Source organism: Trematomus bernacchii, unplaced genomic scaffold (assembly GCF_902827165.1).
Source record: "Trematomus bernacchii unplaced genomic scaffold, fTreBer1.1, whole genome shotgun sequence".
Classification (NCBI taxonomy): Eukaryota; Metazoa; Chordata; class Actinopteri; order Perciformes; family Nototheniidae; genus Trematomus; species Trematomus bernacchii.
In genome coordinates this window covers 1,876,276-1,948,364 of record NW_022987942.1, presented here as the reverse complement: position 1 = coordinate 1,948,364, position 72,089 = coordinate 1,876,276, and the positions used below count along the sequence as shown (strand labels likewise).

The window sequence follows — 72,089 nt, the reverse complement described above, 5'->3', positions numbered from 1 at the left end:
CCCCCTTCGATTCTATTGGCTCTAACGGTCAGGAAGAGATTACAATCACCAAAATCGACCAATGGGTTCCAGAGAAACGGTAAAAACGCCCATTTACACCCAAATCAACCCAGAGGTGGTTTTTTTTTTGCTAAACATGGCTAAAAAGGTCAAATGTCACTTGTTTTGCATCAATCTCGATACAGGGTACTTATTATATGTTGTACTTTGGATTCCTAAAGCTTTTAGTCTACCATCCCATCATTCAAGGGTGGTTTTCACTATAAGTAATGGGGTTTTTTTAGGCGGAGGTAAGAATTTACCTTTTTTTACTATGTTCCATCTGAATTTAATCTGACTGAGAAAAATCTATATTGATTCTGACACTTCTACATCCAACTCACATATGTAACCTTGCTTTGATAATAGAAATTATTCATATAACCCTTTTAGAAGTTAAGTTGTAGTCATTTGTTTTGGGCATGTCATTTTTGAGCCTGAAACATGAAAAACAGGCTTGGTGCTTAACAGGTTAACCACAGTACATATTCACTGAATCATTCATCAATTGAGATATTATTTATTCCTTTTTTTCTTCCATAATGCCTTTCCTCCTATATTTATCACTTAAGCATCATTCTTGAATAAAAAAATCACATTCTTGCCGCTACAGGCTTCCAACATTTCTCACAGTTGTTCAGTAGAAAGTCATTTCAGGTTTTACGAGCTGCTGCTGCGGGGCTGGGGGGGGGGGGGTAATGTCAGCACTCTTGTGTGGGTGGGTGATTAGGGCCGAGGCGAGAGACGTCAAATCAAATCAGATCTGAAATGTGACATTATGCAGCCTTAATGGAGATTAAAAGCTCTCAGTGTCAGCACTGCCTTACCTGCCTTCACCTCGCTGTTTTCACGTCAGGCCAACAAAACACTAAAAGCTGCAGAGCACTCTGCTTTTAGACCAGGAATGTGAATATGACCCTCTGAGTGTGTGTGTGTGTGTGTGTGTGTGTGTGTGTGTGTGTGTGTGTGTGTGTGTGTGTGTGGTGTGTGTGTGTGTGTGTGTGTGTGTGTGTGTGTGTGTGTGTGTGTGTGTGTGTGTGTGTGTGTGTGTGTGTGTGTGTGTGTGTGTGTGTGTGTGTGTGTGTGTGTGTGTGTGCTATTAGGAGGCTCACTGGGCTTTTCAAAGCAAGGCAAACTAGACCCTCTGAAGCTCTGATGGTTGTTGGGTTTGGGTCCCATGACCTAAATGATCTCTGATGAGATGGAGGGGCCTTGGACTCAGTACGTTTGACTTTAGAACTGACACCAATACCCGGTTCATGTTGTGGATCTCTGCTTTGTGTAGACAGAGAGATGTGAGACCATCATAGTATATTTCGCTGAACATTTTGGAGAATCATTTATTGGGTAAAACCCCCTCTACTTTTGCTTTGATTTATTTGATTAGGGTTACTACACTGATGCACTAATTAATAAACATATCATTGAACTCATGTATTGCTATATTTTGGATATTTTGGGAGGGAGAATGTGCAGCAAGGTGGTTGTAATGTAGGGACACACTCTTAGGTCCGGAGTGGAAAGACATAATTGTTGTTCATCATAATAAAACACACATCCGCATAACGGGCAACACTATAGTGGTCATTCTTTTCTTTACTGGGGACAGTTTATCCTTCATGAATCCAGAGTTTCCTGCTCTCCACAAATATAAAAATGAATATTCAAAATGTATTCCATGGTTTGTTCACATCCAATTTGTTAACAACATAGTCAGTACGTCAGTGACAGGCAAATATTCTCACTGTTATGCAGGGTCACGAAAATGTCATTAAAAATGTAACTCTTGCAAATTGGTTACTGCATCAATCTTTTCTGTTGATCAGTTTTTGCATTTCCCTGTGCTCCAATCTACATTGTGTTTTTGTCATTTCTTTACTATGCTGCAGAGAGCCATGTGCACAGTGATAGAGAGTTTTTAGAGCAGCTACAGAGAAAACACATTTATAATCTAGATGAGAACCACCTGTGCTTTCTCCATCTTTGTTTAAAGCTGGCGATTGGTATTTGAGAGGTAACAGAATAGTTTTGATCAATCAGTGTATTAAAGAGAGCTTGAATACTCATACTTTATTAGGATGTGTTTGGGCATTTTGTCACATCCACTTTCTCTACAAAGGTAACCCAGGCATTAAGTGTATAATGTGAGAAACAGCATCACACTCCTGCAGTATAGGACTTCCCTTTGGCCCTTCATCAGCGATCATTAACACAAAACGACTAACAGTGTGTTGAGACCGCTCTGTTTGATCCAACGGACCTTCAGCTCCTCCACGTTGTATCTCCTTCTTTACAGGGATTTAATGGCAAGCCCCCATGGCTAATTCCCCAAATTCAACATTGATGTAGGTATTATTTCTATGTAAACCGTGAGGGTGAGATGTCAATCAGGATTGGATGTATCAGTGTGTGATGATTAGAGCTTCTCACTCCAGGAAGCATTGAGAGACTAATCAGAATAATCACTTTAATGATGCCTCTTCCACAGAACACCGGGGAACCTCACAACTTCCTGTGTGGTCCATTTCTATTCTGCCTAATGACATGAGGGGGATGAGACCCAGACATGCCAAAAGAGTTTAATTATACGTGTGCCCGGAAACGTACATCTCTAAAAATGACTTTGAGGTGGAATGAGAACTCTTATACTATTACTTTGAACAAAATAAGTGTATCATATTTGCATTTGCTGATCAATGTCAGTCTGTCCCTCAATGCTTAGAACAAGGATCTAATTCTTAAAAAATGGTCTTTGTACATCAATGAAACGCAGACAAAGAAAAAAACAAGAGAAACTGAACAAAAACAGTAGTGCATTCCTGGAGAGCTTTTTATGAGTTTGCCTCAATTCAAAACTCAACATCAGTGATCATCAACTTTCTCCAATTTTGAGCATTGTGCTACCAGCTTTGCATTAGATGTACGATATGTGGCGCTGTTCCAGCCTTATGGGCCTTGTTACCTGAAAAAATAAGAGATCTAGAAGAATGAATGGTTTGCATGGGAGGGGAAGGGGGTCAATGGAGAGAAGAGAGGATGAATGGATGTGACAGAGGACAGAAAAGGGGACATGATATATTGAACATACTTAAGTGGTTGCAAGGTGATTTGAGATGATTCCGAGATGAACCAGTTGTTAACTTTTCAACTTTTAACCATTATCCCGATCATTCCCTGACATAATTAGATATTCTTCCGAAAACTAAGGTTTTCCTAACCCTAACCCTAGCATGACGTGGCACTAGGGACAATGTTGGCCTATCAGTTCGTCACTTCTAGATGGAAAAATCTCAACAGTTTTATTGCAAAAGACACTTTTGATGACATTCCCATCAGCTTCAGTTGTACTTTGTGTAGAGGATGATAAAGATACCTGCTTGAAATAGTATTGTCATTGTCGTTCTGACACAGCCAATAGCATGAATTTGGACAGGTAGTCTTGATAACCAAATGTTTCCCATAAACCTTTTTACAGTTGACATTTAAAGCCTTTTTTGTCGTTTTGAATTACATTTTGACTGCAAAAAACAAATTGTGTTTTTTGAGGCAATCATTAACAACCTATTGCTGCTTGTTCTTACGTCTTAAACTGCACTTATACCTGGAAACCCTCCAGAATTAGGAGTAGACACCAATAAATACAACCAACAAGAACACTTTTTGATAAGTGCTTGGAATCACTTCATCAAGTTCACTAAAGACATACTGGAGTGCTGATCAATGGAACTGCCTCATATCAACCAGGTTGGACAAGACTGGCCTGGTTTTTATAAAAGGTCAGTATGGTCCTGGTACATGTTCAGTCTGATATTGGTCATACCCTTGACACCTCTCCTGTGTACTCATTAACCACGATGCTTTGTGTGGAGTACGAGGGGCCGATGAGTCTCTTTAGTTATCCTTTGCCACACATCAATCATGAGTCTACGGGACCTTGCGAGCCACAGAAAAAATCAGTTTGACCTGTCCGGGACTAAATTAATTATCCAATTACTCTTTTCCGAGCGACTGTGCAGCCCAGATACCTTAGAAGCTATTTACAACAGACTGCCTCGCCGAGATAACAAAGGGCCGGCTGCCGTATAATCACTTCACATGGTGAACGATTGGCGCAGAACTCCTGAGACGGCCAAAAACTCCCCACACTTCAGAGAAGTTATCAGCATATTTTACTTTCTCCCCTAGTGTAACTCATGATAAGGTAATGAACTAAATGACACGGAAAGAAGACTCAGGGGAAGTTATAAAAACGGTGATGTTACGCATTTGCTCTCACGTCCATCTCAATCCTGCGTTCAGCCACAAGGAAACTACTGAAACATTGACTTCAATTAAATGTATTATAAACAAATGTCAAATAACTGTAAAGTTGAATGCAATAATATTAAGTTGAACCAAATAGTTTTTATCTAAACCTAATATTATTGCTTTAAACTAACCTTATACAGTTATGTGAAATCTGTTGACGCAATACATTTAATTAAAGTCAATGTTTCAGTTTTTTCAGTGCAGTTGTTTCATTACTTTTGCAGCCATCCATTTTGTTTTTATCTTGCCTAAAGCCCTGAGGGGAACGGTCGGAAAACTACAGGAGTGGGCATCGCTCGCGTCGAAGCTCAATTACACCCTCCATCCACTCATCACCTTGGAGAGAGGAGGATGTTTTAATCCACGGTTTTCACCACAGCCGAAGATACCGGCCAGCTAAAAAGATTTATCAGAGTTTAATAACAATCTCGATATATCAAAAGCGCTCCGGCAGATATCGCCACGCTGCGCGGGACAATACGTCTCCCCTTGTTGTCCGGGAGTAAGCATATTTCTCTCTAGAAAACAAGAAAGGAAGGAGCTCCATACATCTCCTGCTGCTCGGAAACAAGTGTCAAAGGCTGCTGGCTGTTATCTCTGTCGGAGCACCGGGGCTCAGTCACTTTCTTACATATGCTAATGAAAACCCATGTCCTTGCTCCCTGTGTCTCACTTTCCTTTATCTCCACAATTTCAAGAGAAAAGCCGAGCTCAAGGGAAATTTGAGTTGTGGAAGTTTCATAAAGAACCACTGAAAAGCCCTTCACATGCTTAAGATCAGGCATGGGCAGTAACACAAAAATCTGATTAGTTACTTTTCTTAGATTGGGGATTACTAGCAGGGTTTAAATGTTACTAAAATCTAAAAAGATCATATAGAGTTTGTTGTAAAGGATCAGATGTTATCTCTTTGTCAGCTGTACTGTTCTGTAGGCTAATACTTTAAGTGTGAATCTATACGCCTACTGCCTGAATCTGATTTATGGTTTCACTTTCTTTGGTTCATTTGTTCTGTTTTTAATTCAGCAGGCGAACCTATATGTTCATAAAATAGTGTGTGTGAGCTTAACTGTGTGTATTAAACTAAAACGGAGCATTTTCTGTCAGCTCAGATTTTATTTCTGCTTTTTTAAACTGTAGTATGTGCTCATGTGTTTCAGTGTTGGTGTACAGGCTACTGCCTGAATGTGCTTCATGAAAGGCAGGTTTTCCTATCAATACAATAATTGTTGATCCTATCTTGGTTTCTTAAGAAACAGATAGGAAAATAATTCTTTTTTAACATTGTTCTGTTGTCTTACACAATACACTTAAGTCAAAAACATCTTATTGACATTTATTTTTATTTCATGTTTGCATTGCATTTGATATAAAGGTAATCCAAAAGTAACGGGGGAAAATAAGATTACATTGCTTTTTTATTTTGATACTCAGATACGGTTACTGATTACAAAAGATAAGATAAGATAAGGTATATTTTATTGATCCCAAATTGGGCCATTTTCTTGTCAAAGTAGAAACATTTAAAAATAGAAAATATAACAGAACTAAAAAGTAAAATATAAACAAGTTGACCATAAAAGATCAAAATCTGCAGACTATTTGTCAAATAGCGTTAGGGTTAGACATCATGGTATGAAGGGCCAAATTATAGCTAAGAACATTTGAAAGTAGAATATTATTTACATTAAGTGTGCAAGGAATGGCATGTTGAATTAAATACAAATGTATAGTTGTGGTCAAAAGTTTACATACACTTGTAAAGAACATGTATTTCATGACAGTCTTGACTTTTCAATAATTTCTACAACTCTTATTTTTCTGTGATAGAGTGATTGAAGCACATACTACTTGGTCACAAAACAAAAATCATGAAGTTTGGTTCTTTTATGAATTTATAATGGGTCAAATGTGATCAAATCTGCTGGGTCAAAGATATACATACAGCAATGATACAAATTGGTAACATTTGGCCATTCTCACCTCAATTAGACCACAACTGTAAAATGTACAGTGTGAAGAAAAGTCCAGTTATAAGTCCAGTTAACTGAAGAGAAACTATGGAGCAGTAACCTGTAACATATTTTTCCAGGTAACTAGTAATTGTAGTGGATGACATTGTTTAAGAAACCCTCCCAACCCTGCTTAAGATAGAACAAAGAAAGTTAAATAACAAGAAAGTAGTATTCATATTGAAGCTGGACCTCTGCCAACACCAACGGAGGAAGGGAATTTGGCCTCAATAGTCTGAAAACTCAAGAAGGAGCTGTGAGATCAATATGGCATGTCAGTGGCCTGAAGGCCTGACAAAGACACCCTAAGGCCCAGCTCCACACATGTGGGGGGGGGGCGGGCTGGCGGCAAGTGTGGTGGCACGAAGCTGCAACCCTCTCGCTCCATCAGAGCCAATGTCAAACAGAGGTGGAGGGAGTTCAAACACAGAAACATGATTACAGCTTTGAACCGCCGACCTCTCTAACGCTGTCTCCACTCATGTATATTCATGAACGCCGAGCCAAAAGACGCAAGGCCAGAGTGTGGGAGAATCCACGCACACCGACTCTCTCACACACACACACACATTATGGAGTAGTTAATCTGCACTTTGATGGGTTGACCCTTTCATAGTGCTGCGAGGCAGGAAAAAGAACACAAGGATCGTGACCCTGACCTCTCTTTAGAGAGCAGAGGAAGAGGAGGATTCATGCATAAAAGAGTAGCCTCTCCCTCTCCACTCAAGATGCTTTGAGTCAAGGCTGCCAGCTTTATCTGCTGCGTGGGAGACAGCTTCAGAAAGTTCCAAATGCTCAGGAGAGAGGAGTTTAGCTGCGGCGTTAAACAAGACGTTACTTCAGTCAGAAAACGTACATGTTTATTAGAAGCAGCATATCGTTTGAGTTTGGCTTCTAGGCTCGGGCCTCATCACTCCAGAAATGTACATAAAACATTGAGTGATGATTAAATAACTATCCCCCACGAGCCTACAGGTGGATGCTGGGGTGGTGGTGGGGCAGGAACCTGAACGCAACAGGAACCTGAACGCAGCAGGAACCTGAACGCAGCAGTAGCATTAGCGAGGCAGAGGCAGGCAGATCTGGCAGCTTAAATTGTCACTGTCACTCAACGTTTGTTTTCAAATGTTAAGTGGACTCATTGTGGCCGTTTGGGGTAAAATATCCATTACAGCTGCATTTCTCACCAGCCTGCAAGTAGAAATAACTCTCCCCCCCACCCTTTTGATACACCTCGATTGGACTCCTTTGCTTAAAACATATTGACATCACTATGTAACACTCACACTCCCATTGGTTTGCGCTCCAACACATTGTACCTGATAGCCTAAGAGGCGGGACATATCTAAGTTGTTGCCAAATCACAACAGAGCCGGCCAGCTAACCAATCAGAGCAGACTGGGCTCTGGTTTCAGACAGAGGGTGAAAAGAGGTGCTGAAAAATAAAGAGTTTTTTGAACATTAGAGCATGGAGACATGTCACAGTAGAGGCACATGCAAATATGAACCTGAAAATGAGCATAACAGGTCCTCTTTAATGATCATATAAGGTGAATCTGTTTTACCTCTTATCTTTTACACCGTAATGGAGACATTTCAGAATAAGGGGGGCTACCCTGCCCAAGTGCACATAAGCAGTCCCCATGAAGCATACTGGAATCCCTCATGCTACTGTCCACACTCCATTTATTGTCAACACTTGAACACTTGAACAGCCAACCCTAAAAAGCCAAGTCTTCACAAACTGATACCACCATCTAGCCCCAGGTGCACAATGACAAACATTACATTTTGCTGCATGAGCATCTTCCATGACATCCTTTCACACATGTTGCACACACAGAAGAGTGACATGGCTTCAAATTCCAATTATACTTTATCATTTACATTTTTTAAAGTTTGAGGCATAAAGCAAAGTTATTGAGGTACCTTCTGCATGGGACTGACACACTCTCTGGATGAGCGGGGAGCAAATAAAGATGAGTGTGTGCATGTAAATGTTGTTTTAAGCTCTTTTGTACCAAATAGAGTCTTTATAATGTAACCAGACAGAGTGGCAAGTGCTATTCAGACAAGCTGACACATTCTGAATATGTAGTAGGAGAGACAAGACTGTGTTGTGGCAAGGCCTATTCCTCTTATTAGCTTGGAGGACTGCGACTCTCCCCCCCCCCCCTACACTCCCACCGGGCCTATCCCTGAGCCTGGCTGGTACATCTCTGGGTGAATTAATGAGTGAAAGCAGCTCCTGTAGCGAGGATGCCAGAGTGTGTTACGGCTGCAGCCCCATCCTGGTAAGCGGCTGTGAAGGCTGCAGTCTGCTTCGATGAGGAGCACGAAGAGCGGGGGGGCTGGAGAGGAGAATGGAAGGGGGAGGGATGGGAGTTTGAACGAGATAGAGCTGATACATGCATCTGCTGCAAACACCACCTGTGTGCAAGGTACAATCAAAACAACAAATGGTTCAGAGGAGCACAGGAGGATGGATCTTTATGCTGAAAGCAAAGGTGAATACGTCATTTACCACAGAGTAAGGACCGCCGAAAGATATGTGACTTACCAAAGATGAGGTGTAACCCGTTGAATGTAAGATCCATTGAGTTGGAGACCACAGTGAATACAATTTCTAAAATAAAAACCATCATAGGATTCAGGAGAACAGTAATATACATGAGTTATGTGAAGTCAACGAGCAACTTGAATGATTTGAGCGGCCTGATGAAGCAAAGAGAAACAATATTTCACAAGGAAAATAAATATATTGAACAGATATGTCAAGTAGAAAAGAAAAATGATTAAACTTTCATTTTGTATATTTGTCTGCAACAGCATCCTGTTGGGCGTGCCCCAACAACGTCCACCACTGCATTGATAGAGCAGAGAAAAACACATCGTGCTATGGTCCTATGTCGGGAAGGATTGAGGTTATTGTTGCAATCAATTCAGTTTGTACACTGGTAGGCAAAATAAGACCTTCCCTTCATGCCACTGATCCATATTTATTTTCTGTATCATCACCTGTATAAGATTATTTGTATCTTCTGGTTATTTGTTCATTTTTAAACTAAATGTAGGTCAAATCAATCATCATGTTGCTTGGACATTGGATCCAGATAAGGCTTAACACTATGAAATATATCTGTTATCTGGTCTGATGATCTGTAATACATATTAAAGCGTGGATAGATATTAACACGAAGTGGGACTTTAGTGCTTAAAAGGATACATTTGGATTTATACGTCATTGTCTCCTTACCTTTGAGTGAACCTCTCTTCCCTCTCTTTGAATGTGTCCTTGCCTCTCTCACAATCCATCTGTAATATTATCATTCTGATTTCCCATTTCCATTTATCTATTGATATTTCTCTCACTCTGTACAGATGACATCTATTACATGTAGGCTTAGTTAAAGTTTTTCGGCGGGAGTTTTTCCTTATGCGAGGGTCAAGGATAAAGGATGTCATATTGAGAAAAGTTTTGATGAAATGTTGCTGTACTGCATTGTGTTTTCTTTGCTTTCTTGTGTGGCCTGTACAGAGCACACCAACACACAGAACTATTTCGTCAATGTACTTTTGTGTCAGTGGCTACACAAAGCCTGCTAGCTAGTTTTAAGAACAACAGGAAACCCGGAGAACTAAGTTAGCGTCAATGACAAATCAGAATGTGCACTTTTCTTTCACATGCACAATCTGCAACACAGCAAACACTAAATGTTACCAACATGGCTCTTCCAGAACAAATCACCATAACACTAAGTAACCTCTCTTTTTCCATGGAGTGAATTTCAACTTTGCCTAGCATAGCTTAGCATTAGCCTGTAGCCACATAACTTGGGAGCAAGACTGTTTAACTTGCTTGTGTCAACGTACCTATATTTATTTACTGTAATTTTACTGATGGCTTTATTATTGTAATGACGGTTTATTCAGGCTATTAAAAAGCCACATGGCTAAGTTAATGTATCGCAGACACAAGGCATTAACCACCTTTTCTAACCCCGAACTATTAACCTGCACAGATCACATCCAATATGATTAAAAGTTATTTTGTTCTGAACAAGGACACGCAAAGCCATCTTTGATTCTGCCATATTTACAGTTTACAGTTTTAGATTTTTCAATTAATGCTTTTTGGAATATACATTCCAGGTTGTTTACAAAAGTGTTGCCACAATAAGGTGATTTAATGTAAGATAATTCGTTCTTATTGATAAAAACTGAATTTCGAATGTGATCCTAATCTTAATTATTGTAATTATGATTCATAATTCATATTTCCCCTGATAGCTATATTAATGCTTTTTGAGCTACTACACTTATATAATTCTAGTTCCACATTCTTATCAACCCCTATTGATAAAATGATTAAATACAATGAATAGTTTAATGATATTAATTATTATTTCAAATTGTAAAAATACCAACTTGGTCATATTACCTCCAAACATGAATTCTACCAACAAACAGTTTGTTCACTACATGTGTTTGTTATGATAATTAATCTAATCTAAAATAATAGAATATATGAATGACTACCACAAATATTGACTGCAGCTTCAAACACAGCTATCTGTTACAGTCTTGATGCCATAGTTAAAGTGTTCTCTATGTGTGCTTGTGCGCTCTAAGTATTACCTTTGTGAAATGTGTTGCCACTGAAGAGGGGGCTACATCGAACACAACCACATTTTCAGCCTCATTGCTTTGTACTGTTCCCGGCAAAGAGGACATATGTGCACAATGAATATCTGTTGTGAGAGGGACACTGTGTGTGTGTGTGTGTGTGTGTGTGTGTGTGTGTGTGTGTGTGTGTGTGTGTGTGTGTGTGTGTGTGTGTGTGTGTGTGTGTGTGTGTGTGTGTGTGTGTGTGTGTGTGTGTGTGTGTGTGTGTGAGTGTGTGTGTGTGTGTGTGTGAGCAGGGTTGGCTGAAAGAGAAAGTCAGAGGAGGGGGAATGTGTTGGGAGAGGCAGGACAAGGTGTTTTGTGCAATGAAACAGGGTGTTGTTACAGCAGGAGCAGTGAGTGTGTCCCTGAGTGTGTGAGAGCGCAGGGCTGAACAGATATAATCAGCGTGTGTGGATGCAGAGGTAATAACTCCACAGGGGGAAAGCTGGGGAAGTGAATCTGTCTCTGTCATGAAGACATGGAGCAATCAGGAAAAACCCCAGCCAGCAGAAAAAGAAGCAGCAGTTAGGAGCTCAGGCACAGGAAGTGGATCACCTGTGTGGAGGAAGGCCAATGTGAGAAACCATATTAATAACATATATTTATTATATAATTTATGAGTTTTCCGTTTGCTTTATAAGTAGAAAGGGGTGACTGCACATGGCTGAAGCGTCTCTTTGGACAGCCACTCTTTGAATCAGGCTAGCAGTCTATAAAAACGTAATTAAGCAAGGGCTACATTGAGCAAGTTAATAAATGAGGTCAATTATATTTAGCAGTATGCAAAACACGCTGCTTAAATGGTTCCAAAATGAAGGGACTGCCAGTCGTGCATTCAAATCACAAAACTCTTTGAATGACAGTCTGTTAAGTTATCCAGCAGCAGACACACTAACAGTACACCAGATCAAATGTATATGTGATGTATTGGAACATATGGCATATTTTTAATATAACCTTGTTTGCATAATCACATGACTCTCAGTATAGTGCTAACTGCTGGAATCTGCTTGCACTCACAATGATGAAATGACCTTCTTAGGGTATGAGTAAGGGTCTTATGGGAAGTTTTAACGCTGGCCAGATGGAGAACTGTTTGGACCAAACCAATTTTGCTTTCGGGGGTGGCCAACGAGATAAAGAACAAACACAGCGCTGTTCACTCAGACTTGCCAGACTTTTGCCCAGTGTGTTTGTGACTAAATAATAAAAGACAACTTATTGAGTCAATGAGTTTGAATAGCATGATTTCCACCACTTTCCACCCTAAGGAAACGGGCCCATTGAGGAGCATGAGAATCGCCATGGGCCTTGCCGGAGCTCTGCTTTCTCTGAGTGCCATTGGAAATACAAGTGGACCAAGAAGAATTAACATGAAGACATGTGGACTGAGAGATAACTATTGATCTGGATCATCATACTGCATCATCAGCTCTTCTGTTTTAATTTCCTTTCACTCTCTGATTGATCAAGGAAAATGAATCCACTCTCCATCCACCAACACAAGATCCTGTGGTTGGGCTGCCATGCTTCAGAGCTCATAGGAACCGCAGCAGTTTAAATAGAAGCAGGCTGAGGCCCCATCTGGTTGTTTGGCTAATGGAACTATCAGTTTTTTCACAAAACAAAGACAACAGCCTGTCAATCACACCAAAGTTCATTTAAACACGTTAGGTGTGAAAGCTCACTGTTTGCTCTGAGGATTCATTCATAACCAATCATTATTAACACATGGACATACCTGCTTGGAAATCAGTTTCACTTGTTATCACACAATATGTTATGACCAGTATAACTTTGTTTGATGATGGATTATCTATTATCTTTCCCATAAACATGTCTTTCAGCACTTATTGTGTGAACATTTATATTTTTATAGAAAGTGCATTTAGGGGAAGACAGAGGCCTTTATCATCTAATGCAATGTGTCCCAAATTACTTGAATATGAGATAAATAGTTACAAAAAGTGAGGTGCAAAAAGGTTCAATCTAGAACAGCTCGGTTTGTGGGTTTGAATGTGATTGACCTGTAAACATCTTCGACTGTGTTTAAGTCAGACATTCTGTACAGTATGTGTTTAGGATCAGTTGAAAGGCTGCACAGTTAGAAGGCAAGTCATGTTGAAGGGTTAGGGTTAGGGTTAGCATCTGGTGCTTATTTAGGACCACATTCAAGATTTCAACTGAGCTGAAGCAAAAATGGCCTGACTCCAGAAAAGAAATCTGTATTATCTGGGGATCTTCCACATCCATGGGGCCATAGAGCAAGCATACTTCCGTTTTCCTTAACCACCGCCACACATAGCAACCTAATAACTGAAATAATGCCTTAGATATAAGGGCTTGTTCTTACAAGTTGGTTTACGTTTGAATTTTTTTTTAAAGACGTCTCTCTCCCAGTGTAAGTGAATAGTAAAAAGTATTTTTGGACCGAATGAAATCAGGGTCTGATATGAAAGTGTTGCCACTACGAACATTTGCTTCAACACCCGGCTCTCTTTCTGGAGGCTTGGTTATTATCCGAGCAAAAGAAACCTGCAGCCTAAACAGGGCATTGTTCTAGACCCTCCACAGGACACCACACCGTGTCTCTGCACAGAGAGGTACAGCAGGTGCGCTGTAGATCGATACTCTGAATGTCAGAGCTCAGTGAAAGGCTTTGTGTTCCAGGCTGCCAGCAGGAAACAGGTTGCACTTGAAAAGCTGTGACCATGGCAATACCAGACTAATGTTGTGAGGAAGTCGTTGCCATGGCGAGCATCCTGTGTTTAAAGAATAGTGCTGTCCATTATTGGTGGGGAGGGAGGGTGTTGCCATGGGGACCAGGTAATCTGGTGAAGAATAGGGCTACACAGATTTGTGGGGTTTGTCAGGAGAAAAATATCATCCATCTGGAGTCGCCATGGTGATGCTTGTGTCCTGGTCACCAGGTTGGTCTCAAACTTCTGTATTATTGATATCATTAGCTCCTGTCTCATTACGCTTGATGTCACTCATGCTGTAAAAAGCTTTTAGTGCAATTTCTGGATTTCTGTCCGATTTTTATTAAACAGGAAAAATCTACTCAGATTTTCGAGCATGAAAGACGCAGTGATATTCACAGCATTAAAATCCCATCGGCATTTTGAGCCTTAATAATTGAGTTAACCATGTTGATTCTGTTTCGGATATTGAAATAATGAGTGAAAGAAAAACAGTTCTTATCATATATTATTTGCTTTTGTTTTATATTATTACAACACATTCTTATGTAATCAAATACAGCTGCTCAGATGCCAACGTTTTCAGTATTGAGTAAGAAGTGTTTTACTGTTGTATACTTTTCAAGTGTTAACAGTAGATGGACTAAAAAGTATATGCCCATAATCATGAGGGAGAAAACATGTGTTTGTTTGACAGACTGTGCAACCCCAGATATGTCTACCCTTAATATTCTCCTTACTCAGCAGACCAGTCATGTCCTCTTGTGTGCTATTATGCACCAGTTACTCTATATGAATATTGCCTATAGAGAAGGGAATTATTTTGCGTGGGAGAGAAACTCCCTCATGAGGGAACACAGGGATGGTAGCCTTTGCAGACCATTTATATTCACAAAAACCTATAGAACACACAACATTAAAGGGGAACAGATGCTGCTCTCTCTGGATGTTGGGACCTGCTGCTCCGACCCGGTGACCCCGCACAGCACTCATGCTGCGGACACTTATGTTTATCCAGGCAAACACACACTTTGTGCACACACACACCACAGGGCATCAGCTCCTCACCGTCCCCTCACACTCAATCCATCCTAAATGTTATCTGCCACACAGTGTTTCCCTCTGCAGAAACATTATGAAATCCGAGATTGTCAAAACATTTTTTATTTGAATAAAAACTCAAAGCACAGCGTACATTTATGGTAAAATACATCATTTGATACTGGAGAAATATCTATAAAGGATCCATTTTCAATAAACATTAACAACAGTTTACAAAAGCATTTCTGATAAGGCCTTCAAAACAATACTGATAAATAATGTGAAATATGAAATCAACTTTCTCCACTCTCTTTACATACGGAAAAACCTCATGGCATGTTCCCATCTCTTTTGGATAAAAACTCATTTTCAGCATGTTTGAGAAGGCAAATATACAAATGAAAGACATAAACATGAATAAAATGATTTCAGCATTACGTTTTTGGCACTGCAAGCCAGACACGTTCATGTAGATCAGGTATCGCTGCTTGTCAAAAAGAAGAACACATCCAAACAGAAAGCTATCACTTGGATGAAGGGGTTCATGCAGCGAAGAAGCCAGATGGAAATAACCTGAGTCATACAGCACGTTTAACAACTGGGATTAATATCCATGTTCAGTCTGCACACTCATTGGATACATTACACTCCAAATGAAAGTCAATAAATATCTATACTTGGCAGCGCTCATTATAATATGTATTTGGTACAAAATCAATAAATAAATTCCCTTTTTCCTCACTGTGTTGGTATTATTGGCATTATTTTGTATCGTTATCTCAAATGTATTTTCTGACAAATCGTCACTGGAATTTGAATTCTCCAATCCTTTACAGACAGCCCGACTCATGCAACGCATATTTTTGCGAATTTAGTGATATTCATGATATGCACAGGGGAAAATGGCGGTGTACTAAATCATCTTCCAATCGTAGCCTCATTTAAACCACTCAGAGTAGAAATAATAAAACCAACCTCACTGTGATCACGTGTTCTGGGTCTATTTCTTCTGGTTCGAGACTATTTGTCCTAATGAAGGTAAAGCTGCAGTCACATGATACACGGTAAAACGGCTGTGCAATGACGTGTTTCTATGGAGAGAATAGTGTCCAACTAGGCGGGAGCGCTACCCTCGACGTTGCGCACCACGTGAAATTGTCACCAAGCGCTGCGTATAAAATTCAAATTATTTCTACTTTGACCTTGTTTGCCATTGAGCCTTAGGTAACTAACTGATCAGATAACAGCTGTATGTAGCGGCGCAAGCCTTTACAACACATAGAACTTTCACCCGCACATTTAAATAGATATTTAACCTTGCTCACATATCTATATGTACATTTGTACTGTTACTACATGTTTATTTTGTTATTATTATCCTTGTGTGTATTCTCATGTGTACTTTGTGTTACTGTCTTATTCTGTTGCTGCTTTAACACCTGCATTTCCCAATGGGGATCAATAAAGGTCCATCTTATCTTATCTTAAGCTAGCAGGGAAGGTAACCATTAGTACCACAGCCAGGCTCTGCCCCCCCAACATCACGGTGCGATAAGAGCTAATCGTGTATCCTGTGAAAGCAGCTTTAATCCTAATATTACAACATACACAGACAGACAATAGTATTCTTCCCACTTTGAGCCAACAGTGTGTGTTTGGTCCTTTCCTCTCAACGTGCACACAGCCAGCTGCAGAAACAAAGGCTTCTCTGGTGTGAGGAGCTCCAGCCATCAGCCTCCATCAGCCTCCGTCAGCCTCCATCAGCCTCCATCAGGACTCATGCTGTGCTCTGCTTTTTAATGCTTATGGTTTTGGAATGCAAATCATCACCTATCAACAAAGGCTTGAATGTGACTCCACATTTTTGGTCATTAAGTGCTTTGATTTTACCATCTTTTTCAAAGTTTGGCAAACAAAACAAAAAAAGTGGGTTTCTCCACAGTGCAATAAAGTATAAAATCAGCTTTCATATTAGAACCTTCGCGTTTTGATCCTCTAATAACACCCAGTTGTGATAGTATGTGGTTTTGGATCTGGAGAAGAGCTACTAGGACACGCAGTTCTGTGTCTGTGCGCCTGACCTCTGCACTGTGAAGCTGTGATATGGATATGATGCAGGGAAATTGATTCCATGTTTGATCAATTCTACACTGTTTCCATATGGAGAGCTCCATAGGCAAAATCCATATTTGACATTCAGTAAGCATGCATGAATATGCTTAATCGTGATTATTATTATTATCCTGTGTCTTAAGTAAATGATTTGTGGTATAAATGCTGTCTTTATCCTAAATAACTGCATGAAAATAGTGATATTCAGAAGATACTAAATAACAATTTGCATAATTAGCAGATAACAGCTTGAATAATGATAATAAGGAAGTTGAGGTTCTGGCACAGGTATGGATCCAGAACCTGTCCCTCCATCAGTCTGTGTTCCTCTACAGCAGCTCATTAGTCAGAAGCGTTCCCTTTTGTATGTCCAGCATAAGCAGCGTCTGACTACACAGAGCAGTCTGCACACACTCACAGCAGCAGAACTGATGAGGTGTTCACGCCATGGTGTAGCCGTAGCTCCCACAATGCAGTGCTACGAGCAGCCGGTCTCTCAGGACCTCCTGGCTCGGGTACTCTGGGAGTTTCAGCATGTTGATACTGTGGGGAGGAGGAGGAAAAAAGGTGTTTCTTTAGTCATGACAGAAGAAAGAGCTGCTTTGATATGAATAACCTGTTGAGAGAGCTCACTGTGACATGAGCTCTGACAGCAGAGACACACTGCCCTCTAGTGCCGGGAAACACCTGTCCCTCAGCTCAGGCTGCTGGGGGACAGGCCGGGGAGTGACGGATAACATGTAGTCCCTTATTCAAAATAAATGGGATTTCTAGCAAAAATACAATGTTACAATATACTTTAAAAGCACATGCAGTCACAAGTCTCTCAACACGGAGTGAAACCATAGCTAATCTTCCAGTCCATCATCGTGGCCTCTAGTTTAAAATATGATATTTCTGTGTGGGAAATTGGAATAGGTAGGCATGCTGCCGGAATATGCTTTTTGGCTTCCATTAAGACCACTTTACAAAAAAGGATTTCTGATTGAATTCTTAAAAGTAAACTGCTGCGGGACAAATAAAGGATTTTTGATTTCATTCTTCTTTTGTGTTTCATTGTTGGTGTACATTTTTGATATCTTGGTTTCTTCTCTTCTAAGGTCACATTGCTCTACTGTCTAAACATGATACACTTAAGTAATACATATCTTATTGATATATTGTTTATCTTGTATTTGTTTGTATTGCATTTGATATTGAGATCATCCAAAAGCAACCACGTTACATTACTTTTATATTGTACCTAGATTAAAAAATATTGAAGTAATTTATTGAAACGGTACCCCTCCCTGCGTATAGAGACTGACCCTTCGTCTCCAGTCAGCCATGCAGAGTGAACAGCACAGTGACCACTTTGAAGGTCATGTACAGTACTATGAACTTTGTTTGATCAGTCATCAAGAATAACAAACAAAGAGGTTGGCCATATCTGAGACACATCAACCAGGAGAACATGACAAGAAAGGATAATAAGAAGGTCCGACAGGTCTGATTAGAAGTGGAAAGAAGAAGGCTCACTGTAGGAACCATCAAACTTACAAAGTGGTGAATTTAGTTTAATATTAGTAAGGTTTGTTTCAGTTTTGATTATCAGGTATTGGTCATTTTAATGTATTTTTGGGCCACATGCCATTACTGAACAGGCAGAATAGAAAGTGGGAGACATGCTGTAAATGGTCCCAGGCCGGGTGGGCAATATGGTCATTGTTTGTAATATTATAATTAATATAGAGACTTGCTATATTTTTTGTTGACCGCAAACTTTTCCCAGAGCTGTGATTATTTGCACAACATTTCTGTGCATGTTGTAATAAGTTGATCATTTCATTTTTTGTTTAAATTACAGTTTTCCGCCACATCTTTGGACCTTAGCCTCTCAGAGAATATAGATAGTTTCCTGAGCACTGACAGAGAGCCTTACCAGGTGCTGGCGGTAGGCAGCAGGTTGGAGGTGAATGGCATTGCAGCGATGCTGAACTTCTGTAGCCCGCTGCCCCCCATCAGGAAGGCGAAGCCCCCGTGAGGAACCCTGGAGCTGGTGGAGAAGGACTCTCTGTTACCATATGATGAACATTCACACATTCTTCTTTGTCTACGACTTTATTGAAATCAGCACACGAACCTTCCAGTGACAAACTGAAGCAGCAGAACCCGCTCCTCCTGGGTCAGACTGTGCACCACCTCCCAGAACCACTGCAGGACACACACAGGAGCTCATTCAGAGGACAACATTATAACACCACACTTACACGGCTTAGTTAAACAATAGATTCTGATTGGTCAATTTGGATATTCCAGAGGTTGTTCATTTTCGCTAACAGAGCGTTGCTAAGGAGAACAGAGCGTTGCTAGGGAGGATCAGGGGACTATGTGCAGGCATATCAATCTGCAGAAAGAAGTCCGGTGAATGTAATGTCAGTAAGAAAAAGAGCGCTGGACGTCACATGAGTCAGACAGGAAGTTAACAATAAAGGGAACAGCAGGAGAAGACAGACAGGAAGTAAACACTAACAGGAACATGGTATGGGCTCAGTGCTGCCGTCATTTTAAGTTACATTGCTGTAGCCGCGGTTCCAGACGTTTGGAAGCAGTGGAACGGAATATTCATCAATATTTCAGATTTTTATAAATAGTTTTTTATTCCCTGCTGGACAACTTTCTACTTTCCTAAAATAGCGTGTCTGTAATAATTCATTATTAAAACAGACACATTATTTATATGATTTGATCAATAGACCAACACATTTGCCAGCATTGCAGAGAAGAAACATAGTGTGTCAGTAGCAGCATGTTACTGCTGTCCCACCCACGTTGGTCAATCATTCCATCACAATTTTCCTTTTTTGATGTAGTGTGGGTAGATGGCATCAGTGTGCAACTTAGCGTGAAAGCCCAACCATGCTCACCAAACTCAAGATTAATCTTATCTTGGGAAGTAAACATGATGCACGCAACTGCACACTTTATAGTATCATACGTCCATAATCTTTTTTGCTTTTGTAATATGTCTATAATAAAGTATTCAACTATATTCAGTATTTTCCATATTGTGTTTTCTTTGGATACTTTATATTTGTTCTAGAGTTGATGTGTATATACCATATACACTGGTTTTGTTTATCTGTCATTTTATCCTATTTGTACTTTATTTTCATTCATCCGTTCATTTGTTTGTCAAATTTTAAGTTTGACCGTTTCATTTACAATACTTTCTGTCACAATATTTCAATCATCCCCTGAACTAAAGACATTTGTGTCAAACAAACATTTGAGTAACTTGGACGTTTTGACAAATGTCATTAATATACAAAATAGATCCCAAAACTGAACCTTGTGGTACTCCACGTCTAATCTTTATATATTCAGATGTATTACCAGCTAATTGTAAATATTGTTGTCTATTATCCAAATAACTACTCAATCGTTCTGAAATCCGAAAGCCATACTGACTCTAATTCAGCATTTGACTCTTTTCAATAAAATAATCAAGTTTTTACAGATTTGTTAGGAGGCTCTCTATCTATTCCTAATCATTCATGATAATCATTCAAGAGTGAATGGCAATGCAAGTCCATTTAGTTACTTCCCCCCCCCCCCCCCTAGTATTTTCCCTGTAAGCTTGAAACATTGAAACACATCACTGAACACGGAATAACTCAGAATTTTGCTGTTTTAGTTAATGTAATTAACAGACTGTGATTTCTGTTGGTTTTGCTTTTGTAACAAGGGCAGCTTTTTCCCCTACTCCCTAACTACTGCAATATATATATTTGTACAATGTATTCGTGTTATTGAAGCTGCTTCTTCACTACTTGAATATGTTCACTTGCTTTTATAATGCTGCAACTTAGATTGTATCTATGGATCTGTACTTTTTCGATGTGTACATGATTTGTACATGCTTGCCTTTTAATTATATTAGTCTACTCATGTTTTTTGCCTTTTATCTGGCCTGTCTCTTTGCTGTTAGAATGTACATTTCCCAGCTTTGGGACTAATAAAAGGATTTCTCATTTTAGATCATGGAATGTGTAAATACGGTTGCGCTTTGATTGAGGGTTCGTTTTTTTTTATGTGCACTATGATGAACAGAACAAATCACAATAACATGCAAAGCTTCATGGATACATTTAGTGTGTGTGATGTCAGACAGAAGAAGAGAGCCCACCTTGATGACCGGCTCCTGAGGGTCGTAGCCACTGGTGTACTCTGTGTTCCTGTACCAGTCCTCCACATCTACCTCTGGCATCCCTGACAGCAGGAGCTCCTACACACACACACACACACACACACACACACACACACACACACACACACACACACACACACACACACACACACACACACACACCACACACACACACACACACACACACACACACACACACACACACACACACACACACACACACACACACACACACACACACACACACACACACACACACACACACACACACACACACACACACACACACACACACACACACACACACACACACACACACACACACACACACACACACACACACACACACACACACACACACACACACACACACACACACACACACACACACATAAACTACAGTTAATAAAGGTACAGGGCTGCAGTTGGTTTGTTTTAAACAATCTTTGGACAACAATAAAGCTCTATAGCACAGAGGAAGAAGATATTTCAGGCTTTGGAAACTCACACATTAGTAAACACTTTCATTGTTGGTTTGACTCTCTGTAAGGGAATTATTTTAGTCGATAAGAAGAATCTATTTATATTTCCCCATGCTTTAAACTTGTACAATGATCAGAGTGACAGTGATGAGCTGTTCAGATGTCCTGCGATGACAGCGAGTCCGAGGCATGTCCGACAAATCCACGCTGGGATAATCATCATGCTACAATATTGATCCTCGCACAAGTGAGGACATTAAATCTGCCGACACACACAGAAAAAACCCTCTAATGGAGTTGGAAGGAAGGACGGGCTTCAAGGTGACCCTAGCACCCTGCCCCATCCAGACATGGCTAATCAATCCCTGCATCAGAGCCGAGCGGGCAGGCAGGGAAACAAGGAGAATGCCAACAGTGAGAGAGGTCGGATGAGAGAAGTAGAAAGAGACAGGAGGAGGATGACTAACCAATTCATATTCATCGAAAAGTTGAATGAGCGAGGGGAGGATGAACGTGTGGAATCCTTGCAGGAAGGCGTTTATCTGAGGCTGGATGGCCCGCGTCATCCTCAGCTCCGTCACCAGCTGCACGTACTCGGCCTGAGAGAGGACACACAAACAACCCCGGATCAGAGTCCCCACGTACTCACACTGATAGATAAGAGTCAGAACTCATACATAGTTATTCTCTCGGCTCCTGCTTCTCCTGCTTGAAGACAGTGCCCTCTGCAGGAGCACTGCAGTACTGCACCCTGTAATTGGGACTCTTCGTGGCAATTAGCTGGAGCAGAGATCAATCGCTCATAAGAGACCAACTTCAGATGAATATACTAGAGGGGAACTTAAATTGCTCATTAATTATGCATACTTTACTCTGTCATAAACAACATACACGTAAGACACCAGTCAAAACTTTAAAACCAAAGAGAAAGAGCCAGTCTACAATATGCAGATGATCTCAGATACATTTGTAAGCTGTTTTAATTGTGGACGCCGTATATATTTAAATCAATCCAATCTATGAAAATGACCTGACTTTTGGCAAAGCTTAGTATTCAAAGTAAGCTGCTTTCAAACAGCATATGTTTGGGTACCTAAAGTCTTTAGGCACACAACCTGCTGCTAAATATACATAACCTAACAGGAACTTCATTTAAAAAAAGGGGTAGTTTGAAATGTACTTCCTTCTTGCTGAAAGTTAGAGAAGATTGATACCACTCTGATTCAGATAAATGCTAGTCAGCTTAGCTTAAAAAAAGATTGGAAACAGGGGTAAACAGCTAGCTTAGGTCTGTTTAATGGGATTAAAAAAAACAACCCTGTCACTTACTAATAATGCTAACTAATTCATATGTTAGATGTCATTTGGTACAATGTGTAAAAATATCAAATAACCTTCTATAAAAATTGCTTTTTACTAAAAATGTTATGCATAGTTAATTCTGTCAATTATCCCGGCCATATTTAACATTTACTCGCAACTAACACTATCAAACCTGATTTTCTAAAGAAGGAAAGAAATGTAGCCTCTTGAAGTCCTCTCAACTTTTTCTTATCAGCCCTGTTTTTAAATTGAAGTTAAGTCAAGTTGACATCAAGTTTCCATGACAACAAGAAACCAGGTTACTCGAGAAATAGGAGTATGTAGAAAATGTACAGTTTAGTGACCCCCCTCTCCTTGAGTAGTGATATATGTGGCTGCATTTCACTTCCTCAAAGGACAGGCTGTGTAGTGAGAGCACATTGCTTTTCTTACGACCACAATGTGTCAACATAATAGACTTTTTAGTGCGTTTCCAACCTGTTTTATTTATTTTTTTATTTTTCTGACCCTTCTGGGGTAACCTAATCCCAAGTGGAAGAACCTGATCTCTATTTTACCTATAATGAATATAATATGAACGTAAAATAAACCACTGAACGTTGCCCTGCCTCTGGGTGTGTTTGTCTCTGACCTTGTTTTCCTGGGTGACGAGAATGCTGGTCCCTCCCAGTTTAAGCGGCATTTCCTCCATGGCCCCGAACACATCCGTCTCTACGGAGAAGGTGAGCTCCAGACCCAGATCACTGATGTCGTTGTCCAGAATCCACTGCAGGTTCTTGGCGTACTCTGGATCGATTGACGACACGTCCTGGTAGTTCACTGGGATGCCTGCAGAACAGATGCACAACAGCATGAAGTATCAGCCATCAGGAGGCCGCTGCAGAAATGTTGTTGTGAGGATAACCCAAAAGGTCATCAGAACACAGGTTGTTGCTCAACACTTGGTCCTCACAAGTACAGCAAAACAAACATGCAAAGACACACACACATCTGCTACGATACGTGTGGGATCTTTTATTTTGAAAACGTGTGTTTTAACAAAACATTGTTATCTTTGATATTCACTAGGGTTCAATATCTATACAATCCAATCCTGTATTTTTTTTAAACAAATTAACTAACTTTAGAATAATAATCAAGGAATAAATGACATGTAATAATACGGATCCTGCTATACCTATAAACCTTAAAAATGATCAAAACATCACTACAGTTATGTGAAAATTACATAGAGTCGAACAGTGATATATTGTTTTGGGTGATGTAACCTGGAAATATTATTTAAATGAGCCTCTAGCTGTTCCTGTGTGTACGGTGTCCATGTATAGATAGCAACCAGCCACATTGTTGTTGGTGTTACAGCTCTTAGATCTGAAGTTATAAGCCATGCCTTTCTTGTGTATTTTCTACTCTGATTCAACCATCACATGGCAGAGGAAGTCACGCTGATTCCAGCCGTGTGTGTATGAAATGTTATGCTAGTCAAAACACTTTAAAAGGTTAAACGCAAATGGCCCAATAATTCTATACTATCAACCAAGACACTATTGTGACTCTTTTCTACAGACATGAGAGTGTTCTTTACCCAGAATGTGTTTGTAGAAGGAGCGGGTGAAATAGATGTTGACCAGCTGCCGGTGGTAAAGAGCCAGACCAAGGATCTGACCCGCAAACTGAAAGTAGTTTAGGTGGTCCGGGTTCACCGACGAGTTACTGTTGGGCTGAAAAGTGGTGCCTGTGAATTGCACACACACACACACACACACACACACACACACACACACACACACACACACACACACACACACACACACACACACACACACACACACACACACACACACACACACACACACACACACACACACAGCACACACACACACACACACACACACACACACACACACACACACACACACACACACACACACACACACACACACACACACACACACACACACACACACACACACACACACACACACACACACACACACACACCACACACACACACACACACACACACCACACACACACACACACACACACACACACACACACACACACACACACACACACACACACACACACACACACACACACACACACACACACACACACACACACACACACACACACATTCTACAGGATTAAGTTCGACATAGTTACACTGAATGTTGTCAGAGTAAAGGAAAACACCATGTACCATCAGCTGACTGTGTGAACAGACCGTAGTCTGGGTTGATGATCTCATTGGACAGGACGTCAAACCACTCCCGGACCACCCCCTGACCCTGGGACACAGAAACACACAGGAAGAGAGATCAGACATGGGACTGGAGCTCTTTTATTCATCAGCTGACTGCTGGAACAGAAAAGGATTCATGCAGTGTGATATGAATTCAGAAACCCACCATCCCCTCCTCGCCATGGAAACGAACAGCGATGCCCTGTTTGAGTTTCTCATTGGTGGACTTAGAAACCATTTCACAGCTACTCCTGAATATGGAATCTGTTGGTGAGGGCAAAAAAAAACTAGAATTAGTCTACTGTAGAGTAAAAAATGTAGGTGAAAAATATGTCGAGAAGAGGTGGAAAATACGGTCGTCCGGGGATGTTTTTAGACCATTGCAGCTTTAGGCGTTCATTTTGGATTGTGATCTGAATGATTAAAAGATCTTTAGCATCAATAAGACCGACATGAGGCGTGCAAAAAAATGTAAACCAATGTGGTGGTACAGCGGAAGTGTCAACAGTGAACTGTTGTTAGCCAACATGCAAGTTTGTGTTTCGGCTAGATTACTAGACAAAAAGATGTGACAATGTAACATGCGATGTCTCATGGTATTAAAAAGTCATGGTTTTATAACTCAAGCTGGCCGATCTTCATCACACATCATCTCACATGTAACTGGAAAAACACTCAGACACTAAAGCAGCATCAAAATGCCTCAGCCTGCATGTTCCAAATCCAGTTAATAACACTTCTTCCAGGGAGGTAATGGTAGGTCTGTTTTGGGCTTATTGTAGTCACTCAGTGGCGAGCCGTGACTTTTATACCTAGGCCCTCTGACACCCCCTTCCCTCAAAAAAAAAAGTGTAATTTGGCTTGGCTTCCTATTGTTTATGGACATGCTTTTATTTTGAAGGCGAGTTTACGCTGTTGACAGGAAGTTGTTGTTGCTATGGAAATCTTGACCCGTTGTCATAACACATGCATAAACTTCCCAGCGAGCGGAACTTGTCCGCGATAATAAAGCCCACCCATTTAGAGGGAAGATATGATTGGTCAATTGTACTGTCAGTTGACATTACTCTCTCGTTGAGTTACCCTAGCTGGCCCACCAATCAGCTCCTATCTTCACCTCGCAGAGACGAGCTTCTTTCATTTAACCCTTCACATTCCAACAGAAACTGAATATGCAGATTCGAAGGATTTATTTATTCTAATGTTATTTTAAATACAATTAAATCAAGTTATTTTGGTAAAACTACTGAAAAATATAACTAAAAAAAAATAAAAAATAAATAAATGTTTTAAAATATTATTTTGTAGAATATCTTAGCTCGCCACTGTAGTCACTGAATGTTCACACTGTGCAACAAGTGGCACATTTCCACGCACTAATTCTATGTGCATTTGCCAATAGAGCGGTGCAGTAATGAGTCCAGGGACTCCAAAACCCGGAAAACCCGGAAAAGACTTAGCCTTTCACCACTTTCAGTTCCTGTTTTAAGCCTTGCAGTGTTAATTCACAGCTATGCAACTTCATTTCTACCGATTGCATTCATGCTTCAATATCTCAAAGTGAAGTTAATATGTGGAGATTATCCTGCTGAGCGAAACGTAAAAGAATCGTAAGCGTGTGTTTGCCACATATCTAAATCCACTAGGGAAATCCTATTTTTTTTTTGTTGCATTGCGATGCTTACTTCCTGGTGAGCCATTCAAAAATACGTCATCACTGCACAACTCTATAAGAAACATAGACATAACATTAGTTTGTAAATATCATCTGTGAATGGAGTTCCTCTGATCACGATGCACTTCCTGTGTTCATGTGTGAAGAGGCTGTGTACCTCTGTGGATCAGCAGGATGTCGTTCTCGTTGACCGGGCGATGAACCATGTCTGAGTCTGGCTGGCCGGCATGCAGATGCTCGTAGAACCACTCACAGCGATCCTTGAAGGGCTGAGGAGAGAAAATAAGACTTCATCCCACGCTGCACAGCACTTTCCTAAACTAATTACCACTTCGTTGCGCTTTCAACTCTCAGACTGAGGATTTTTCAGTCTCTACCGACGGCTGGGAAAGCCTTCAGAGCTGAAACACTCATCTGTAATACAGAGATGAGGCTAGGGTCTATTTGCATAATGTATGCCTTTGTTCTCAGCAGTGGAGGAAGAGTGAAGGATGAGCGTGGTAGAATGAGAACGGCTTTTCCTCCTGGGGCTGCAGGGCGTACTGAGAGGAATCAGGAGATTAAATCAAATTCACCAGGTTAAAGTCTGTAATTAAAACAAGGGCCTACTCCCAGGCGAGCCATAATCCATGGGTAACGAGGCTGGAGCGCTGCAGCTCAAATATGAATTCTAAAGAGTGAGAACTGCACACAACGCGCGGCAGCACTTAAAATATATGAGGCCATATAAAACGGGACTTTAGACAAGTGTTATCGCTGTGTTGTAACACCGGTAAATGATCCTGAAGTGAAGACAGGAGACTTTCAAAGTTACTTTATAAAAAGTCCCTGAAGACACAAACATACACACACAGAGGAGTTATAAATAAAGGACAAAGAATAAGGTGAATACTTTTGGAGCCTCAGTGCAGTTTGCATAAAACGCAAATTAAACAGTGTAGGTTGAGAGGAGATTTGACTATCTTTCTTTGGGACATGATAAATGGTGGCCCATTTAAACCAGTCCTGACAGGAAACATCTATGTGAGGAGAAGTTATACTAGGCATGTCAGCCTATGAATGATATTACTTCATCATATATACATCAGTATCAGCATACACCGATAAGAAATTGCAGCAAATGTCAGATATGTTTGAGGTAATTTTGGCTCCATTGACACTGGACTCTAAAGGCTAAAACAGATTCATAGTTGTAATTTAGAAAAATCTTTCAATGATATATGAAGTTGTATTTATTTATAAGAACTGTGACCATAGTATATATAACGGGACATTGACAGTTAAAAGTAATTGTTGTTTGTCTATAACATTTGACCCAAAAACCAAATATATTCAGCTTAAAATATAAAAAAAATTAAAAGATGGAGTAGCTGGAAAAAAACCTGCTTTATCAATGAATTCAATCATTAATTAATCATCAAAAGAGTTGAATAGTGAAATGACTAATCGATTAATCTACCAGTGACTTTGGAGGAGCGCATACTGGGTCATAGTGGCTGTCTATCTATGAATATTTTTAATTCAAATATATATTTGATTTGTAAAGAAACTCACATTTGAAAATAAAAATGAATATTGTATTGTGAAAAAAGCAGAACTACAGCTATATTGTTTAATAAATGCACTACAGGGTACTTTTAATTCTTAAAAATGTGCTTCCATAAATCCCTCAATGATTTAATGAAATATTCCATCCTGTCTTACCTGGCCCTTTATGATATGCATGAAGCGTGACATCAACTCTGGACACTCCAGGAGGAAATGGAAGTGGTTAAAGATGATCTTTGGATTCCTGATGGAGAGGAGACAGAAGGAGGAACGGGGGGAGGAAGAGGACGTGGGAAGTGAGAGAACAAAGAGATACAAGTGGCCTCAAGGTAAAAGGAAAGAGGTTTCTGGATCAAGTCTGTAGGTGCTGCTGAGCGGGAGGTTGAAGTATGGCACTCACCTGGTTACAAAACACTTGAGCACCTCGCCATGTTTGCAAACAAACTCTATGAAGCGAGGGGACGTCATTCTGCATGAGGAGAGAGAGGGAGGAGAAGAGTGAGGGAGAGGAAGTGAGAATGGAAGTGAGTCAGACAGCACAATCTCAACCACAGAATCTGTTTAGGCATTTACAAATACATATATTTTATAACTGAGTAATGGTGCCTGTCGACCGTATTCTAATTTAAAAAAATTGCAGTAGAATATCTGATTTGTACATCATTAAGTCCAGGGTCAATATGTCTGACTTGTATAGGTCATAGTTGTGAGTTATAGCTAGGGCTGCAAAATAATCTAAATTGTATGTAGATCTCAATATGGACTACTGAAATATTCAAATCAAAGGAAGCACGATGTTAAATGCTACATATGTATTGAAATACACTTCTGAAAGTATTGTGGCCAAAATAATCTAACCGAATTTGTTTGGTACAGCAACATTTTTTTTTTTAAATCACACCTGATATTTTTCAACAATAATGCAAATATGATCAATCCCTCAAATATCAGGGATCATATCACAATTGCAATATCAGTGAAATATATAAATATAGTAGTTATAGGCCTTTTAATGATAATTCCTTTCATTTTGATAAATATAATTGTTGTTATTGACTGGCCTCTGGCCTCATTGCACATGTAAACTTGACCCATGGATAAGTAGCAAGTATCCTTCATTTGAATAGTAATAGAGAAACGTGAGAGCAGTATGAAGTAATGTAGCATTAGCATTGGTGAGTATGTTTGTAGCAGGCGCAGCAGTGGAAGAAGTACTCAGATTTCTTACTTGAGTAAAAGTAGCACTACTCAATAAAACATTTAAAAATACTCTGTTGCAAGTAAAAGTCCTGCATTCAAAGTCTATGAGTAAAGTACAACAGTCTTGGCATCAAAATGTACTTACAGTACTAAGAGTAAAAGTACTCCGTTTCAGAAACATATATATTCTTGCTATATATTTAATTACTGCATTAAAAGGTGAAGCTTATTATAATTACTTGAAAAATACTGCTCCTGGATATTATGTTTATTTATCAGTAGACTTGTATTTTGTTCTAGCCAATAATCTTAATCTGAAAAGTTACTATTAATGAAAGCTGTCAGATAAATGTAGTGGAGTACAGTACTTGAGTACACTACTGAGCAGGTGAGCCCCGGAAAGATAAGGATGATTTCACATGGAGAGGGTGGTTAGTATCAGCTGTGATCTAGACACAGCTTCAGAACTCCTACAGACACGCAGTACCAAAATGTCATTTTCCTCCGTATATTGATAAGATATGAGGGCTGACAGGTGGAGGCTGACCCTTGTGGCATCTGACAGGAGCAGCACATGTAGAAGGCCTGGATCACGGCACTGAGGCGGCTGGCTGTCATGGAGATAACGTCCTCCCCGTCCGCGTACACCTCCGTCTCCATCCCCGTCTGAGGGTCGAGCAGCGAGGGCAGCGAGGGTGTGGAGCCTGAGTGCTCCGCCTCCCGCTGTTTGAGGAGCAGAGAGGCTATCTCGCTGCTGGAGGAGGAAGAGGACGGGTTCTTCCTGTTCCTGTCCAATTCTGTGGAGATAAGCACCAGCCACTCGTCCAGGGAGTGCCACAGCAGCTCCATCGGCTGTGGAGAGACACACGAGGTAAGAGATCCCTGAAGACACTTACAAGAGGTTTTACATTCAGAGATTTTCAAGCTGTTGGGACTCATTTTAAAGAAGAAAAAGCTCCAGAGAATGACCACATTCTGAAAGTTCTGACTAAAGCAGCATAGAAGTTGGTTTTATTAGTATTGTTTATCAAAATTACAAAAATATTTTTCTTTACTTACCTCTTTGGACAACATACATTTTATTCATCAGGATATGAGATACTTGTCTCTGAATATTTTCCTCCATATCAACGTAATGAACAGATTTTTTGTTTGTTTGCAAAGCCCTTAAACTGACAATTAAAAACAAGAAAATCTTGTTTCCGAATAGGTTTTTTTGCCCTTTGCATAGTCCATATTCTATGGTATTTAGTTCTTTGGAACTATCTTCTATGGAAGAAATAGTCCCTATGAAAACTTGCCATCTTCACTGTATTTGGTCGAGGCCGATATCTAACAGACAGGCGGTTTTATGTGGTCTCAAAACCACATAAAACCGCCCCTATCTGAATGGCTGGATGTTCTTTTGTTACTTGGGTGAACAAACCCTTTAAAGACCTGCATGATAAGGAGGGTTTTTAGGTACTGCCTGGGCAGAATCTCTTAGAAAATGTATTTATAGCATCATCCACATCAGCAGTAAAAAAAAAATGTATTCATTGTATTATAGTCCTCTTTTTTTCAATAAAATATGTTTTTTATGAGAACTGGCAGTTAGCAAATGGATGTGGAGCCACGTGCTGTCAAAAAGTCATACATTTTTTAGCATATAATTCCTCTTCACGTGTGATATTTCTGTTGTGTCAGGTTATTGTTGGCAGTGTGGGAAATCTTTGAGAAGAACTAGATTACATTCACAGGATTGGAAAGACCTTAATAGATGTATGTTCTGATGTAAACATATTTAGTTATAGTGAACAAAATCATGTGTGTCAATCATGCAATATACTGTTTAATGCAATGCAACAGAATATTTGAACCATATTGCCCCACCTTAAGTGTTCAAACCCACCAACATGCAACAGTGCCAATCATCTTCAAACAGGTTATTATACATCAGAGTAAATCATCCGTCAGATGTTCATTCAGGGACAGATGGAAGGTAAACCCAGCTAACTGACCATAGTGAGTAGGATTAAGGGAATACAGGGTTCCAGAGATCATACTTCCCAAATGTCAACATGTCAATGTTATTGACATGCAGAGGTTTGTGATTAATTGCAAAAGATGAAAATATCCATGGCTCACATCAAAGAAAGCAGAACCTGTCCAGGGACATTCATCTTTTTGTACGGTCTCCACCTCCATCTGCCTCGTAATCATCTGCAACCAACGGAGTCAATTCATGGTGCTGCTTCAGTTCAGAGGATACAGTCAGGTCAGTACGATTATTTGCCATTGATTGTGATACTGCCACCAGGACTTGCCAAAGCAAAACATTTTCAAACCCCACTCATTCATGCTTTGAAGCTGCTGTTACTAATGCTTTTATATCAGCATAGGCAAATGACTTCCAGCACTTGTAGAAACAAAGCCACAATGCATTATCAGGAATGTTTGGAGTCTTTTAGCTCGTTTCTTGGCTACTCTCACAGTATCGTTTGTTTAATTTTAATTTCAAAAGCCGGAGAATAGGCTGGCAGATACTAAATATTCATATTTGAGTAAAAGAAAATGTAAATAAACATTTTGATAATGGTCACGTTTCATAAAGATACATGACTAACACAGGGAGATAGTATTACATTCCATTGTGCAAAAAGGATAAGATCAATACAAAATTGTTGTTGCCTCCAATGTTTGTCTGTAAAAATATTGTACTGGCATTGTGTTATTTTGTATCAAAAGTTAACAGCAACTGCAAAAATATATATATATTGTTTTTAATGCATGGTGCAGATTCGACCTGCTGAAACAATGCACTGCATTAGTCTATAATATATATATTCTGATTCTGATATATAGTGAGAACAAAAAAAAGTACAATTATATTTTTATGATGCGTTTTATAATTAAATATCCAAGAGTAAATCATTAAGAAAATCATAATTTTAAAAGTATTATTTATAAATATTAGTTTTGATGCAATTCAATTATTATTTTGTTGTTGTTGGAGTTTTATCCTCAAACTTTTGCAAGAACACAGAGCATAATATTACCTCCATCTCAGCTCCTGCATAGTGCGCTCACAGCCCATTCAGATCAGTAGCATTTGCATACAGCTCCACTCACCTTAAACACCTGGCTGCGAGGGGTCTTGTTGCCGTTGTAGCCCATATCATTGCCATTGTTTGGGGATGAAGGCCCCAGGAGGAACACATGGCAGAAAATACGAACGATTCTCAGCAGACTCTTCATCTGAGCCTCATAACTGCTGGACAGGCTGAGGGTGGAGAGCGGGAAGAGGAGCTCCATCTTAGCGACAATCAATTTTTAATGCAGATACATGAAACCAAGCACACTGACACAGAGAAAACAAGTACAATGCAGGGAGGCATGAGTGTATGTTGGTCATACAGTATGTAATTGTCTCATGTGCCTGCAGTGAGTGATGAAGAGGAGTATATTTTACTCTAATTCAACTGGATAAAAGAGAGAGCACATATTTGTGAGAAGACTTTTAAACATCTTTGTTCCTCTATTACCAAACTAAAGCAATAAGACATCAGTTGGAACAATACAGAAAACTGTTCAATAATCTAATATCTGTAGTTGGTTAAATCTGTATTTACATCACAAGCATTATGGAATAAGTTGATGGGAACCACAGATTGTTGTTTTTATATTTCTGTTTATGTATGGGTTTAAGAAATTAGAAATAAAGTTAACTGAGAACAATACATATGCAACCCAAAAAAAAGAAACACAAACAAATAAGTGAATCCAATATGTACAATTATACCTGAGAAGCTTATGTCCATTGGTGGTAGCCACTTCAGCAAGACTGGTCAGAATCGTCTGGTAATGACTGTCACTCTGCTGAGAGACATACTCCAGAACCTGCCGGAGCTACACACCCAAAACCCACAATTTTTTTTTTTTTTACATTTTATTTAGCTGACACGTTTATCCAAAGCAACATTCACATCACACCAATTTCTATAATAACAATTTTTATGAAGACTTTGGCTGAAAATGAAACATTAAGTATGGTCAATCAGGAGGCCATAGCAAAATTATTTTGTATTGACAACCCAAAATGTCCTCACAAAACAGGTTGTTCCTCAACACTTGGTCCTCATAAGAAAGTTAAACAAACACATATATACACACACACACACACTGCAATGCCTGTAGAGGGGCTTATCATTGAATGGATAGTAAAAGCGTGGCTTACCATGCTCTCTTTCATCTCCTCGTTTTGTGTCATCTGTATGAGGGTCTGGAAGAGTCTGCTGTGGTGCTGGATGAGGATCTCACAGGTCTCCCCATATCCACCCTGAACACACACGAGGGGGGACAGTAAGTGCATGACTGGAACAACACAACACTAACAGGGAAGAGTGTAAAATGCATGAGGCGGTGCCCTCACCTGCACACAGAGATCCATAGGGGTGACTCCATTCTTGTCAGCGAGGTATTTGGCTCCTCGAGAGAGCAGGATCTGCGCCGTGTCTCTCTGGCCATGGCTAAAGAAAAACACAGTAATGGATAAGTAAACTAGTAAACTATCCATTTAAGGTATTTAAGAATATCATTGGACAGGTCACAATACAATCATTGTTTCTGTCATCCGGTAAATTGACAATTCTTTACTGGAAAATATGCTAAAGTCCGACTTATTTAAAACTCTGCGTTGGCTACATTCAAGACGTGACACATATGCAGAGTGGATGTTAGTGTATCTTTTTAGAGGCCTACTTTTTTCTTACATTTGTTGTAGTTAATTAGAGTTAACATAGCTATTGGGAAACTGTTACTGTTGCTTTGCAACTGCCAGTACCAAAACGAATGCAGACAGAAACGTATAACTGTCAAACTACCTAACTGCCACTGTGCCCGTTGTCAGTCATATCCTATAAATTGGTTCAACTCAAAAAAGATATAGACACTGTATGACGCATTTCTATGAAAAGGTTCCTGCACCCCTAGTGTGAAAAATCTAAAAGAAGACTGGCCTGATTGTACAGTGGATCACAGTGGTGCACTTACTGTACAAGGCACTTTTACATACATTCATTAAGTATAGTGGAAGGGTGGTGTTGCAGCAACCAACAGAACATATTAGAAATCTACATGCATTGATGTCACTCTTTTATAGCTTAACTATATATTTTTACGCTCCATAAACAGAATGTATTTGACAGGAATCTTTCCAATTTGTGTGTGACATTGAAACCTTCCAGAAAAATGTTGGACTGGCAACAATTTCTGAGTATATAATAGTCTGACATGTGATTTAAATCCAGTGAAAGCCAAGCCTCTCTCTAAAAGTGTTGGAAGTCTTCATGCTTCAGTACATATCTGCTAGTGAACAGTGAAGATAAGGTGGAGTAAGACAAGTGGGTGGGACCGCACCATGAGTTAGGGTTATTTCACATCTTAGTTGAATACTTGATTGTGATTGGCCAATTTGGATGTGCTGCTATTTCTCTATGCTAAGGACAGTAGGATCATAGGAACATATCCAGACATATCAATCTGCAGAAAGAAGTCCGGTAGAATTAACATCAGCAGTGGCCCAAAACACATTACTGGCAGTGTTTAAAGACAGGTTAATGGAAAATAAACTTTGATCAGTGTTGCTGTCATTTTAAATTACGTTGGCACAGTGCCATCCATTGCTACTGGAACAGACTACTTTTTCTTAGTGGAAGCAATTCAATCAATATAGTGTTGCAGGATAATATGTAGCAAGGTTTAAAAATGACATGGCGGATGACATCACCTGCAGGCGAAGTAAAGAGGCGTGGCTCCGGAGACGTTGGGCCGGTTGATGTCGGCTCCACTGTCCAGAAGACACAACACCGTCTAACAGACACAACACACACTCATCATACTGGAAGCGTACTGGATAATTAGATAAAACAAACGGAGGTGAAAAACACTCAATGAAAATGTCTTTGATAATAATTTTGAAGATTTTACAGAAACTATCTTGAGTTTCTGTAAACCCAATATGTAATGGATAAATGATAAAAGGGTTACAAGGTTATCAGGAAATCTGGTATATTTTGATATTTATGGCCAGGAGATCCATCCAAATAATGTGTATTGTGCTTTCTGTTTCAAGTATCCACAACATAGCTTTTGAAATACAGAGTTAATATTCTGTATATCTGCATTATAATCCTTACTAAAAACACAATGTTTTAGATATCTTGAAAAACAACCTCTACTTGCAGAAATCTTTTCAATCAATTTGCATTCTGACTGAGAACATCATTTTGATGAGCTCCTAAACCACAGTAAGGCATCACTATTCTTGATTTCAATGGGTCCGAAGAAATATGGATCAAACAGTGAAGCAACACAAAGGCGGAAAATAAATGTATTTCCTACCGTGACCTTACAGGGGCCTAGTAGCAATACCACTACTTGTTAAACACATCACGTAATGCCCTTACAGCACAGACCCTAAAGGCCTAGGAGCCTAACAAGCAACCCTAGAACACACACAGCTAAAGTGAATGGTGACACTGGTATTTCATAATTAAGATGTTTTCTAATTGGCTCACAGTTTTGTGTCCGTTCTGACAGGCCACGTGTAGAGCTGTCTGCCCCATGGCGTCCTCCACGTCCACGTTGGTGACGTGCTGCACCAGATCATGGAGCAGCTCCGTCCTCCCGTTGACCGCCAGCCAATGGATCTGCAGCACAGCGTCACACGGACAGTCATTATGACTGCAGGTAACACTACACAGGGTTCATACACTTTTTCACCAATGATTTTCAATGACTTTTCCATGACTTCTCCATGACCTTTACCTAATTTTTCATGACCAAAAAAATTACTCTTTCTCAGCGGTACCACTGAAAATGGTTTATTTTAACATGGAACAGGAAAATAAGGTCTGCATATGAAACATGTTGTGCCTATCTAAAACAAATCAAATAGGCTTACTAGCTTCTACACGCTAAAGCAACTCAAATCTCTCACCAGCAAAATACCTCGTCAGTTAAATGCCATTTTACGTTTCATTACTATACGATACAGTATTTATTATCATTATAGTATTACTATTTCGGCGATTAGATAAAATATAAATTATATTTGATGCAACTTTAGTTACATTTCCATTACTTTTCCAAAACCTTGGGAAAAATATTGTTTTCCATAACTTTTCCAGGGCCTGGAATTAGCATTTTGAATTTCCATGACTTTTCCAGACACTTACAGCGGTCAGTCCCTCATTGTTGCAGATGTTGACATCAGCATTAAATTCCAGAAGTTTGCCCATACACTTCTTCTGGCTGAGGAAAGAGTGGAGGGAAGTGTTAGTTTAATAACCTAAAGTCACTGTTTCAGTGGTGGAATGTAATGAAGTACGTTAAAACTGAACACAGCACAAACATTTAAACAGGTTAAATGTATTTTGGTTTTCTTACCCGTTCCTAGCAGCGAGGTGCAGGGGGGTGCAGCCGGAGATGTCCTGGTAGTTTGGGTTGGCCCCTCTCTTCAGCAGCAGAACCAGACACTCTACTGAGCCACAGCTGAGAGAGAGAGAGAGAGAGAGAGAGAGAGAGAGAGAGAGAGAGAGAGAGAGAGAGAGAGAGAGAGAGAGAGAGAGAGAGAGAGAGAGAGAGAGAGAGAGTCAGAGCAGCTGAAAACACTTCTGTCCTGAATGCACACAAATCCCCCCTCTCAATATCTGACACATCAATGTGTTCATTATTTTATTTTTTAGCAACCAAATTATAATATATACCCTGAACCAAAAAATCAAATGTGGATTTGAATGATTCCAAAAGTATATTTGAGCAGCAGTAACAGTGAGTAAGGCAATAGCCCAGCCTTATATAAATATATAAACCTATGATATATAATAATTCTGACCTCAGAAAAAATAAACTTACGTTTTCATTCAGTGATGAGGGCTTAATGTGCATAGGGATTTTTGTCAACACGCATATTTTTGCGTGTTGCCATATTATTTGGTGTGTATTTAAAATCTTATTAATTTATATAAATATAAAATATATATATATTTTTTTTAAATGATCATTTGTCCTGCTGTTTTTTCCACTGAAAGGCGGACTGCTTCGTCTGTGCGCTCTGACTTATTTTTTTATATTTCAAAGGCTCATTATTACAGTGTTAAATTACATTCAATTTGTAGCACAACAAATTGTGATGTTGCTTATACAATCTTTCTCAGCCCTTGAACTGAAAACATTTTGTGGAAAATAATAAATAAATATTATTAATATTCAAAATACTTCATAAACGAATTGACGACTACTGTTCGACTTGAAAAATACTAAGTCGAGGGCAACCCTAGGTGCTATACTATTATCGTTGAGTTATAACCAATCCACTTTTCGTTAGTCATCCATGGTAAAAACCTAATAATGCACCAACCACACAAAAAACACTGAGTGGGACATTTTCAAGTTTAAATGTCAACTGCAAAAAGTTTCTCAAAGACAACCTATCCAAGGAAGACACTAGTTTCTACATCAGCTCAGGCGATGTGCAAACCCATACCCACATATCTGCAGTAGGCTAATATTGGCTGGTCTACCTCTCATTGGGACTTCTGTGTTTTCATATCCTACTTTGGCACGAGGCTGCACCACACACATCTTCTTGCAATTTTAGTTTATCTGCTGGACAGGAAGGAGGGTACTGGCAGACTTCGAGGGTGTACTTCCTATTAAATAAGACCAGAGTAAGTATATCTTACTTGGCAGCGATGTGTAGCAGACTCCTCTTCACTCGACCAAAGGCATAGTTCACATCAAACTTGGAGTTGAGCAGTAACTCTGACACTGACCTTTAGGAGAGAGGAAGGAACAAGTAAATTACTTCCTAATGAAACAACAATATGAAACAGAACAAGCAGCGAAGCGAGCCTCGATACATGTGTTCTTCCTCTAGCTCTGAGATCAGTGTGTGTTTATGCTAAAACCTACTTTTTATCTTCTTTAACTGTGTTTGTGTATGCACCATGTACACCGAGGCAAATTCCTCTGTTTCTGATGCTGTCTTACCTGTGCTGGTCAGCCATGACCATCGGCATGAGTGTGTACACTGCAGTCTCATTGTCTGTGGAGGGAGGAACAGAGGAGGAATAACACTATTAGACTTGAAAATTGAAACAGCATGACAAATGTAACAAGTCAATCCCCTTCTGAATTCTGAGTCTGAACACAAACTCACCTGGGTTACCTTGTGTTTATATAAATCCATTGCATATTTGTGATTGCAGGTCAAAAAGTGGCTTAATTCTAGTATTAATCCAGTTATTATGATAAGTCACCATTAATAGACATGTTGTTGAGGCAGACAGTAATTAAGAAGGGGATCGGCTTGAGAACCAGAAAGACCAAAACATCTTTGAGCAAGAAACCAAACCCCCAACCATTCGCTATTTTTATTTTAATAACAGAGTAAAAAAAGGAATTTCCCTAGGAGTTTAATAAAGTAATAAAGTATAAGTGTATATAATGTATTGGTAAACACCTTAGAGACAATTTGCGTGTTTGCTTTGTGCTTTTTTAACAGCACAGATAAGAACATTCCAGTAACTTTTCACAACATTTTACTCTTACTTGGTGCTGTCAAACATAACACTGCGCCTTGAGGCTGCTCCTGTATGCTAGGCTGTAAAAGCCAAAAGTCATACACTGAATACAGACCTTTTTATATACAGTCTATGACACAGACATGTCAGTTATGTTCCCTACTTGCTGTGTAATGAACTCAGTGACAGACAGAGGCAGGGTGCTGTCACCTCTCACTCTCTCTGTTTACACTGTCAGCTCCTCTGTGCTAGCTAAAGCCGTTAGCATCCTGTACCTTCCGGGAGTTCCACCGTCCTGGCCCGGCGGAGGGAGCGGGTCAGCCTGCTAAGCTGTACGTTGAGCTGCTCCATCGCCCGTTCCATTATATGTTAACCGTCCAGCTAGAGGAACCGGGGGAACAAAGCCTTGCCCGTCGAATGTATGTCGTCCTAGTGGGGGGGGTGTTGTTCCTGGGCGTCGTCCATGGGCGCCGGCAGAAGGGAACCGTTCCCTCACCGACCTTTGATTACAGCTCTTCTTTTCTCCTGCCACACTGCTCTGCTGCTCCACAACCCTACTGCCCAGCCTATGATACTTCCTGTTGTGATGACGTTTACACGCTATGCGGTGTGGGTGATGTAGCCTAGTTTCCATGGCTTAAAGTGAGCATTTTTGCAGGTTATTTACAAAATCAAAATTGTATATGTCATCAACATCTTTTTATTATTATGTTTTAAATGATGGTCAAACGTCAGGGCAGGTGAAAGATCAAGATGATCTGCCGTAATGCCAATAGATTTTTATCAGCTCAACCATAGGCCAATTATATCAACTATTCAAGGGCCAGGCTGTGTTTTTCGTCATTCACTCCCTTTCATGTAGTATATTTTATTAATCAGGACCCTTAATCTGTAATTGAAGAAAACTCCCCACTATCCCACTGGGGTTCTTGGAGCCATATGTGTAAATCCATATGTATTTTTCAAGCTGGGTAATGTATTTTATATCTTTTTAGTTATATTGTATATAATGTACATTTTGCACAAAAAAGTGATTATTGGACTATGCTGAGTGAAGCAGCATAACAAAAGTAGAATGCAAGAGTGTATCTTGCACAAGATTGTAATAGTCTATAGTGTGCCGTGGTGGTTATAGTCTGACCGCTGCAGAAAGGAAGGACCTGTGGTATCTCTGCGCGTGAGACACCATGGATGCTAAGCAGGGCCGGCCCTAGACTTTTGGGGGCCCTAAGCGGGCTTGAGGGCCCCCCTCACTCTAGTGCGTTCTCACTACACACAACACAGAACCAACTTTTGTCTTATGATGTAAGCATAAGCTCACATATTGTATACATAAGCATGTAAACACCGTGGACCTGACCTCCTCTAGGAGGGTCCGGGCATGCTCCCCCGGGAGGATTTTTTTTAAATATTGAAGTTAAAAGCATCAATCTGGTGCACTTTGAGAGCAAAATGAAGAGACCTATGGATACATCTCTCAACACCCATATGAAACAGAACTGTAAACAGATTTTTCTTTATGGATATTTTACAAATCACTCCCCTTTTAAACTGTATTCTTGTTCTGTCATGTAGTATTTCATAACTGTTTTTCATTTATTCTCTCTGGCTGTCCATCTCATAATGTTCACATAGAAACTAGCTGTCAATAGGAATATCATTCAGTAGAATTATAATTTCATACAAAAATCTGTCACAAAAAGAGGTTGCACATTTAAATTCAGGTGTTGTTATGGCAACGTCAGTGGCCAAACAGCCACATTTACTGCTGCAAATACGTTCAAACTTGCTGTCGACACGTAAAGCAGTGGCAACTATGCCACCATTTCAGCTGACTTTTTCTCTGAAATACTGTCACATAACATCCATATATTTCAGTGCTAGGTTGATGCTTAGCTAAGCTAACTATGAAACACTGTAACTGACAGGACTCAGGATCAACTGTGTACTGTAAGCAGTGGCGGACTGGCCATCGGGACGGTACTGAAGTGGGCCGGTTGGACGATGTGGGCCAGTCGGATAAGTCACTAGCCCCCCCCCCCCCCCCGGTCGACAATTTATTAGCGGTATTTACTTGCGGTACCGAGGTGGGCTGGCGGTACCGAAGTGGTCCGGTCGAGAGTCCCGGGCTGATTTTTAGTCCCATCCGCCCCTGACTGTAAGGTAGCTTCTACCTTCATGTCGAACAGTAAGTCAACATTTCCCAGAGAGCTTTCTTTGAAATCACCAGGTAACGCTAAAAAACATTACATTTAGATTGTATGACAAAGTGTTTATTTAATATATCTGGCTAGCTATAGCTACTTGCTAACGGTTTAGCTTACCCCCACGATTCAAAGTAACGTCAACGTAGCTGTAATTTATGCTTTGCTTACATGCTCGCATAACTTGGAAGTTTACTGACATTTACATACCTTGTTTACCTGGCTCAAGTGGTGGCTCTTGGGTTGTTGTGTGAGCCACCACTTGAGAATTGTCGTATTTTTTTAGAAAAAATGTTCTTATGTCCATCTTCAAAAACTCTGAGCCCGACTGACAGTTGATTTTAAACATTGTCACAGCTCACAGGATAGGTACCTGTCATCCAATAAGACAGATGTTTATTTCCATTCAACTCTCTGGTTGGTCTGGTGTCTTGCCTCTGTTGCATTCACTGAACACGGGAAATTACAATCCTGCCGTCCTCTCTAGTCTCACGATGAGGTTCAGGTAAAGCACGGTTAATGTATTATATTATTGACTCAATAATATAATACATGACTTTGAGTAGGCAATCTAGGCATATTAACAAAATTAATTAAACATACTTATCACGGCGACGGTGGACTGAGATTATTATTTTCTTTTCATTTTTTTTTCTTTTTTGCTAGGGGGCCCTTAGTGGCTGCGGGGCCCTAAGCGGCCGCTTATGTCGCTTAATGGGTCGGGCCGGCTCTGGTGCTAAGTGTGTTATCAAAAAACAAGTGAATTAATAAAGTAGCAATAGTAGTAGCGTAATAGTATATTCAAGAAGTGTTTTAATTGAACTAATTAGCCTTATATGATTTATACAAATTGTAAAGACAATCAAATTTCAGCACATACTGTACCAAAAAATAAAAAACATATCTGATGATTGTTAGTAATGTAATTACTACTGCTAAAACAACTTTATCATTCAGTTGTCATCTTATTCAATGTATACATAGAAAATATATTTGTATACATTTGACTGCTGCAGCTTAACAATGGGCAGTTATATCATTGTATATAACCTTCAATTACTTTAAAAGTCTGTCATACTTTCTCATTTGTTACTAACTGCTACTGATACATCTATTTATATCAAAATATGTAAGTCATATACATCATTCACAAGGGATCAGTCTGTCTTCCAGATTTTGACAAATAAATATTTAAAAGGTATGTGGAACTAAAGAAAGGGCATTGTTTCTCAACCATTAGACCCATTTTTTTCTAAAAGAACTGTTTTAAATGCTGAATAAGAGATAAATGACCTATAATATAAAATGGGTGCCTTCACACTGGGTCAGCAGCTCACTGCCTCCTTCACTGTCCTGAGCTGTGCATAGATACAGTAGCACAGTGTGGCCACAGGGGGGCATCCCATGTCTAGAAATACTAGAACATTAGTGACTGACAACTCCGTTTCAACTCACTTTCACAAATCTGAAAAGCAAAGTACATTTATTTTTACAAAAGTTACAATAATAACATAATCCAAAACTTTAATATATAGCAAACAGTGTCAGGACATTTCATTCTAAATGTATATTTAACACCCACAGTGCACTCTGTTTCACACTTTTTCCCATGATACCCCTCACTAACAAGATTCTGTTGTGAAAGTTGTGAAAAGTACAAGTTTGTGTTTATATATAGGAAATGTTTGTGTCTGTAATATGAAAAATATAATCATGGATTTGCATCAATGCTTATGACTTACAGAAACAATGAAAGTATTTATCTCTCTGGAAATAAAAAAAAAGCTATCAAAACACACTTTACGCTGCTATTGCTGAACATCGTTAACACGAGCAGCAGACAGACAGTTAGCATTTAGCAGGTGAATATAAAGCAGCCAGATGTTTATCCATGGAGTTGGTGGAGAACAAACCAGAGCTAAACATACATTAGAGGTCACTACAGTGGACAGCTATTCAAAAGGTGTTTTCTTGTATATGCATGGGTTTTGATGGCATAGTTGCACATTAGCCATTACATAGGACCCTATTGCATCATCCCATACACTGCTACTCAGTGGAAAGTCAGTGTAAGTGCATTTCTCTAAACCAAGATGGACGACAGAAAGCCAGATGGACCAAATCACTCGTCGATATCTTGCCAATCCTTTTACGGAAAGCGCCCCCTGCAGGTATAACGTTGGTGACATCAAGTAACAACTAAGGAATCATATCATTCATAAATTGTCAAAGTATTGATTTTATGTTTGCAGGAAATTAGGATTAATCACCTGTCCACTAAAGTGGACGTCATGCATCACTGGCTATATTTAAACTACAATTCATACTGTTACTGCTACTGTCGTTCTTGAAAATACTTCATCTGCAATATCTTTTTGGGCCGTAAATCAATATAGGCCTACTTATGTTATTATAATGTAATTTTAAGTTTGCACATCTTTATTTATCATTTTTTCAAAATTTGCATCTCTTCAGTTCAAAATGTAAACGCATACTTTCCATGCGTTTACATAGTGGACATATAAATATTTTTTTGAAAAAACTAGATAAAAAAAAACTAAAGTTCAAATCTTGTTTTTCATGCCCCAAGAGCAATACAAACATTTGGTAAAAAAATCCTGACTGAGGTTTTCATAATTCATGCATGAAAGGGTTAACATACAAACATCTCTTCATGGTGGTAATGTTGCTTTGTGCCGCTGGATGGGCAATTGTTCGAAAACATATTCATCGTATCAACTTTGTGAAGCTGCATTCACATGGTACGAGATTTGCTCTTTGCGAACTCCGAAGTTTAGCGCAAGGCCTTGCCGTAAAAACAATTAGTTAAGTTTTGTATCTATGGTTACCTCGCCTGCTGACTTGAGTCATCTGATTGGTTGCTTGAACGAAGGTCACTGGTAAAGGAGGTCTCAGTTGAAATAATGTGAACTTTGAACGCAGCGCTTTGCGACCATTTCGAGCGATGCGACGCCGAGGGTAGTGGTTCTACGTAGTCGGGCAGCAATGCTTTCTCCATAGAAACACAACTTTTTACCGCGTATCATGTGAATGCAGCTTAATAAGATGACAATATGTGAACTTTGCGTTTTACAACCTGTTCACAGAATCAATTATTGTAGATTCAAATAAATAAAAATGAAAAATCTGATTTCTCTACCAATAATTGTTTTTGAATTGACATAAACATTTTGATCATCTCTTTTTATATGATTTTTTTTTAAAATAACTTTGGCCAAGATATTTGATTGGGTATAATAAACATGTCTGTGGTAAATGATCAGGAACATATCTTTGACCTTTCTCACTGACATGTGCTGCCAGATTAGTGGCAGGGCTGGTAATGTGGGCCATGCCTGTGTAAGGACCAGGCCCTGTTTGTTATAAACAGACCTACACGACACAATATGACAAGCCCCCTCATGCAGCTACACCTCCTCAGTGGTGGAGGTGCTGGGCATCCGCTGAGACTCGGAGGGAGCAGACTCCTCGAAGACGTCGTCCTCCATGCCTTCTTCTATGGGCTTCATCTTTTTGGAGGCCTTGGTGCCAGGAGATCTTTCTAAAAAGGAAAAAATATATATCAATTTGACCTCAATCAATGATAAATATGCAACAACCTTTTTTAAATATTGTGAACAAATCCATTTGAAATCAGACGACATTTGTATCCAACAGCTGAAACATATTTCTTTTGGATAAGATTTTAATTAACGACATCTCCCTTTAATCTGTCTTTTATTATTTATTATTACATATATTTTTTAATATATTTAATATTTTTTAATATTTTATTGTAATTCTTCATTGTGTCATATAATAATAATAAACAAGCTTTATTTATATAGCATTTTTCATACAGCACGTGCAGCTCAAAGTGCTTTACAAAATGACACATCACAAGTTAAAAATAAACAACAAGAAATTCCCCTCAGATCAGACGTTAAGACCTTTGCAGATAAATGCAGCAAAATATAACATTTTAACAGGTTAAGAGACAAAAGGAGGTAAAAGGTATGATAATACAATAAAATGCAAAAATATAAAACCCTGTAAAATAAAGTGAACATATAGGTACAACAGAAAAAAAAAAAAAAAGATAATAGTAATAAAAACGTCACAATTCTAATAAAGGTTAAACGATTAAAATATTTCAAAACAAACGTAAAAAGACATTTTGCTATTAAAACTGTTCAATAAATAATATAAGATACAACCCTTTAAAGGTGGGGTAGGTAAGTTTGAGAAACCGGCTTGAGATACACTTTTTGTTATATTCCATGGAATGCTCTTAACATCCCGATAGCAATGAATATCTTAAGTGCTTTGACAAAAAATCCATAAAAAATGTCATCTGTGGAAGCCGTAGTACTGTAAAAAGCACGACCAATCATTTTAGCCGGCCCGGCTAAAATAACTGGATGGCCTACCTGCCTGTCAGCCTTCCATCTGTGCACAAACTTATCTCGTGCCCTCATTGGTCACGTGCGCGTTCGTGTGTGTTGGAGGAGGGGCTCTGTAAGGAAGTGGCAGATTTTTTCCGTTCTTTTTGAATTTTCAAATTCTAGCGCCCTCGAGCTGGTTTTATGGGCTCAGAACAGTCTCATAATACACACATGCACACAGAAGGATTGACACTTGTACTTCATGATCCGCAAAAGGATTCACACTTGTATTTCCGGATCCACACTTGTGTTTGTCAATGCACACACAAATGTGTTCCGTTTCATATACATGTAAATAAAATCCAAATACAGAAAAAAGTTTTACATATGTATTTTTGATCCTCACATATTTGTTTTCCGTTTAAATCCCCTGCACCTACAAACACAAACCGCTTTCTGTGCATGGATCGCTGTGCATTCGTGTGTGGCTTTTTTGAGACTCCCCTGGCGGTCACCCGATTCGTACTTGACAAATTTGAAACTTACCGGTCATGTTTCAATAATAATAATAATAATAAGAAGAAGAATTGTGTAGCAGAGTTTCCGTTAGCAGGTAATTACCGGACTATGACCGGATATGGCTAATAACACGGGAGTAAGGATCATCTCTTTTCCTCTCTCCCTCCCTCTCTCCTGACAGCCCGTCAGTTTCTCATGCAGCTCGCTAAAACTTCACTCGCGTTTATGTCCATATCGATCAGATCCAGCTCTCCTGATCGGCCTTTATAGAGAGCACCGATCAAACTATTAAGAGTGATTGGCCGATAATGACCGGCGGGGCTCCCCCTGTTGACAGTTCACTGTCTAGCACTGGCTTCGTAGTGCACTGATCGATTAGGCTAAGCTAACCTGTAGCTGCTCCCTCCACACTCACAACAACTTCATACAGACATAAATAAAGCCGCTGTATTCGCCATACAGGAAACACACATTTAAAACGGTTTTGCCTGCCGTTTTTGTGTACTCAAGCATTCATTAATGGTTTGGAAAGTGGCACTGTACCTTAATAATATAAAAGATTGTATTTGCGTGCATTTCCTGCTCGGAAAGTGGCAATGTACTGAGAGTGGAGGTGTCCTGAGATTAGCGCCTGCAGGCAGGCTCCATGGACCTGTCAGCTCCGGACAGCGCAAAATGCGTACATGAAGCGCTACGTCATGGACGCAAGCAATCTACCCTCGTGGGGGCGCGCTCATGTGATTGGCTTAGAATTGAGGAGACATCTGATTGGCTATAGATAGAAAAAATTACAAGTACGAATCGGGTCACCGTCAGGGGGGTCTCAAAAAACCCACACACGAATGCACAGCGATCCATGCACAGAAAGCGATTTGTGTTTGCAGGTTCAGGGGATTTAAACGGAAAACAAATACATATGTAAAACTTTTTTCTGTATTTGGATTTTATTTACATGTATATGAAACGGAACACATTTGTGTGTGCATTGACAAACACAAGTGTGGATCCGGAAATACAAGTGTGAATCCTTCTGTGTGCATGTGTGTATTATTACCTACCCCACCTTTAAGACCTATAAAATAAATAAAACAATATAAAAGTAGGTAAATAATAAGGACAAAAATACCATTTAAAGTGGGGGGTTGCTAATAAAAAGCTAATCTAAAAAGATTTGTCTTTAGCTGGCGTTTAAAAATGTCCAGTGATCTGGCCTCTCTGATATTTCTTGGTAGTGTGTTCCATGAGTGGGTTATCTGTTGTACATTTTTTGATTTTTCTCTTACTTATTCTACCTGCATTTCTTGAAAACGTATATATCCTCTGCATATCCTGAATGTGTGCAAAATAGTTTTAACGATTGACCTGAATTACATTTCTTGTTTTCTCTCTACAGTATATTGTGGTGTATGCCATATTGCTAGGCACTTTGAGCTTAGTTAAATTATTTTATTATTAAATAATTTTGTTGTTATCTATTTAAAAAAATGAAGCACTAAACGGAAGCTATATTAGTACTGTAGGCACATTTTTTATACAACATTAGTATGATTCTTTGCTAAGCTTTTTGCTACATACAAGTGGTTGCTCACTGTCTATAAGGGCTTTTTGCTCATATGCACTCAGAAATGGAAAATCCTGGCTCAATGACCAACAGAAGTGGTCACATGTCACAAAGGACATTATTTTCAAATGTATTATCAAATGTGAGTACACACACACACACACACACACATACACACACATACACGCACGCACGCACACACACTTGCACACACACACACACACACACACACACACACACACACACACACACACACACACACACACACACACACACACACACACACACACACACACACACACACACACACACACACACACAACACACACACCAGCCCATAGGGCGAGTGGATGGACGGGTACAGTGGATGTGTTTCCATTACCACTGACAGTCACTGCATTAGAACTAAGAGCCCTGCTGAAAAGAGAAGCTGCTCTTCAGGACCAGTGGCGGAGCTGGGGGGTGGCTGAATCCTGGCCACCCTATTGGCCACCCCAAACACCCTCACCACGGGGGCCCAAACAATTTTAGAACATTAAGAAAAAAAAATGTAAGTAGCCTTTCATCATTCATCAAGAATTAACATTAATAGGACGTTATATCGATAATGTACTCACTAAACTTACAATTCATTTAACTTATTTTCTTCCAAAAGTTAATTATCCAAAGCCTCTGTACACCCCCTTCTATTTACATGTAATGGTTTGGTCCTGCCTCCAAACGCGGTGCAGCACTGCCTGCACTTTCTAGCAGAGAGTGAGAGCATGTGAGCAGGGATGCTAGTACTTACGTGTGTAGTATACCATGTCTCAACGGCTTACAAAGTCAGGCTTTCAAAAGAGAAAAGAAAGGAGAGAAAGACAAGAGAGGGCGACAGTATGTCACCCAGTTTTTCAAAAGAAAAGGTGGGTGTGGTCCATGAGTGGTGGAAATGTGTCTGTTAGCTAAGCGTAGTCCATTGTAAATAATAATTGTTGTGTTTTTTTTTTACTAAGCTGACATTAAGTACTGTTAATATCTATACAGGTTTTTAATGTCACTGCTCTTTTAGCTGACATTTAATAAATGCAGGTACATTTTTAGCAGCTATTCATACTAAATCAGTTGTCCCTCCCCCTGGTGCCAGGACCAACAGACCCATCTTTAGGCTCAGCAGCCCTGTCCCCCCAGAATGCTGAACCTGAACCAGCTTTTCTCCCAACTGAAGGAGGTGAGCAGCATTGTGTTGAATGCCACTTAACATATCTGAAGGGAGACTGGAATACAAAATATATATATATATATATCAAAACAAAAAGCGAACATCTAATTTCAATTACACATTTCAAACACAGTATTTTTCCACATATTTAAGTTATATTTATTTGGATTTATGCATTCATGTTGAGAATGTTCCATTCAAAAACGTTATTATTAAAAAGGCATTTACAAAAGATGACTATTGAGATCTATTGTCAGGAATGTTAGTCTTATATCAAATAGTGAATTCTACTGCAGCAGAATGTTGCACGTCTGCACAGTGTTATATTTTCACAGCTCAGTGTCAGTAAATACTGTGCAGTTAGTATTGGACTACAAGATAGATGCAAGCCTGTACAGGTAGAGTTATGTAAAGCATAAATGAGTCTGTTGGGTTCAGGAGGTGTGGTTACAGCAATTGTGCTTGGTTGGCGTGGCCTGTGCCTGGTGGTGGGGCCCAATGTGATATCTTTTCATGGGGGCCCAAAATCCCTGGCGTGTATGGCCAGAGGGCAGGACCTACTGTATAAACACATTTACTACCCAATAGCATTGTGAGGCTGAACAAAAGGACCTTTTGACTATGTAAATGTAGTCTTTTAAAAAACCAAAACATTTACTGACTTTTTTAGGATAGCTTAAAGTAATGTTGTAAAATTACAACCGGGGGCCTTACAGGGTTAAGGGCTATTGTTTATTGTTATTTACTTTAAGATGTTTATTCTTAACCAATAATTTAATTTTAAAACTCTTATTTAAATGATGTGTGTGTGTCTCTGTTTTCCTGATACACTGAGAGAATGAGCTCATAGTGCTGCTGATCACCATAAGCTAAACAGTCTGTATATTGCATTACATTTGGATAATGTAAGCTTCGTTGGTACTTTGCCAATAGTTAGATAAACTGAATATTATTTGATTTATTCCACCACTTAATCCCAAATAATGTAGAGGTGTGTTGTAGGTGCCTTAAATAACCCCTTATTTTCTAGTGAGATGTATTTGTATGTTCATATAATAGTGATTTCAATGCCACCCCAAAATGATCACTGGTTCCATCCTGGCCACCCCACTGAAAATGTCCTGGCTCCGCCACTGTTCAGGACTAAAAGCATTTTGAAGAGTAACACTACTGCATGTGGTTTTAATCTGTTTCCAGGCTACTACATATACAAATATTTTTGGGGGAATATTAATGATTGATGTCACTTGGGTTTAACAAAAACTGTTTGTAGAATGAGGAAGTGGACATCTTGAGATAAAAGCTGTCAAGAGCTTATGCCAAGATGAAGTAGCTTGCAATTCAGTAAATATCTCATGTACATTCACGTCTATTCCCACTGGCAGCACATAGACTGGTTTCATTTAAGTGGGCTACTTCAGCACTGCAGCATTGCTCTTCCATTAAAGTTTGGGTAATCGAAAGGGACAGAATGAAAAAATAAAGCAGCAGGAGTGAAGATATGCTGAGCTCTAAAACATCTTCCTGATACATTTCCATATGTTTCCATATGCACCACTACTGATTGTGCTTCAGCCTTTCTGTGATAAATATGTAATCTTCAACCCAATATGAAGTTATCAGGTGTAGTTCATCAGACTTGCCAGAGCCCAGGTCCCCTTTGAAATATATGCTTGACAAAATATTCTTCCCTTAATATCAGAGGCGGACAATATGTCTGATATGTCATCTTATGCTACACTCCCAGGTGTATATCTGCCCCTTAAACACACAATGATCCACTCTTTACTGACTGAACCGATAAGCATAATATAAATTCGTATTTGCATATGGGTATCTGGTTCTTGGCATTTTGCATTTGCTTCTAACATGTAACTTTTTTTGTCAGACAGTTTATTGATTTTTTATCTTCACGTTCATCTGTATATTTGTCTTACTCTCTAATGCTGGTTTATTTGTATTTCTATTTTGAGATGTTTCTATTTTAGAATTGTTTATTTCTACTCTTTTAATTTGTTATTATGTGCAATGCCTTGTTTTGTTTTATGCTGCTGATACGAAAACATTTTCCCAAATTGGGATTAATAAATTACATTTTATTTTAACTGAGATTTGGTTCCCAATGCTAAAGCAGTTTGCTACAGGGTGTGGCTACTTTGTACGATACGATATGATCAGACAAATATTAATTGTGATTGACAGATCAATACCACATCTTTGGTTGTACTAAAAGACATTAACATTGGTGGGTTTTTTTTATCCATTAAGAGCATTTTGTTTAAATTATGTGTTTTGATGGCCAGAATTATCAGCCCAATTAATATCATAGCTACTGTAGCTAGCATGATATATTTGGAAGCACCTAGCTAACCAAGGTATAACACACGTTAGCTGGTAAATTCTCCAGCTCCCCCCTCTCGTCCAAGTACGGTCACCTCTGGTTCCAAAAACTAGATGGCTGGGCCAAAATGCTGAAATCAAGGCTTCAGAATGGCCCAAAAACCAATGGGTATGTCACTGTGACAACATACACCTCTTTTACAGTCTATGGTTAACAGGAAGTCCGCCAAACGTTGAAAACATTTTCTTTTTTCAGGCCAAACTGTTGTACAACTACCTTGTCAGTCTGTAACGTCAGTTGGGCCCAAAAATACTTTCCCCATTGACTTACGTACATTAGGAATGAGACATCTGTAAATCATCATACTATTTTTATGAAGGCGAGTCAACTACAGAGTACAATCACTTGAAAAGCCACAATATATATCATTGAGGCATAAAAGTTGTAAAAAACTCTAAAACTGAATGCAGTTATTTTCCCTATCCATTAATTTGATTTGGACGGAGAATGGAGGCAGGACCCAGTTCTCTTTATACATCCATGTTTTCAAAAGGGAAATCAATCAATGGAATTATTTACTGTAAACTGGTGTGCTGTAACAGAGTATTGGGTAACGGTCACATGGAAAGACAATAAAACATGTTGTATGATAATGTGACTTACGTGATGATCCCGCAGAACCTCTTTGAAGAATCTGGTTCAGAACATCTTCAGTGTCGCTGGTGCTCGCCATACTGTTCCTCATCTGCATCATAGACAGCTGAGAGCATAGGCTGGGCTGACGGTCCATCTTCTTCAACGCCTGGGACCCACCATCATCATCATCATCATCATCATCATCATCATCATCAACACCACCGTCATCACAATCATCATCATTATCAATAAAAGTGTGCATAGTGTGTAAAAAAAAAGTTTTTCGTTAGAAGTGGACCCACCTTGTCACTGAGTGTGGGGTCATTCAGAGAGTACAGTTTGTTGGTGATGTCTTTGCCAATGAGGTACCTGAACACCTCATTGAGGAAGGTGTCTGACTCCAGGAAGAAGGTGAGCCTCTCTCGAGTCCAACACAGGTACTTACAGTTCTCCTCTGCCACGATGGTCACCTGTTCATCAGACACAGAAACATCTGAAACTAGAATTGGATGAGCTCTCCAATCAGTAGAAAAACTTCTGATCTATTATTCTTTTTACCACTGCAATCATTAACCTGTTGAGCCCTGAGCCTGTTTTCCAGGTCTCAGGCTCGAAAATGACATTCCCAGAACAATTGACTATATCTTCAATTCTAAAAGGGGTAAATTAATAATCTTTTTTCTCAAAGCAATGATAAACCCGTGAGTTGGATGTAGAAAAGTCAGAATCAATATAGATTCTTTTTATTTTAAAGTAAATTCAGATTAAACATAGTAAAAAAATGTAAATGATAGTGTCCGTCCAAAAAAAAAAGATTACTTATAGTGAAAACCACCCTTGAATGATGGGATAGTAGACTAAAAGCTTTAGGAATCCAAACTATAACATATAATAAGTACCCTGTATCAAGATTGATGCAAAACAAGTTACATTTGACCTTTTTAGAGAGATTTAGAAAAAAAACCTCACTTCTTGGGTCATTTGGGTGCATTTTCCATATCTCTGGAACCCATCGGTCGATTTTGATGATTGACATCTCTTTTTAACCGTTAGAGCCAATAGAATCGAGGGGAAGTTCTTAAAATCCATCTAAACATTACCCATTGGTGAATGAATGATGCGTAGCCAGAATGCCCAAAACCGGAAGCTGTCATACACTCTCGTAGCTATCATAATGGCTATATATGAAAACTCAGTTTTTGCCATAAATATGACGATGGATTATCAGTAATCATTTCAAAGTGACAGACACATTGGATTAACCTATGGATTAACCTTCAGCAGCGTTTTTATCGTTGTAATGCCATTGAACACAACTTTTGATCAGAACAACAGCAAAGGTAAGACAATGTCCCGTTTTTGCTCCGTAAAGCTAAGTGGGTATCACACATTACTAGGTGTTTAAATGTTAAGAAGCCCTGAGACACAGTTTCGTGAAAGAAAACCCCGCAGCCCACGCAGGTTAAGGTGTAGATTGTTTCCCTTTATCCAAAAGATGTTATTCATACCTGAAACTTCTCTCCTCTGTGCATCTCAGTGGACCTGAACTCTGGAGAGTCAATGAATGCATTTGTATAGATGTTGTGCAGGAAGTGGCTCCTGTATGATACCTTCATCCTGTCACGCAGAAACAATATAGTCAAATTTACAAAGAAGATATTCCATGCACATTTTATTCCAGAGAAAACGTTCACTTCAAATCCATTTTGTGGAATTAGGGTTTTGTGTTGGGGTTACTGTGAAATCTCGTAGATATAGAGGCAAACAAACTTGACATACTTTCCCTTGAGGAGAATGCTGAGGCGTTCGTCCACAGAGGTCTTGTCCTCTGCAGCGTAGGCCTGGCCCTTCTTCAGAGTCTGGATGGTGCAGAACTGTCCTGTGAGCCTCTGGAACAGAGCCTCCTTCACATGCAGCGGCTCAAACATCCGCTTGTAGAGCGACCGAAGCTCCCGGTCGATCTTGATCTGACAGAGCAAAGACACAGCCTTTACGCATCTTTCTTTTGAGAAGTTAACACAAAAAGCAAACTTCAATAAATGTTGAGGAGGTGTCTACCTCAGCGACTGCTGGCAGTATAATGAAGAGTCAAGTACAACTACCAATATCTGAGGCTAATATATTTGGGCTATGTTGTATCCAGCAGATATCCAGGCCAACACTTTGTCTTCTGTCACTTGCTAATTGTTGCTGATTAGCACCTTGACATGTAAGAATTTACTTGGAGATGAGAGATGACTACATCTACATACAATTGTTTCACAAGCAGTAGTTGACAAGTTCATTTTAGCAAAGAAAAAATCACTGGTCTACCATGCTGTGTGGATCAGGTCCTTCCTACATTCAGGACAGGGTGGTTAAATCATACACTCCAGCTAAGAGTGGGACCCAAGATACCCATCAACAAAAACACACATGTTCGTTATCCTGGCTCCAAAATGATTGAATGTCTACACATCTTCTATCACAGAATAAAAACCCTGCTGTTAAAACTGCACCTTGGCCAAAAATAAATGCACTTTACTGTATGTTAAACTTACTGTTGAAAGGTTTGACTTATTAAACACTTGTGTAGTTGCAGGATTGTTGCCTCTTTAAGTTTGCTTCTTCATGATTGATTGCACCTATTGTAAGACGCTTTGGATAAAAGCAGCAGCTCAATAAAAGGTATTGTAATGTAAAAAGTCCTGTTCTGCTCTCACTGGAGGCTCTTTACTTACTCTAACCCCTCGGTGGCAGCGACACATTTGTTCTGCATGTCATTACCATAAAGCAGGACCAAATGCAGGACGATATGCTGCTTCCTGCCTGAGCCAGTATTTTCATTCAGTGAAACGGCCTGAATGTAAGGCCACGTGAATGATGATGCAGAACTCACCGGCCTGCGCTTGTACAGCAGGAAGAACAGATGCATGAAGTTGACGAGCAGAAACACCACGTTCCACACCATCACATCCAGGTTGCAGCGGTACAGGGTGGCCCACACGATGAAGAGAGCGCATCCTGCCGGGTCAGAGACACAGAGCACACCGGGTTTAGGGGAGGATACATTTTGACACTGAATGAACTACTTCTCAAATCAAAGTTCAATATTTCAGTCATGTTTAGTATCCATTCACTGAGAAACATCATGTGTAGCTACTGTATTGGTCATTTCTAGAAGTGAATTTACAATGATCACCAAAACAAATGAAGAACCAATACAGGATTCAGCACAGACATGCAAAGACAAGGAGTAAAAGAAAGAAATATAACGAAGCATTACACAAAAATAATACAAATAAAAAAGGCAACTTATTTCCATAGCAGCCCAAATGCTGTTTTTAGATCACAGAATTGTGAATGATTAGATAGACATCCACAAGTCTGGATTTAAGTTTTGAAGCTCACGCTATAGACCTTTATGTTAGAAACAGTAAGAGAAACATGTCAATATGAGTGTGACTTGAAGAGGCCCAATTATTTTAATTTCCAGGTTTCATATAAGTATTTAGTGTCTCTCCTGTGACATGTCTCCATGCTTTAATGTTCAAAAAGCTCTTTATGTTTCTCATACTGCCTGTGCTGCAGCACCTCTTTTCACCCTCTGTCTGAAACCAGAGCCCAGTCTGCTCTGATTGGTTAGCTGGCCAGCTCTGTTGTGATTGGTTAACCGCTTTGAGATGTTTCGCCCCTTAGCTTACAATGTGTTGGAGCACTAGCCAATAGTGTTACATAATGATGTCACTGTTACAGAAGTAAACAAACGTACACACTATAGAAAAGGGAAAACCCCAAACTTCATAATATAGGGCCCCTTTAAGCAAAAAGTTTGTAAATTGATCAGAAAGGTTAAGAATATGTGTAAATGAACACAATAAAGAGTATATTTGAAATGTCAATATATACAAATATTATATTACTGTATGATTTTGTTGGCTCCAGAGTAGTACAAATTAAACACACATGGTCTAAAAATAGATAATTTGGCTCAAACTGTTACAATTTATTTATTTATTTATTTCCCCTTACACGATGAACTACTGTTGCTCTGTAAGTTTACTTTTCCTCTTTCTGTTTCTGTTTCTCTGTGAAAGCCTCTGAGACTACCTTGTGCCAAAAGGCAGTATAAATAAATGAACTGTAAAAAAGTCCCATATTTACAGCTGCTTCCTGTCTCCTCTCTCCTTCCAAGCAGAAGATAAACATGTTGGAAGTGCTTTTTCCATCCGCCATTCTCTCCATCTGTCGCTGCACAGAGCCTGCCTCAGCTCAACAGATCCCTCTCTGAGCAGGACAACTTTAGAACAATCCTCCAAAGGTTAGCTCAACTGATCTTTCAAGATTCAAGATTCAAAGGCTTTATTGTCATAGGCACAGTAGCTACTGTACAGTGTTGTTATGGCATTGGAAAGCTTAAGTCCCAGGTTCAATACAAATAGTGAAAGACTATGTTGCAAGAACAATGTGCAAGTAATGCAGATTAATTTAACTTTATACATCCAAGTTTTGCACCTTCTACACAAAGCTATCTGCATGGCTTTACACCAATACTGCACATATATGTAGTGACTGCTTTTTCGTCTTTTGTTTTCTTAGTTATGTTCTCTGTATTTTATATGTTTGTGTTATGTGTTATGTATAACGTTGCTGCCTTTTTGGCCAGGTCAGCATTGAAAATGAGATTTTATCTCAATGTTTTTATCTGGTTAAATAAAGGTTAAATAAAAAATAAATAAAAATATTGTACTTTATATATAAAGGTATATCTATATTTAACCTATATTTCGTGTAAATATTGGTATATTTTCCGGTTATAATATTTTTTTTTTCGGTTATTTTCTTACAATTTACCTTCTTTAACTCTGTTTATGTATGCACCATATAAACCAAGGCAAATTCCTCGTATGTGTAAACCTGCTTGGCAATAAACCTGTTTCTGATTTTGACATGTCAAAAAGTGCAGTGTGATTGTAAATGGAGTAAATGGCTTGTTGTGGTCATGATATACCAATATGTGGGTCACTTGTCACTAGAATAAATGTATTGTTAGCCAATGTTCCCTGCTTCAGTGTTATCAGCACAGGAATGGCCTGAGCGGGGGGGGCGGGGGACAGACCTGTCATGAGCAGGAGGCGCAGCAGGATCATGTGCAGGCTCATGGTGCTGGGGAGGGCCAGAGCCAGCAGCAGGGCCAGGCTCCCCAGGTGGAAGAGGAGGTGGTGCGCCTGGTCCCATTCTGTGCAGGAGGTGCTATTCAGCCCCGCAGCCGGGACCCCTGGAGAGGCGGAGGGGAAGGAGGGCAGCGTGGTGAAGAGGGGGGGCAGCGCCGGGGTGGAAGACATCCTGCGGCGGGGTCACCTTGAAAAGTATAGGGTGAGGTTAGAGAGAATGTGGGTAGAGGAGGATGAATACAGGTCTGAAAAAACCTGCTTCTACTTGGTATGTTCCACATCTAACGCTCATTACAGATATTATCACCTTATAAAGTTGTTATGTTAAACATGTTAGCAAACTGTTTCCTTTTGTATGCCTCCAGCAGCTTTCAGTAACTCCACCTGAAGAATGTGTAGTTTTAAATATCCTTTCAGTCTCAGTTCAATCGTCACAAAAACATAATTTGCTTACTTTTGCAGCATTCATGCAGCAGAAGGTACATGAAACATCCGATCATACCAATGTGGGGGGGGACTCACAAATTATTCCTCCTTGTTGACCCACTAGCCTTAAAGTCACACCATCATAATTGCCTTTTTGTGTTAGATATTTCTGGATCTTTTGATACAAACCAGATAAAAACAAACAGTGTAGGCTTACGGCTTAGTTAATTGTATATGTTGTATATTTTTTACAACTGTCTGAAGATATCGCATCGAATCATATCGAAGCTTTTTACTTAACATAAACATTACATATTTTCTTTAACTATCATATACTTGGTAAAAAATAGTTAATGTACCCAGTAGTGGAATGTAACTAAGTACACTTACTTAACATAATTTACTTCAGTATAATTTACTTTACTTTACTTGAGTACTTCCATTTTCATGTACTTCTACCTCACTAAATTTCAGATTGAAGTGTACTTTACTGCATTGCATTTATTTCATACTTGTTACCTTTTACATAAATACATGTGTTTATGATAAATGTAGTACCAGCAATGTACTCACCATTCATCAGAATTTGCTCCATATTGACAAATTACAACATTATACAACTCTTATATTTCTAATGAAAAACAGAATAATATAATATTCCATAATAATACAACACATTTATAAGATGCATTCTGCACAATGAGTACTTTTGATACTTGACTTTCACATTGTAATGGAGTATTTTAAGACTGTGTTAGTACTTTTACTTAAGTAGATGATCTGAGTACTTTTTCCATCACTGCACGTCCCAGTGTTCCTTCAGATACTACAATAAGCTGCATTTAATGATGAATTGAAGGAGATCACATATTTCCATTTTGTTTGTTATTTCTCTACGTAGACGACATACCATTCTCCACTATGCATGTAAGAGTATCAGCTGCTGTGTTCCTGTCTGATGTGACGGGGCTCTCATGTTATAAATAGCAGTGGGATAAACACCCAGCCTCTCAGAGGAATATCTCACAGCTTCTACTTTCTGACGGTTCTTCAAAGTACAGAGAGGAAAGCGTTACTCACCGTTCAGCAGCAGAGCAGGAGGAAGATCTCTGGGAGACTGAAGCAGTGAGGGGTCTGTAGGCTGGACCCTCTGAGGGGGACAGACAGGGGGGGGGGCGGGTGTCAACATTCCACGCAGCTGAAAGGGAGAGACTAAAATGGGCAGGAAGGCGACAGCAGAGCACGTTCAGGGGCTGAGAGCTCCAGCAGGGGGGGACAGAGCACACTGACCCCAGATCTGTCACTCGGACGGAGATTTCAAAATGATTTTATTTAAAGGTCCCCTATTATACTCTTTTTCAACAATGTTTCATATATATTCAAAACATGTCTCTGAAGTGTTAGGCTGAAACAGATCATTTTAGCATCCCATAATCCCCTCTGTTTCAGCCCTGTTTCAAAAGTGCTGATTCTGTGTCTATAGCTTTAAATGCTAACGAGCTGCTGCTGGCCACGCCCCTCTGAGAGATATTTGGTTTTAAAAAAAACAATGTTGCTCTAGGAGGAGATTCAGGTGATAAGGTGTGGGGGGGAGGGGGGGGGGGGGGGGTTACCTTGGTTGGTTATTGGCTAATGGTTACACAACCCAAAAAAACATTGTGACATTACATAGTGGCCAAAATCTGATCAGCTCATTTTCAGACAGGTTTTTATATAAATGGATCAGGACAAAAAGAGAGGGAATCTGTATTCCTGAAACTTTCCGAATCTCTTTAGGGACACATATTTATGTATAAAAGACATGAAAAAGTGGATTTTGCATAATAGGTGACCTTTAATGATCTGCCAATACAAAGGTATTTTGTATGGAAATCAACATTCCAAAATTGTATTTTTATTGTTATGCATAATATATAATAATTAATAGATGCTCATCCTTAAGATTTTTTTAATTATTGAAGTCCTTTTTGAACACACTTTGGGTGATTAATAAAATAAAATGTAATTAATATTAACGTGGTCAACTAAATATTTTATTCCTGCCAGTATTATCTTGTTCACATTGTTGTTGGACGGGCGAAGGTTACACAACACACAACACAGATACACACTCATGCAACATGTGCTTTATTTACTTACAGTACTCTCCATATACAATCAAACTTTTCATACTGTACAGCTGAAATAAAAACAGTACACAACCCACCCCCCTTTCCAGGTAACACATGCCTTTGTGATTGATAAAATACCTAAATTAAGAAAAACACAGCCACTAAACAAAACCAGAAAAAAAAAAATAGATATAAAATATTAAAAAAGGAAATAAAAAGAAAAAGAAAAGAAGGATTCAATTTTAATACATATAATCAATTAAAACCCAAATGAATAAAGGTGGGTCTTGAGTTAAATAATAAAAAATGCCTCGTGGGTCTTCGTTTTTGTGTTTGAATAACAAAATTCCATACATTAAAACAAAGTATAATTTATTTTTCAGTACAAGACACAAATAATAATTTACATGGCACAATATTACATTAACAAAAGCCAATCACCAAGCATAATTTTCCTAATTAATCTGAGCCTTGTGTCATGAGCCTGAACACAATAATAATAATAATAATAATGCATTTATTTTAGGGAGTTGCAGTAGTCAATGCGGGAAGTGACCAGGGTGTGAACAAGAATGGCGGTGCTCTTAGGGTTAAGGGACGGGCGGAGGCGGTTCATGTTGCGTAGATGGAAATAGGCAGACCGAGTGATATTACTGATGTGAGATTTGAATGAAAGTGTCCCGTCGAGGATGACACCCAGACTCTTAACCTGAGGGGAGGGGGAGACTGAGTTGTCTATTGTAATTGAGAAACTGTCAGGTTTGGTTAGGGTGGATTTTGTGCCAATGAGAAGAACCTCGGTTTTATTGTCGTTAAGTTTGAGAAAGTTAGAGGAAAACCAGGATTTGATGTCCTGTAAGCAGTCAGACAGGGAGGATGGAGGGAGGATGGTGGTTGGTTTGGAGGACAAGTAGAGCTGGGTGTCATCCGCGTAGCAATGAAAATGGATGTTGTGTTTACGGAAGATATGGCCAAGAGGAAGTAGATAGATGATAAAAAGAAGAGGCCCCAGGACAGAGCCCTGGGGAACACCGGTCGTGACTGGAAGTGGCTGTGATTTGAAGTGGCTGTGATTTGAAGTTTTTGAGTTGGATGAACTGAGTGCGGCCAGAGATATGACAAACACACTTTCCTCAGTTATATCCACTACTTTTTCTCTGGAAAATCATAAAACATTGTTGTGTGACTACGAGACACAGAAACATTGTGGTGATTGTTTTTTCTCTTGATCAATATGTCTAGAAAGTGCTCAGAGCTTACTTCTACATCCAGTCCTGGAAACCCTTTCACTTTCTTTAATGAAAGACAATCCTATTCTACGATTCAGCTTTCATAAGTAATATAATTAAATATATTTATACCTCAAAATGACAATGATGTTTTAATTGCACAGGGTTAGAAAGCAACAGTTAGGCAGGATAAACATTGGCAGAAGAGCAGCTATAGGTAAAGCCATAAAAATGAGACACCAAATTATTTACCAATAATTATTTTTATTGGAGTCATATTAATGGTCTTTTAATGGATTTAATGGTCAAGTACTTATAGCTGTTCCTTCTATATCAATACAAATGTTGAGTCAGTATGCACCACACCAAAATGTCACTGACTGCATCAATAAACTGTCGTTTGTCAATTAATTAGCTTTAGCAATAACTTTAACAAATTGTCATTATGTATTTACCAAATATTAAACAAATGACAAAAAGACACAAGCGTCCCAAAAATGTTGAAATCTCTCCTTAATGTTGACAGGATCAACAGATCAGTTCTATAGAGCTGTTAACGTTTTCTCAAACTGTCTAGAAAGAAACTAGCTACTGATATCCTTTTCCTGCCAAATAGACCGTGTATATGGAGGAAATACCTTCTGCAGGTTTAGCAAACAAGAAGAAAGTGGTGGATACTTTATAATTAGGCCTCTTGCTTATTTAATCTCTCTTTAAAACTGTAGATTGGTGATTCATCATTTCAACGTACATCACATAGCATCTGAAATAGGCGGGTCCTCCCTGATGTCACGTTCCTGTCAGGTCTTTTTCCAGCGATTGTAACCTTTCCCGCTGAAATCACGTGACCCCAGTTTACACGTAGTAGCAGCCCCCTCGAGAGTATCCTCTGACACGTGTTGAAGTCTGCCAGCTCCACCTACATACTTTACATGTTGAGGTCTAATAATGTGGGCAGATTAAACATAACAACGCTGGAAACACACTAATCCAACACAGTGCAGATAACACCTGTTCCTACATGCAAGGAGTAACTTTAGTGTTTATGGTTTACAGCAGTGTGTGTGTGTGTGTGTGTGTGTGTGTGTGTGTGTGTGTGTGTGTGTGTGTGTGTGTGTGTGTGTGTGTGTGTGTGTGTGTGTGTGTGTGTGTGTGTGTGTGTGTGTGTGTGTGTGTGTGTGTGTGTGTGTGTGTGTGTGTGTGTGTGTTTAGGCAGTCTTTGGCCCCTGCACCGGCACTTGCAGGAAGACATCTGCCTTTTCTAATTCGGTCCCTGGCATGTGACAGTAACTGGGCAAGCGCAGATCGTAGCGGTGGCCGGAGCTGTCGAAAGCCTTGTCGTTGAGAGAGTACAGCTTATCTGTGATATCGTTGCGCACCACCAGGGCAAAGATCTTAGCAATGTAGCGATGTTTGGCAAAGAGCAGATAGAGTTTCTTCCTCCTCCACGCCACATATCTGCAGGGGTTATCGGCACGCAGCGTCACCTGTGGAGAGGCAAACACACAGTAAATGATAACAAAGAGGTGAGGCTGACAGGAAACACGCTGCCAATCATGTGTCAGTCAAAGGAGAACTCCACTTTATTACAATGTGGGTCTTATCTTGTAGTTTTGCCCATAGTTTAAGCAATGGCTGTGATCGGGAACAGATGGTTGTAATAGACTGGACATATCCTTTAATGGGAAAAGATTACATTGAATCTGAGGCAAAAGGTAGGATAAAGAGAGTAGTGCAGTGTGGGCCGGCTTGGAAGTTATCCTCACAAAAGGTTCCCGTCAAAAAGCAATGTAATATTTCATTGGATTGGGTTTCTTAAATACAATCCCAGTATGTAAATAGCTAAGAAAACTACATGAAGGTAACATGACTTCACATCACCACCGCTAAGCTAACACAGCTAATGTTTTTGACATTATGACGTTACTGGTTATCAACCAACATTTTTAAGAAGCTTTAGACATTAACCAGTGGGGTTTTTACTGACTTGTTTTATGTCCTCGAACAAAACGAGGGAATTGTGTGAACCACAGACCTTACTTCAGAAATCTAATTAAAGAAACCTTGAAAAACCACTGACTTCGAGACGAGCGACCCAGAAATGCTATAATGGAAACTCATATCAGGGTTTAGGACTCATTCCTTCTATAATCCATAACAATGTTAATTATGAAAGTCTGATAATTCATGGAAAGGACAGTTTTGTTGGTATGCATGGACAAACATTTGAAAAATAATTGATATTGGCCGCAAAATGCCCCAAAAGATAAAAATAAACGTTCTAAGATAAACTAGTGTGTTCACGACTAGTTGGTGAGTTTCTAATAACATGAGCAAGTGTTGAAGTATCCAGTGACCATTCACAAGACCAGGACCGTGGCTCTCTAAAAATAGAACGCTGTTATCGTAAATGCTTTTCATTTAACCTTACGTGTTTCATGACGACATGTCAAATTTGCTGTTGTGACGAAGAAAATAATTGTAACAATATATCAGAATTTGCACACACACACAATAATGTTTATAGGAACCATTTCATTTACTAAGATGTATTGGGTAAATACAGAATTTGGTGTGTAAGCCTTATCCTTAAATCAGTGTAGTATGCTTTATTGGCATGAATGTAACAAATTAGTCATTTAGGTTAAGCTGATGGTGTCATAAAGATCTATGAATCTAAAATGTGGGTTACAGGCATAACAGTGTATGGTTGCAATGACATTCCTGAGTTATTAATAACTGAGATGTGTTTTAAATGTTTGTGTGTTAAATTGACCTGGAAAACCCCCTCCTCCGATGGTCGGAGAGAGTCCCACTCAGGTGAATCCAGAAACTGGAAGGGGTAGATGTAATGCAGGAACTCTCCGTTAACCGTCACACAGACTCTGTAGGAGAACGGAGGGACAGGTGAGATTACTCATCCGCCTTCCAATAGGAAACAATATTAGAAGAAAACAGTCAGGGTGGGGCTTAAAGTGCAGCAGGAGTGAAAGTCAACACAACAACTGTACACACAACAACACTGTGTTCGTACCCAGTTTATCAGTGGGATGTCCATGCAATTGCTTGAATTACTTTTTGGTTTTCATTTAGGTTACTTTCATTCTTCCTAATTAAAAAAAACATTTCATTAACAATTATTTATTCTCTCTAGTATTTTTTTGCACTTCATTTAATATTGACGTAATCCAAAAGTAATCAAAAGTAATCAGGTTAAATGACTTTAGTATGTGCAAGTGTGCACATATACCTGTGTGTATTTGTAGTGTGCGTGTAATAAAATATGTATAAACAGAGTGGAAAACTGAATCTCCCCCTAGGGGTCCAATAAAGGTTCATCTTTATCTTAAAGGGCCCATGTCATGCTTTTCCTGTTATTACCCGTCCCCTTGTGAAGGTGTTTCTGCATGTAAGCGGTCTGCAGAGTCACAAACCCTCAAAGTACACCCTGTAGCGAGTACAACTCTAACACAGAAAAGACCTGTCTATGCTGCCCCAGAACGCCTCGTTGGACATTTCTCTTTTTCCATTTGTTTCTTCTGGGAACCACATGACGTAATGCGGTTCCCGGAACCAAAATGGACCAATCCGCGGAGCTCCTCACACACCAGGACCTTTAGCGTACATTTTCAACTAACAGGGAGTCCCATTGACTTGCATAGAGCTCCCTGGTTGGTAATAGACGAGTTGGGATCGCGGAGAAATGCTCTCCGCAGACCCATTCTCACAGCGTTTATAAACCTTTTTCTTACTCAATATCAAGCCACACTTATTGTTTTTACTTCGGCTGTGAGTGTTTGTGTGTGCTCAGGATGAGTTTCGCGCTGTCTCGCTGTATCGCTGTATCGCTGTATCGCCGACCCGGAAACCACACCAGTAAGCCAGCTCACTGAGCAGCGAGCCTCGCAACGTCCCGACCAATCAGAGCACACTGGGCTCACAGGGAGGGGGGGCAGGAGCTCCAACAAGCCGTTTAGGACAGAGAGTGAATACCTGGTGAATACACATACTATACAGAGATCAGCGACGTGCAGTCAGGGGAGGCAGAGCCTCACCTGTCATACTCCAATGTAACGGAAAAACAACTAAAGAAAAACTAAATAGTAATAATAATAAAATGTCTCCACTGATCTGTGTTGTAAGTGTGATTTCTGTATGATTCCAATCGCTTTTTATAGTCAAAATCAGCAAATTGGCCAAGCTCCGCTACAACTACATGGGAGCGATGAGGAGTGAGGCAGGGACGTGCTCTGCCTCACGTAAGCCCTCAGTAACTTGCTGGAGCGCGGGCACTAATGTAGCGCGGGCACTTATTTTGTGAGCGCGCTCAAGCCAGGCTCATTTGCTTACTGTGAGGTAAGGTGAGGCACAGATGAGCTCTGCCTCACCTCAGATTGCGTCACCCCACAGAAACTGGCTGGAAAGCGGGCCCTAAGCGCATGCCTGTTACCATCTCACTGTAGGTCACCAATGTAATGTTTGTAGATCGCTTTATTACATTTATCCTGGCCATCCATAGTCTCTAAATAACTTATTTCACGTATATATGATATTTAGGCTCGCTGGTCTCATCATACAACGGCAATGAAAAAAGCACCAGGAGAGGCAGCCATAACCTCTGCCGCACTGAAGGGCGCGGACGTGAGCCCACAGGTTCTTGTTGCTACTGTAATTCTACGCAGAGACGGTAGACGCAACAACAAACTAGACTTTTGTTTTGAAACTAGAGGGAGATAAGGAGGACTTTTACAAAAAAGTAATAGAGATTGTTGTCCAGAAGGATAGCATGGACTTCATCTTCAAGTCAAGGTAAGACCACAACTGTAATGAACATGGGATCTTACTAAGAAAGAACAATCCAATATTTAGATTTTGGGTATCCTTTTGTTGAACGGTCTGTTTAAAATGAATCGAAGCATCAGACTAAAAAAGCTTTTGAAAATAACCGAATATTTCGATTAAGGTCAAAATATAATATTTGTAAATCTGACTCTGAAAGAGTCAGTGCCTCACCAGCCATGAACCTCACCGCACGTCACTGACAGAGATGCTGTATGAGAAACCAATGTGATTTTGGAAAATTGCACAATATAAATCTATTCTAGTAGACCTCAACAATGGAATTATGATCAGTAGAAATGGCCATGACATGGGACCTTTAATATTTTGATACTCAGATAAGCTTACTGATGACATTTTACTAAGTTGTAGTAATTGTAACCGAACCAACCAGCTAATGCTCCTGATGGCAAACTAAAGTGTGGGAATGTTAATGCAAAGATTGACAGAATCTGCCAAAGAATAATACCTTGTGATGTTTAAATATGCATCCCTTTTAAAAAAGTTTCTGCTGTTGTAAGAGGACATAAGTCCGCTTAAAAGAACCATACAATTACAAATGTATATTATTCACCACATTTTCTGAGTTAAATGTTTAAACAGACTTCATCTTAACTAACACATGTTAATTCATTTTAAAGATGTTTTTATGATGAAATAAAAACACTATTTCCTCCCAGAATTGGATATGTCAATTATTATACAGTAAACAGCATTGCTAATCACCAATGAACCCAGTGGAAAATCAGAAGCACTAGTGCATATAGCAAAGTAAGAAAATTACTCTAGATGGAAAATAGTGAAAAATATCATTTTGAATTCCACTGTAAAGTATTTAATTTTACTTTGAGTTCATTATTGCATTTAACATGTATATATTTTATTTATTCCTGCATTTAACTTGCACCATTGATTCATTAGCATTAGCATTTATGTTGTTTCTCTTTATGTCTTAAAAGTATGTTGCTCTGTTGGAGGAGCCAGAGACTTCAGACTCTAAACTGCCAACAACTATGAAGTAGCTATTGGGCACATGACAGTAACACTTTTTAATCTTTTAATATTAGAATGCATTCTATGCTGTATTGTCTTGGATAAAACACAGGATGGCTTTAATGGGGACATGTTTACACCTGCATTTCTAGGGGGAGGGCTGAGCTTGGGCCCCCTATGGCTCCCTACAAATGAAGAGTCTATGATAGCATAATTTGTGATAGATATCCATTTGTGATAGATACTAATTATGTTTTTTATGTTAGTTTGTGCACTAAAAAAACTAAAAAAATGTTGAACTGTGTCATATGCATCCCCACAGAAATGTTTTAAAATGTTTCTTATGATGCACAATTTATTTTGTTTGTTGTTAGCCTCAGTGATGTAAAGTAACTAAGTAGATTTACTGTACTATTAAGTACAATTTTGAGGTACTTTTATTTTGGTATCTCCATTTTCTGCTACTTTTTACTTCTACCCTAACACAATTCAGAGGTATATAGTGTACTTTTACTCCACTAAATGTATTGAATATTTTGTGAATGATGTGAAATATAATCAAGTCTTAAATCAGACTTTAGTTCCACCTGCAGTATACAAAGTCATTACAACTAGCTGCACCTTTACCAGCTTTGATAACACTTTAATGATCAATCATTATAAAACATATCATATCTTAATCTGAAATGGACCAATCTGCATAATGAGTACTTTTACTTTTGGTACTTTAAGTATATTTTTAATTCAATACTTTTTTACTTTTACTTGAGTGATATTTTGAATGCAGGACTTACATGAGAATTCCTACACTCTGGTACGTTTACTTTATTCAAATACAATATCTGAGTACTTCCACCTCTGGTTAGCCTTAAACAAAACGTGCAAATAATCTCCTGCAGTGCAAAACTTCATTCAAACTTTAAATAGGCCTACAGAAAGTGTCAGACTATATTCATGTTGAAGGTAAACACAGGTCACCTGCCGGACAGCAGCACCGACAGCTTGTCTATGGCAGTCTTCCCCTCCACGGCGAAGCACTGGTCCCTCTCTAGGGTGTGGATGTCTCCCTCACAGCAGGTCACTATCTTCCCAAAGTGAGTGAGCGACACCCCCAGCTTCTTAAACATGCAGTTGTAGAGCTCCTGGAAGTCCTCACTGAGGGACACCCTCCTCAGTCGGTAGGACACATGCAGCACCTGTCCCAGACACACCCCGAACAGGGCGAAGCTCCACAGGAAGGAGTCCGTGGTGCAGGGGTCCCCCCAGGCCCACAGGGTGGAGCAGAAGAAGCCCAGGGTGAGGAAGGTGAAGAGGTAGAGGAGCCCGTAGAAGCCGCTGCCGCCCATGAAGCCGAGGAACAGGAGGATGTTGGCGAGGTGGAACACGGAGCCCTCCGCGGACTCCCGCCACGCCTCACACAGGGGCTGCCCCGCCGCAGCCTCCACCGTGAAGTTCAGAGCCTCCACGTCCAGAGGCTCCATGTCCATGTCAAGTGAAGAAAACTACCAGCACATTCCACACAGAGTCACACAGGGGCCATGGGAGTGACAGAGCGGAGGAACACGCGCAACATGTCCCGAGTGTTCATCTGACTGTGTGAAAAGCACCGAGGTAACACCGGAAGTACCCTCAGTAGAAGGACAAAACTGACCGATACTTTTTTTCTAAACTCGTGTTCCCATAAACAATTTGACTCTTATATTTCATATTCTAGGTTTTGGGCAACAAAAATAATTGTATTAAACTAGAATCAAACAGTATGTTTATTGCATACCCAACTTTTTGTAAGGTTGGTAAATTAGTTGACTTTGGCTATCAGAATATATAGGCCTATTATGTTTCATTCTGGTTCTATGGCGTAAGGACACAGGTCACGCAATACATTTAAAATGTTCAGCGGGCTCTTTAAACCTCAATCAAAAATACTTTTATTTTGAAAGTCAAAACATCGTATTTCCGGTTTGAATGTATCACTGTGTAGCTTGACCATGGCTGGCCTCAGTAATAAAATATGATGTGAATATGATAGCAGGGGTCCCCTTGATCCTGCTGTCCTCCTGATTCTAAATGTGAACTGTGATGTGTTGGGGGAAATGAAACCAAAAACCAATGAAAAAAATGATTAATTATGAATAATAAGTGTTAAAGCTGCAGGCAGCGCAAGTGAACATATTGCCTCTCATAAATCAGAAATATGAAGGGTTAATGTGAGCCTGCTAAAGGTGACTATTACTGTTTACTGGTTGGGAGAAAGTGAGTGTGGGTGATATATCTGGGGCAGCAGAGAATCCCAAGTGTATTTCACGTCAGACATAAGGGGTCTGGCCCCGTTTTCGGATGAGGGGTAATGACAAAGGAAAGCAGAGGAAGGGCATCAGCTGCCAGCTTTTGAGCTATTTTTATGAGGATGAGAGAATATAACAGAACTGTTGCATGTGTCTGTATATGTTTAACAAGCAAATGGATTTATCTCCCTGCATAGGACATCAGACCTTTTAGAGTATTTCCACTCACGGACTGATTGAGTGTGTCTGCATACCTGCTTTTAAATTGAGAGAAATCAGATAGCCACCAGGTTTTGGGAGTAATGGATTACATGTAACTGGATCACGTAATCAGGATACATAAAAGTAACTTTTTCCTTACAGTGACATAAAAAAAGGTGTGATCAGATTACCCAAAAGTTATAAAATAAAGCGCATTAGCTTTTGTAGTATTTGCTCATTTGTTTCATTGTTGGTCTACTTCCTGAATTTGCTTAATGAAAGGCAGGTTTTTCTTTAAAAAAACACATTTCTAAGGTTACATTGTTCTGTTGTCTTACATAATACACTTACAGTAAGATTTGATATTTCTTTTGTCTTGTATTTATTTGCATTGCATTTGATATTGACGTAATCCAAAAGCAACGGAAGTTAATCAGGTTACATTACTTTTATATTTTATATAACGGAATACATGTTTAACTAACCCTCCCAACCCTGATAGCCACATATGACAAAGGGCCAAGCAGCACTAATGTTGGTGTGCATATAAGGAATGATGTTTATCACTGTTAGGAGCAGATGTGTCCAATCACACTCCACGTTCTCCCAAACACACTCGTGAGAGACACACAGCAATAATTAATCCGAGCCATGGCTGCCAGTCCTCTCTTATTTTTAGCTCTCCCTGGATAGATCTCTTTGGGTTTTGGGGGGGGCAGTTGCAGGGTTTCATGCTGCAGCCAGAAGGTCTCAGGTTTCATCTCACACATGACAGCTATCAGTGTGTGTGGGAGGGTGACTTTAAAAGTGCATACAGGAACAGTTTGCCTGTAAACATTATAACCTAATCTGAGTATTTAGATAAAAAAAGTTATGTAACCTGATTACTTTCAGGTAATTTTGGATTACTTCAATATCAAATGCAATGCAAATTGATAGAGAAAACAAATATATATCAGATGTTTTTAAATTGTTAAAACATATTATGTAAGACAACAGGACAATGTAACCTTAAAAATGTACAGTAGCCTATACACCAACAAGGAAACACATGAGCACAAAAAAGCAGAAATAAAATCTGAGCTGACAGGAAATGCTCCGTTTTAGTTTAATACACACAGTTAAGCTCACACACACTATTTTATGAACATATAGGTTCACCTGCTGAATTAAAAACCGAACAAATGAACCAAAGAAATTGAAACCATAAAGCAGATTCAGGCAGTAGGCGTATAGATTCACATTTCAAGTATCAGCCTACAGAACAGTACAGCTGACAAAGAGATAACATCTGATCCTTTTACAACAAACACTATATGCTCATTTTAGGTTTTTAATAACAATGTAATCCTGCTAGTAATCCCCATTTTTTGAAATCTAACAATAATCTGATTCTGTCTATTACTAATGTAACTGTAAGGGAATATAGTTACCTTTTTGTGTATCCTCATAATGTAATCGGTTACTCCCCTCGCCTGGTGTTGAACCTTCCTAACTCTGCACTCTAACCAAACTGACTCCTTTCCAATACTCCATTACTGCCAGCACTGTAACGGTTAATCAACAGTTCATTCTCTTGTGTCAAAGGAGCAAGGTTGAAGGGGTCCTTTGGCAGAAATGGAATGTAATATTCATTATTATGTTTTCAAATGAGAATAATCCCCTGGGACTAACAGTCGTTTTGTTTCTTTTATTTTAGAATGAGCCTATCTACATTTAGTGTGGAAGAAGGCCTATTCTCCTCATTTCTAGTGGAAGTGGGTTAAACCAGGTGTATTCAATTACAATTCTGGATCCAAAATCTCATCCCAGCAATAGTTTGAACCTCATGTGTACCTAAAGTAGCCGAGGGTTAGGTTTCAGATTAATTTTTTTAAATGCATACACAGTGACCTTCCAAACCTGCCTGTTGTACCTTGTTATAATAACAGTAATATTATTAATAATTATAATAATACACTTATTTATAAGCACCTTTCATGCAAGATGCAGCCCAAGTGCTTTACAGATAGAAAATAAGTCACAGTGACTCATAGGGAGCAACAGAGAAAGTGTGAAATAACTGGCGGCCGACGAGGACTTAAGGTGGGCTTCAGGCGTGGGAAGACGAGATGAAAAGGTTCAATTAGAGAGTAGGGAGCAGGTGACAATATCCTGTCTTTAAAGTTATTTCAAGAGAAGGCAAACGGCTCAAAAGAGGCTGCTTTTTATCTGAGGTTGGGGTTATTTCATAGATTCTTCTAAGCCATTCTTCATTTGACCAACCCCATCAAACATCCATGAAGAAGAATAAAATCTGCACCTTGGAGAGAAACAGAAGCCCATCTGATTTTCATTTCTCGCAATCAAGATGCCCCCTGTTTCCTCTCCTCATACAGTGCACATGGAGGAAGAACATCTTCACAATTGCTGGATCTCTGCACATCAGCAATGCAGATCAGTGCAAATGATGTGCGTTCAAGTCTTTGTAACAGGAAATGAAAGAAGAGCACAGACGATTTGTAAAAACCCCCAACAAAAGAGAATTTGAAAAGCAGATTGGCTCCCTTTATCCTCCCAGCATAATGAGAGAAGAGGAGACAGAAGATTTCTATCTGACCTTTTCTTTCAAGGAACACAGACTTTCTCTATAAAGTCCAGGGGGAAACCGGAGGGTACGGATGACAGTGTTACATGGACCTCTTCACATGTACTCTCAAACCATAAAGGTGACACAACACTACATGTACTGTGAGAGCTGCTGTATAGTATATCCACACGTACAGCATGAACAAAAAAGGTAACTGTATTCCCTTACAGTTAAATACAAAAATCTGATTACTGTTACATTTCTAAACATTGGGGATTACTAGCAAGATTACATGTTAATAAAAAAACTAGAAAGAGCATATA

General features: G+C 39.5%; 3 protein-coding genes across 4 annotated transcripts; all 3 read right to left on the bottom strand.

The window, feature by feature from the left end:
• Window positions 1-14,873: 14,873 nt before the first annotated feature.
• On the bottom strand, window positions 14,874-39,672 carry hace1 (HECT domain and ankyrin repeat containing E3 ubiquitin protein ligase 1). Of its 2 annotated transcripts, XM_034115586.1 has the most exons (25): window positions 39,389-39,672; window positions 38,581-38,635; window positions 38,274-38,363; window positions 36,976-37,080; window positions 36,765-36,840; window positions 36,105-36,236; window positions 35,315-35,397; window positions 33,959-34,055; window positions 33,764-33,865; window positions 33,329-33,435; window positions 32,659-32,809; window positions 31,675-31,749; window positions 30,095-30,399; window positions 28,748-28,816; window positions 28,504-28,591; window positions 26,957-27,068; window positions 25,291-25,388; window positions 25,083-25,170; window positions 24,462-24,611; window positions 23,508-23,704; window positions 22,021-22,152; window positions 21,051-21,149; window positions 19,005-19,075; window positions 18,804-18,917; window positions 14,874-17,425 (listed from the first exon to the last, which is right to left on the bottom strand). In XM_034115586.1, the coding sequence occupies exons 1-25, from the start codon at window positions 39,474-39,476 to the stop codon at window positions 17,323-17,325; spliced, it is 2,787 nt and encodes a 928-aa protein (XP_033971477.1). In that variant the 5' UTR covers window positions 39,477-39,672; the 3' UTR covers window positions 14,874-17,322. The 2 variants fall into 2 exon arrangements, with proteins under 2 accessions (XP_033971477.1, XP_033971478.1); XM_034115587.1 differs by lacking the exon at window positions 31,675-31,749.
• Window positions 39,673-42,767: 3,095 nt separating this feature from the next.
• bves (blood vessel epicardial substance) lies at window positions 42,768-58,694 on the bottom strand. Its single transcript, XM_034115540.1, has 8 exons — window positions 58,620-58,694; window positions 57,059-57,300; window positions 54,839-54,963; window positions 53,740-53,927; window positions 53,469-53,577; window positions 52,263-52,430; window positions 51,988-52,126; window positions 42,768-44,879 (listed from the first exon to the last, which is right to left on the bottom strand). The coding sequence occupies exons 2-8, from the start codon at window positions 57,282-57,284 to the stop codon at window positions 44,746-44,748; spliced, it is 1,089 nt and encodes a 362-aa protein (XP_033971431.1). The 5' UTR covers window positions 57,285-57,300; window positions 58,620-58,694; the 3' UTR covers window positions 42,768-44,745.
• Window positions 58,695-62,087: 3,393 nt separating this feature from the next.
• On the bottom strand, window positions 62,088-68,263 carry popdc3 (popeye domain containing 3). Its single transcript, XM_034115651.1, has 3 exons — window positions 67,690-68,263; window positions 63,656-63,764; window positions 62,088-62,366 (listed from the first exon to the last, which is right to left on the bottom strand). The coding sequence occupies exons 1-3, from the start codon at window positions 68,196-68,198 to the stop codon at window positions 62,088-62,090; spliced, it is 897 nt and encodes a 298-aa protein (XP_033971542.1). The 5' UTR covers window positions 68,199-68,263.
• Window positions 68,264-72,089: the final 3,826 nt, after the last annotated feature.

Excerpts from the sequence above, each read along its gene's own strand:
- popdc3 (XM_034115651.1), bottom strand. The coding sequence starts at position 68,198 with ATGGACATGGAGCCTCTGGACGTGGAGGCTCTGAACTTCACGGTGGAG. Across the intron at positions 63,765-67,689 it reads TCGGTGCTGCTGTCCGGCAG|AGTCTGTGTGACGGTTAACG; the intron begins GTGACCTGTGTT and ends GTTCTCCTACAG. Across the intron at positions 62,367-63,655 it reads CGGAGGAGGGGGTTTTCCAG|GTGACGCTGCGTGCCGATAA; the intron begins GTCAATTTAACA and ends GCCTCTCCACAG.
- bves (XM_034115540.1), bottom strand. The coding sequence starts at position 57,284 with ATGTCTTCCACCCCGGCGCTGCCCCCCCTCTTCACCACGCTGCCCTCC. Across the intron at positions 54,964-57,058 it reads GCGCCTCCTGCTCATGACAG|GATGCGCTCTCTTCATCGTG; the intron begins GTCTGTCCCCCG and ends CTGACCCGGCAG. Across the intron at positions 52,431-53,468 it reads ACAGAGGAGAGAAGTTTCAG|GTGACCATCGTGGCAGAGGA; the intron begins GTATGAATAACA and ends TCTGATGAACAG.
- hace1 (XM_034115586.1), bottom strand. The coding sequence starts at position 39,476 with ATGGAACGGGCGATGGAGCAGCTCAACGTACAGCTTAGCAGGCTGACC. Across the intron at positions 28,817-30,094 it reads TCCTGTCAGATGCCACAAGG|AATGACGTCCCCTCGCTTCA; the intron begins GTCAGCCTCCAC and ends CTCCTCATGCAG. Across the intron at positions 24,612-25,082 it reads GTTCACACAGTCAGCTGATG|GCACCACTTTTCAGCCCAAC; the intron begins GTACATGGTGTT and ends TGCAATTCACAG.